General features: G+C 40.7%; 1 protein-coding gene across 1 annotated transcript; it reads right to left on the bottom strand.

Annotated features, from left to right (window-relative positions):
- Positions 1–31,940: 31,940 nt before the first annotated feature.
- On the bottom strand, positions 31,941–49,509 carry cep44 (centrosomal protein 44). Its single transcript, XM_075464302.1, has 10 exons — positions 49,418–49,509; positions 45,190–45,337; positions 43,181–43,318; positions 39,415–39,489; positions 38,977–39,135; positions 38,578–38,706; positions 38,344–38,442; positions 36,251–36,319; positions 32,475–32,512; positions 31,941–32,287 (listed from the first exon to the last, which is right to left on the bottom strand). Exons 1-10 carry the CDS (start codon positions 49,507–49,509, stop codon positions 32,227–32,229), a joined length of 1,008 nt encoding a protein of 335 aa, XP_075320417.1. The 3' UTR covers positions 31,941–32,226.
- Between the last annotated feature and the right edge of the window lie 7,659 nt (positions 49,510–57,168).

Below are 57,168 nucleotides of genomic sequence, written 5' to 3'. Positions count from 1 at the left end.
CTTGCTAGCCATGTTTGCACTTAGTAGACATTAGTCTATATTACGCGAGACTTTTACGCACGCCTCCAAACATCAAGTGGGCAGTCCCCTCTAAGAGCTAGCCGGTCGAGTGAGGTGTCATTTGAAAGTGCTAACTCTCTTCTTTCATATTCAATGAGTCGTGAAACTTGATATTGTCATTGGCTAGAGCTGCTGGCCATGTAAAGGCAGGATGTCAAATTTACATAGAGGTGCCTCATTGGTCTTTCAGAGTCTGTAACTTTCCATATCATGACCCAATTGGCTCGTGGGTGGTGTCAATCAACTCAGAGCTGCTTCGAGAACATCATTCTGCCATTGTTTGCGCAAATACATGCACCACAGGGCATTCGCTTCGCCTCAACTGCGTTTGTACGGAAGAAATACAATTACAGAATGTATGCAGGAAGCAGAGAAACATTGGGATTATGACAAAAACACAAGGACTTCAAGTAAATGGCATGGATATTCCGAAATTATGGATACTTGATGACTTGTGGAAGAAATCTTGGACCATAACACCGTCGTTGGGAATATTGAGAAATTTTCAAAGGTAGGTAGGCATTGTTTTCAGTTGCAAATACCATGGCGTCACATACAGAGAAGATCACACTACTGTTAATGCTGTGGAGAGTGTTGTTCTTTGTGGTTGGGCTCAAACGATAGCTGACGGTTTCAGCTTTCAAACAGTATGCGGCATTACAATTATATGTTTGTGTACATGACATCAATTTCGTTAAAAATTTGTAAACAAAATGGCGTCAGCGTCCCGTTCACGGGACAGTGTGTGTTAACATGTAAAACAAAGCTGTCAGGCCCAGAGAATGGAGGACGCAGATGTAGGAGGTTTAAATCCAAGACTTTTATTTTGAGGCAGCAGAGCGACCAGTCCCTCGTGAGAGAAGCTAAGGAAGGCTATGAAATATTATTCTAGGATTATATAAAAATTATCAAAACTCAAAATCACTCCACTAGTGGAGGAAAAACAAAAGACTATGAAACTCTACAATTAACTATAAGTCTCTCCTACTAAGGAGGAAAAGAAAAACCTCTCCTAAAAATTGGAGGAAATAAACTATGAACGTATTTACCAAACAAAAGGACCACTCCACCCAGGAGGGAAAACAAAAGACTATAAGCAAACTTAACTATGTATTTCTTACAGGATCTATAATATAAAACTTATTCTAGGAAAAAGAAAATCACTCTCACGAGGATAATTACCACTGGGAACCAGGAACTCGGAAACAGGCTAAGGAAACAGGTTTGGAAGGTACGCGAGGATGATGCACTATACGGGGACAGATACAACACACTGGCACAAGACAGGGGGAGACGCAGACTCTTAAGCACACGGGGGTAATGGGAAACAGGTGGAATCACTCATACGACAATCAGACTGGAACACGAGAGGAAGGGCAAGTGACCTGGAACGAGAGGGAAGTTAGTCTTTCAAAATAAAACAGGAAATGACGAGACAGGACAAAAACCCAACTTAACCTCACCACGGTGTGACAAAAGCGGGGTAAAGTCAATATGAGAGAAGGGAAATGTTTTGCGGAAGTTTTCCTTGACTCCTTCATTTACCACTATGTTCACTATATTTCCCAATTTAGAAAAAAAAACGCCAAACTAACGCAGCATGAGAATCCTATGGTACCTGCATGGGTGTTAGCCTACCATGCAAGCAAACTAACACGGCGATGTATTAACCTCAACCACTTTACTCACTCACCCACCAAGTTATTACAAGTGATGCTTTACCGGACAGCGTAATGTGCTGTCGTCAAACCTGACACCATGTTAAAATGTAAGCGAGTCCATCACTGAAATAGCACATGACATACCCTAGTTGCTTCAACCGTCTGTTTCCATCACTTGGATGAGCATGTAAGCACTTTCACTCGGTTTACCACATTCTGATACGAACATATTTGAACGTGACGTGTCAACTGCTGGCTGAAACACATTTAATCATTTTCAAAAGTTCTGGGGGATCTTCTAAATTATATGGTCGACGAAAACAAGGGATTTTTTTTGTTTAGTTTTTATTTCTAGCATGGCATGTTCGTCTCGTTATTGTTCGTCAACGAAATGCATCTCATGACACAGTTTTCGTTTGTGTTTTTTTAGAACACTGTAGTCTCGTCATCGTCACGTCTTTTGTCATAGGGAAAGGCTCGTCAACAAATATTTTTAGTCTCGTCTCGTTTAACGAAATTAACACTGCTCTCTTCATTTATTATTTAAACTACTTATGTATGTATTTATTTTGGTATGCTTATTTGTTCTTCATTTATTATTAATGATACTTGTCATGTTTTTGCACCTTTTTTGTATATTGTAAAGCAAAATAAAGTTGTATTAAAAAAAACCCCAACATCAACAAGAAGTTTGTGTCCAAGAAACGAGGAGACATTTGAAGAATATCTGCCGATTGCTGTGGGTCATGCAACATTCAACATGTTCTGCGTTAGGTTCAGCAGCTAGCTAAGTTAGCTCAACATCTAGCTAAGTTAGCTGTTGAATTGAACATTTGCCCCGAACGCTAGCTCGCTAGCTAGCCAATCTGGCCTCGCAAAATCAGTCTGTAAAAATTGGCTTTGTTCTTAGGGCCATTTCAGACCAGGGCGGCAAAGCGTGGCGGAACGGAAGCGATTTTCACCGGCGGAGGTGAAAATACATGGAAACAGATCTGTCCTTGCACACCGACGCGGCGGTAGTCGGGCGGTAGCGGCGCGGAGACGCCTCCGTCCCGCGCTGCTTTTGGAAAATAGAACTCGAGCGGAATTTGGACGGCAGCGGCCGGCAGCGGCCGGCGGCGGCCGGCGGTGTCCCGTTGAAATGAATGGGGAATGCAGACAGGGCTGGAGCAGAACTACCGCGGCCGCGGACTGTCCGGTGTGAAAAGCCAAGTTGAACACACCGCCTGATAACCGGCGTAAGACTGACGTCGTTTCGCTGCCGCCACGCCACGCTCTCGTCTGAAATCGGCCTTAGACATTGGCCCTCATTTATCAAGCCGTCGTAGAAAGCATCGTAGATATGAGCGGAGAACTCGTCGTACGCAGAGGTTCAAGTGAGATTTACAGAACATGCGTACCACACCAATCCCATCGTAAGATCGAGCGGCTGTTGATAAATCCGGCGGCCGAAATCCATCGTAATGATCATAACCACGCCTTCTACAAAACGGGGCTGAGAGGCCGCACCTCTAGAGTTTGCGACATGGATAGACGAAAGGCGGCAAAGAAACGCTGTCAACGCTGTTGACAGCCGTCCCAGCAGTCAACAGCGTTGGCGTTGTAAATCGCAGACCGGACGAGGTATGTATTTTCCCCTACTGTGATGGTCAATAAAATGTGATAAACTCCAGATTAAATTAAATCTAAAATTGAACGATGTTTTACTTTTTCTCCAGTAAGATAAGGAAGAAGTGGTCCGATATGAAATTGGCCAAAAAAGAAGGTCGCAGCTCTCCGACGCAGCATGTCACAAACGGGAGGAGGGGGGGGGTCCAGGTTTGGATTTGAGTGCCTTGGAGGAGAGGGTGGCTGGCCTGATCGGAGCTACGAAACTTGACACTGATGGGCCCATGCTAGAGCTCGAGAATGGTAAGAATGACTGCACACCCAAGACGTTTAAATAAAACAGTTGCTTTAATTTTCAACACAAATGAGGTTCCTAATCAAACTAATATTTTTCATTCACAGATGAATCCGAAGTGGCATCCGGGCAACCTGACCCGCGCGACGAATACGCGGCCCCGTCAACATCCGAAGCCTCTGCCTCTGCCTCTGCCCCCGGTCTGCAGCGTCACACCGGCCAGCCGTGTTAACCACAGAGGTCCTAGAAAGACAAACAGAGATCGTGAAGTGGATGATGGCTTTAACACACACCGTGCAATCTATCGACAGTACATTGAAAGACATAAATGAAACACTGAAGTCACAGAATAAATGCTGAAAGAAATCGTTGTTCTCCTTTCTTTTTTCCTTGAATAACAGAATGCTTACCAAAAGTCAGAATCGCTGAATACGTCCCTCTCTCCTCCTGAGCGCTCTTGGCTGTGCAGGCTGGTGGTAGGGATCTCTGGGTGCGGGGTCCTCTGGATGTACATCTGGAAATGGCACTCCATTTTTTTGGGCAATGTTATGGAGATCCCCGCATGCAATAATAATATTGCATACCTTTTCGGGCGGATAGGGTTCCCCCCGCAGCCGAGAGACAGATCCAGCTTTAGGAGCCATATACAGCTCTCCACAGTGGCACGCGTGCGCGAATGCGCAGTGTTAAAGCGCCTCTCCTGTTCGGTGTGAGGGTGCACGGTTGAATAATAAGCCATCACTCTCCCAATTACGGAGTTGTACTTGTTTAATTTATTTAATTTGCGTTTATGTTTATATTTATGTTGAAGTCAAATAAAACATGGGCCTTCTTTAAAGTGATAAGTCTGTCATTTTAACCAAGGGATTTGTTGCGACTCCTGAGCACGCACTAGTGACGCTGCTGTGTTGCAGTCACCGCAAGTCAAAATGGAAAAGTGCGTACACGGCCTCAGACCTGTCGTGGCGATTTCATCTTTCCTGCGCTCACGATGGATTTGATAAATGCCAACCTTTGCGCAGAAAAGAACGTACACACGACCTACGCACGTTTTTCGTCTTACGCAAGTTTGATAAATGAGGGCCATTATGAATGAAATAAGTCTCAGTACTTTTCCATGATGACCTAAAGTGATCCAGGAATACGAAGACAAAACAATTGGGAAAGCCTGGGAAAGCAAGGGCAGATTCACACACACACACACACACATTGTTTTGGGCTGATCCAGAGAATATGACGAAGCATGTTGAACCTACTCATGTCCAATCATACTCGGTCGAGTGTGAGTCCAACCTATGAGACTATAAATGCAAATGATAACCGGAAATCGAGGCGCAGTCTGACGGACTTCCTGCGGGAACTCTGTTCCACTGAGCCCAGCGCTGATATGCTTTGACGTGTGACTACAAATAAACACTTCATTTTCACTTGAATTACTCCGGTCCGTTCTTGAGCTTCCAATTAAAAGAACCGAATCTAACAAAATGGTGCCGTGACACGAGGTTGGCAAGCTCAGAGACCCCCGTGCGAGGGAGGACGGGTGGAGGTGATCGTTGGGACGACTTTTTTCAGACAATTTGAGGCGCCAAAACTAAAGGTGAGCAGAAAACCTCTTAATGACTAAATGTGAAATTTCTGCATATTGGGTAACCTAAATGAAGTTGTCTGAATTAAGGTGTCCTTTGATCATGTTAAAACCAAGTGTGAATGTACTGTGTGATATTTGCATTGAATGGTAACACGTCAAGTATAAACACATAGCCTCACACAGGGAAAGTGAATAAGTGTCCTGACAAGTGAATTCGAACAAATAAAAGACAAGATAAATTCATTTTATAAATGAATATCCCATTCGGGGAACTTGTCTTCAAAATTGAGAGGTTTCCGTGCACGAATAGCTACGTGTGACGAAGTAGTTTATAATTCCCGAAATGGTACCGGTCAACTAGAAATATAAAATTAGTGGAATTCCGAGACGGAAGGACTTCTCCTCTGACGAGAGTTGGGACGAAGGATTGAGGACTACCGGGCTGCGAAGCAGTTTCCCGAAACTGAGTCGGGTTGACTGAACAAATTTAAACTGTAGGACACAGGGTCAGAATTTGGTTTATTTTCATGCAACTGTGGGGTGGATTGACTGCTCGAAGATATTTGACTGCTCCTGCAGATCTCCAGTGGTTCTGTTTCAAAATATTGGGGTTTGGTATAGATAAAAAGGGGGGAGAAAAAAGTATTTTTATGGTGTGAATATGTCACAAAAATTGAATGAAAGATGGAAGAAAATGGTCCCGAGGTGAGAAGAAAAAACGAGGGACAGATAAATTGGACTGGAGAAATGCAGAAAAAGAGTGTGCGAGTTTGCTCCACTGAGGCTGAGTGTGTGTGTTCAAAATGTTTTCAAAACAAACGAGAGAGTAAGAATCAAGCACATGCATAATACAGAAGGAAAAAGTTTATGATATATTTGAGAGTGAGAACAATCCAAACAGACTCTGAGTGATCATTGGCCTGAATTTATAATGATATAATGATTATAATAGGGGTTTAGTTTTATACTAGAGCAATAAGTATTAATTCATCCATTTATTTTAACATGCATATGATTGGGAAAGACACCAAAGTATGTAGATAAACTGAAAACAGCTTTACAATGCAAAAATCGCAGTGATGAGATAAGAAAAATAAATCCAGGAAGAAAAGTGTTTGAAACATTCATACAAATTGTTGCTGAAATAAGATTTAACAGCTCTCTTAAAGAGCTAAAGTCAAATACACAAGCAGAGTGTTTAGGAGATTTGCTCCTTTAATTGAAAAACCATTCTACAAATTGAAACTTTATGATTCCACCTGAAGCAGGACTGACATCAGACAGTCAGACCATATGACATAGATTAAACAACCAGGATTTAGGATTTAATATCACGGCCAGACAGTCAGATGTCAAACAATTTGATGTCATCTTAAAGTTATTAAAGCTTAGCCTTTATTGTTATTAGGAGATATTAACTTGACTTTAAAATTTTAGCTGCTCTAAATAATTTTCCTCAGCCTCTTTTCACCAATTCAGTCAATAGTTATCAGCAATATTTAGATTCAAACTAAACCATTTAACTATTTAACTGCAGTAGATCTAAGAAACAATTAATATGCTCTCTTAACAAAAAAAGCAAATAGGTTTAAATCCATTAGGAGAATAACAGAAGGACAGCTGCAGCAAAGACTGAGCCATAACAAGACAAGTCAAGGTTTGTTTTTATGATTTAAAAACTGTGAGCACAGAGCAGCTTAGTGAGCCAAAACAAAATCTATGCAGACACAGACTTAACTTTGGCTAAAGCAATTCCCTATTATGCATTATATTATGCATTATTTAACCTACTATTTTATATGATATATAATATATGACCTATACATGAATGTTTTCAGGTTGTCCCACATGAGGCCTGGACGGGGAGAAAATACCCTGTCCATACCCTTTTTTAGGACAGTATGAGGACTTGTGTGAATGTGTGAAACAAGGTTCGGTTGCCAAGCGATGGCCATGGTGAGTGGGGGCTGGGGAGATCCCAAAGGGAGCACTAACGGCTTGGGGGACAAGGGCTACCTGAGGGGGGAGGAGGACGCCAATAGGTGGCGTGATGGAAATTCGAACTGTGCTTAGTCATAACATGTGGTTGAAAGAAAAATGATATGAATGGGATGAATGAAATGTTGTGTGAGAACAGTGTTAATCAGGTGCTTTGGTTCATCAGAAGACGTTCCATTAGAGATAACCACAAAGTTTTAATCTAGTGCACTAAATCGATCAATCAATCAGACGTTATTTATATAGCACTTCTCATCCAAGAAAATGTGGAACAAAGAGCGTTCAGATAAAACAAAGCAGTGAAACCCAAGGCCACATACAGACACATGCACACTCACATATACAGCCACGCACACACACACACACACACACACACACACACACACACACACACACACACACACACACACACACACACACACGCCACACATACTGGAAGGAAACTCAGGAGCACAGGGCAACAACGTGATCCTCAAAGAAAAAATAAAGGATGAATTAGGATAAATAAAGAAATAAAATGAACCTATGTTTTTAATATCTGTATGGAAACATGTTATGGTATCATGTGACGTTACAAACAGCTCTGATGTCACACCGTTGATACCACATGAGGTGTTTCTAATTCAATTAGAACCGGAAAAAACTTAATGCTGATCCTGAACTGTCTGTGTACGGCTCAGCATCATGAAACAGCCACTGACTGGTAAGAATTAAACAACATTAGTACTAACTAACAAGTGAGAATTAAGCAGATTATGCTGAAATGTTATTTTTAAAACTCTGACCTGAATTAAGAGAGGACAGACAATATTTATCCTAAACAAGTTAATCAGTTAGTCATTGAAAAGAAATGTCTGCTTTCTTGATGCTGTGCTGCTCCCAAGATGAGATCTAACCACAAACATTTCTGTCCTGCAGCAGAGAACAACACAGGAGGAGAAACTGCAGTGGAGCAGTTCGGCAATTAATTAACAATTAATCATGGTTTACTAAAACTTCTCAAATTTTCCCAAAAATTCTGTGTGTGTTTGTGTCTTCTTTTGCATTAAGACTTCCTGGACCTGGAAGAGGAAGACATGGAATCAGACTCAGAATATGAAAACCACTGTTTGTATACTTAGGCCCCAATGAAAACATGAGGTTTGCTTGAGCAAACCCAGGGGGTATTCCTAGAAGCTGGCTTAGCGGAAAGCCTGGCTTATTTCGCTACTTCTGGCTAAATTTAGCGAGAGTTCCGTTCCATAAACGTGGCTTATTTGAACGCCCGCTGAGTAACCATGGTAGTTTATGCTGCTGAACTAGCCTGCTCCCGGGCAGGCTAAAGTTGAAGCTTAGCTTAGCTGCAACTCAAAAAATGTCCGACCGGCTGGAACAGACTCCGGAAAGAAATGTTCACCAAGAATTCTGCGCTCCCGCAACTCATGTCTTGTCTAAAAAACGAAACAAAAACTGTGGTTATCATATCACCACTTTCACTGTCTCGAAAAATCAATCAGTCGGTGCCAGTGCAACTAAAGAAACGCAACTATACACACGTATTGAACATGAAATTAAAAGAGAGAACATGGTATTCATTAAAACTAATCAATACCTAACAAACATCCGATCTACACCCACGTAGGACCAGACTCAGAAAAATGGGGGACAGGTAATAATGTTAATGATACAAATTATTGAAAGCTCCTTTCACAACAGTCAAGGACACTAACAAGATATTAGATAAAATGCAGGAATTAAAACATCTTACCATATTAAAAATACACAGAACGGAGCAATCACTGTAGGTAAGCAAAGTTAAACGGATGGGTTTTGAGTTAAGACTTGAACAGAGGGAGAGTGTCATTATTGCGAATGTCGGGGGGGGGGGCGTACTGTACCCATGTACGCATCCAAGGCAAGGCAATGTGTAGAGCACAATTCGTACACAAGGCAATTCAAAGTGCTTTACAGCTACATAAAACCACAAGAAGGCAATAGAATCATTCCAAAAAACAAAAAAATCATTAATGAATTAATTTAAAAGTGAAGAGTACAGATAAAATACTTTCAGGTGTCATATGCACATCTAAATAGAACTGTTTTCAGTCTGGATTTAAACATTGTCACATTGTCCAGGCCCCTGCTGGACCCGTGGAGGCCGACTATGTAAACCAAACATTTTTCCATATCCTAAATGTACAGGTACACTTGGGGATAATTGTCCATAGACTCTGAACTGGATTTCTCATTTTGAAAAATACCACATCAACCCCTTTGAGTAATGCTGAGCAATGTTACATTTATGCCCTGTGAAACCTCATCATTGACTCCTATCCTCCGTGCGTACAGATGATCTGTGATGGAGGTAATTTCATTTCCAACATTCAGGCTAAATAGCCGGGATCAGTTCATGATGCTAGGATCTTCCGAGCATCCTCACTGGCACAGAGGTTTGCACAAGGCGCGAGAATTTTACTTACCCGAAGGAGTGTACTTTTGAAGTAAGGTGTAGCATAGGCAGAATTTTGGTAATGTAATGAGAGGTCAGGTGTAGAGGTCATCTTAAAGAATTTAAAGTGCTCATCATACTTTATTATAAATAGCCATATAAGGCACATATTGCATCCAATTGCCTAAAGTCTTAACACATGTATATCCATCCAACATTTCTCTTATTCTGCAGGAGAGTTCAATGGTGTCCTGCTTGGGGACAGAGGCTATGCATGCTGGCTGTACCTCCTCACGCCATATCCTGATCCAGGAACAAGGGCATGCACATGCACATGCACATGCTAAAACAAGGGCACGGATAGAAATGACCTTTGGCCCAATTTAATACAGGTTCATTGTTTAAAGTTCTCAGGCACCATGGCTGACTTCTGACAGAGCCATCTTAAATTAATAGTATACTTCATATTTTATACATTTTGTCTTGTGGACAACTTTTCAGGCTGAAGTCTTTTTTCGTTGAGTCCCCCAAAAAGAGCATTAAACATCTGCAGCTCATCCAGAACGCTGCTGCTGGAGTTTTAACCCGGACTAAGAGATCTGAACACATCACACCAGTTTTAAAATCTTTACACTGGCTTCCAGTCAGTCACAGAATAGATTTTAAAAGCCTGCTGATGGTTTACAAATCCCAGAACGGTTTAGGCCCAAAATACATCTGTGATCTGTTCAGAGAATATAAACCCAGCAGAGCTCTTAGATCCAAGGACTCAGGGCAGCTGGTCCAGTCCAGAGTCCAGACTAAACATGGAGAAGCAGCATTTAGCTGTTATGCTGCAAACAAGTGGAACAAACTGCCAGTGGAGATTAAACTTTCACCAAATGGAGACATTTTTAAATCCAGGTTAAAACATTTCTTTTCTCATGTGTCTATGCATGAAATCTGCACGCTATCTTTGAACTTATCTTGACTGTTGCTTGTTTTTAAATTAATTTATATGATTTTATTTGTTTCTCTTTAATGCTCGCTAAATGGACAGAGATGATTTATAACTTTCCACACGTTTAGGTCATGGCACCCCACTGTGAATTTAAATGGAAAAAACACATTTCTAACACTTTGCATGAACCGTACAATAATGACAAGTTTGAGTTCAAGTTGTGTTGGATTGTTTAATTATTATTACATGTTTCTCAAGCTGTGGAGAGAAAACAGAATTAAATACAGTTCACAACACGAAATTCTCCTTTATCTGAATTTATACTAACATCCATCTCCAGTTTCATGATCTCTAGCTTGATCTTTTTTATTTTCAGTTTCTTCCATATCTCTCTTTATTGGACAAACACATTTCTTCAAAGGCTACTTACCACTCTGAAATATTTTCCTGTACTTTACCTTCACCTGCTGCCAGGTACGCTTTTGGCTGTTAAGATTGCTCCTGCTGAGATGTAACAGTGAAAAATTAATATGTGGGTCTCACACTCACGATAATATAGTCACAAAGTATGATGATGCGTGTCGATTATTGGATTATTAATAAAGTGAGCAGGGCCAGTATATTTGTGCTGTACATCTCATACAGAGACAATTCAGCATGCTTTATGTAAACAAATTATAACACAAAGAGGAGAGTATAAATACATGAGGACAGTAAAATAAATGTCTAACAATTGACAATGGTATGAAACTTTCAGAACTTACGCATTTAGTCTGTCTGCAGTTGTTTGCCATGCCGTTTCTTCGCTTTATTGATCGCAGCTGTATTACCATTTCTGGTGATGACACTTTTAAAATCCTCAAACAGCTCCATCAGCATTATTTGTTCAGCTGCCGAAAAAAATAACAGCGCTTGTCTCGCTCTCGTTTTCACACAGATCTCGGTTTTTCCACCATCCACTCGTCAGGGCTTCTTATGTTCCTCGTGCACTCGCACTAAGCTAGGCTATGTAAGCCTCGCTTGGATTAGCCTCACCGACATGCAGCTAAAATATCTTTTAGGAACGACTTGAGGCTTAAATGGGAGATGGCGCTAGTTCAAGCGACGCTTACCGGCTATAGCCTGGCTTACTTTAGCTACCTTCTAGGAATAACCCCCCCAGAAATGCGATACATGTTTGTTATCTGTTGTCCTAACCTGTGGTGTCTGGTGTTGAGTGTTGTTTGTGTGTTGTCATGGTCCCAAAACTGTCTGACGTATTGTCCTAAAAACAAGGATTATACCAACTGTGTGTTGATGTTGATGTTGTCTCTGTGTTGATGTGTTCCCTAAATGATTTGAAGTTTTTTCACAGCAAAATAAGGAGATGGTACTGGATTTCTCATTAAGGCTGCACAGCAGCTTGATGACTATTCTGGTTCCTAAAAGCAAGGGTTATACCAACTGGCCAGTTGTTTTGTTTTGTTTTGGTTTATGTTTATTTTATGATTTCTTTGATTTTATTTTATTTTATTTTGTTTTTGTTTTGGTTTGGGGTCCATATGAAAAAATTAATAAATGATGAATTGGGCATTAGGATTGAACCTTTCAAAGAGACATGCCCTAAGTATAAAAATACAGTGCAATGACATTTTGCACTACTGCGCTGCGAGATTTGCTAATATTATTCCACAGATTCAGAACCACTACAGGACGTACGGCCGGAGGACTCATAAGCTTGAGTTCTGGGAGGCCTTGCCCATCATGCCAAGATGATGGTGGAGAACTACACAACAAAATTATCCCAAAAGAAAATTAGTTAGGGAGGGGATGCTGAATATCCCTCAAGGAAGCGATGTACTGGTGACCTCTCCTTCCAAGATTAGTTCCGGATCAGAATGCTGAACAGACGTTCAGCCAACAGGAGAACCAAGCACCGAAGAGTGACAGGATTGGACCAGAAGAGACCACACGACTCGTCACGTGGACATCTAAGAAAGATATATCATTTTTGTTAAAAGAAAAGTTAATCATAATTGCTCAAGAGGCTAATATACTCATATAATCGAGCCTTGACTAAATTTATATTTCTTATGTTTCATTTTTGAAAGTGTTTAGCTAATTCCTCTTAAAGGGTGATTATGAATCATTTTTAGGATGTCAATTACCAGTGGGGTGACTCGGCTGTTTGGAGCGGGACCTTAGACACTGAAAGGTAATGAGTTGGTCGGTCGCCAAGTGCAACTAGGGGCCATAGGAGAATTTTTCCCAGTTCAGCCATCGGGTTTTCGCTCCTATTCGCTGCAAACGGTGGACGAGCCTGCTGGTAATGTTAATCGCCTTATGCAATGTTTGAGTGTCAGTAGTTTAGAAATTATGTGATAATTTTTGATTAATCAGTGTTATGGTGGTATGGTACTTATGGGGGAGCAAGACCTTGTGAACCACATAGAGTTTTAGGCCATTATGAACAAAGAGTCCACACAGAGGATGGGTTCAGGGCCACATACACACAATACATATAGCAAAATATTATTTTCTACATATAATCTATTAAGAAATGTGCTCATTTGCGGAGTTATTATCAGTTGAGTGAGGAAGGTTTTAAACTTACTAGAAAAGAGTCTCTATTTCTAGAATCTTGATCAATACTCCTGATATAGAAGGTTTTTTGCTAACGCATCAGAATTGTTTTCTAAATGTGCTTATTTGCAGAGTTATAATCAGTGACTTATGAAGGTCTTAACCCTCTCAGAAAGAGTTTCTGTTCCGAGTAAAATGATGGAATAGTCCTGATTTGAAGGTGTAGCTTAAGCATTAGAATTATTTTTACTATTTCCACATGCCTGTGCAATGAAGACTTGCTTGCTGCTGTAATTGCAAAGAAGACCAGCTTACACATAAGCTTACATAATAACACATGAAGTCACTTCAAAATGGAGATGGCAGAAATCTCCTATCTGGTTGTGCTACATCTCAAAAGGTAAGTGGCTCTTGCAGTTTGGGGGGTGACTGCTAAAGTCTTGCTACTGCTAATACAGATGTGACACAATACAGAAGATTACATTCCTACCTCAGTTATTTGACTGAATTAGTTGAAATGATAAAATCACTTCAAAAGGGGGATTGTAAAAATTGGCTTTGTTCTTAGACATTAGGAATGAAATAGTCTCAGTACTTTTCCATGATGACCTAAAGTGATCCAGGAATGGGAAGACAAAACAAAAGGGCAGATTCACACACACACATTGTTTTGGGCTGATCCAGAGAATATGACGAAGCATGTTGAACCTACTCATGTCCAATCATACTCGGTCGAGTGTGAGTCCAACCTATGAGGCTATAAATGCAAATGATAAACCGGAAATCGAGGCGCAGTCTGACGGACTTCCTGCGGGAGCTCTGTTCCACTGAGCCCAGCGCTGATATGCTTTGACGTGTGACTACAAATAAACACTTTATTTAACTTGAATTACTCCGGTCCGTTCTTGAGCTTCCAATTAAAAGAACCGAATCTAACAAGTCTATGACAAAACATACAAATGTGCCGTTGTTATACTGATGGAAGCCTACTATAACGTTAGTTTGAGGACTAAAATGGCACTTTTACTTGTCTCAAGAGTCACGGTGAAGTCCAAAGTGACTCCGCCAAAGTTACCCTGAACACAAGCCGTAGTTGACTTTTTTTGTTTAACTCCAGATTTTTGAAGTCCAGGAAAGAAAATGAAAATGAGAAAAAAAGCCGGCGCTCAGAAATTACACTGCTACAAATAATGAAAATAAAAATAATATTTCTTGGTAGATAAGTCACCTTTTTCTCTGATCTGTACAAGTCCAACTTGTAATTGACCCACAGAATCATCCATAACTTCCTGGTACAACTCCAACATTTGGATCAGTGACAAATTTCTATCTTATCGAACCTTTGTCATCTCTATTTCTATTTTTTTCTTTCTTTCTTTCTTTTTTTTTTTTTTAACCCGAGGCTACCCATCCATCGCTTGTGTGAAAGTTCTGCATGAGGGCAAAAATGATTACGCTCTGACGCACATCATGACGTCATGACTTCACAGAGGAACATCAGTCAAACACATCAGAGAATGACGTCATTCTGACGCACATTGTCGCAGTTTCAAAGTTATAAGTAGACCCTGATACAAAAAAAAAAAAAAAAAAAAAAAGTAGACCCTGATACATGTGACTAAATTTCAAAACTATTGCACGGACAAGAGAATTTTATTTCACACCGAAAGAGAAGACCAAAATGGACGCAAATGGACACCGTCACAATTACAGAGGAAAATCTCCGACCAATTGTGAACAGACATCTGGAAAAAGTTACAGCAGCCCAGTGGACCGTGCTGGGAAGTGGAACGATCGATTTGGAAATGCAAGCCATTCTTGCAGAGATGTTAGCAGACATCGTACAGACGGTGTCAACAGTCCTCTTGAGAATCTTGCTTCCCAAAATTCAGCAGGGCTCTGTAGAAAATACAGATCGGGCAGATTCTGGGTTGACACCAATAAAAGCAGACCTTGGAGATTTTTTGCCTAAAAGTTTCTCCACCTATCTTAATGCACCACAAGCCAGTTATAAATACAGCCAACATTTGACCAAACTCATAGGGGGAGAAATAGAACAAAGAGTAAATTCTCTTCTCAATGAAGCAACAGTGACAGAAGTTTTACCCCCAAAGCCTGCTATTTTTGTTAGTGGGCTCATGTCAAATATTAATCGTCTTGGCCACATGGCTTTTCATGCTGCCAAATGCCTAAGGGAATGCTTTTTGACGCTGAAACCCAAATGTTGTAGGTCTAAACAATACATTGAAATAAGTGATAGTGACTCCTGTAAGTCAGACGAAAGCAATACACAATCATTCACTCTCACGGAATCAACCACTGAAGGTGTGAGTGACATCCTGATGAAGTGGTCAGGATCTGAAACAGGTCTAAATCAGGAAAGTGGACATGTTTCGCCCATCAGCCCCACTCACTTAGCAAAGAGCACAGCAGCTGAGATAGTAAACATTATAATGGAAAACATTAAAACTCCAGAACCTGAGTCCCGCTGAATCCAGTGGGAGCAGTGTTCCACGTGGGCCTCGCTTTGACAGGGAACTGATCATTGATAAAGTGAGAAGTTATTTTGTCTCACACCCTGGACCCACGGATAGCGCAACAGAGCCAGAAGTAAGTACGCGATGTTTCTTCTCCAGATTTGTCAAGAAGCACTTTGACACCATGGAGAAGAATCTGAAGAAGTCATTCGAGAGACCGGACGAAGAATTTATTTTAAAGCTAGAGCATGAGTCAACGTCCAACTTAGACATTATTTTACCGGGGTATATACCCGAACCCGAACCCGAAGAACGCCCTGTGAGCACACAGAAAAGACTGGTCACTATGACAAAACAGGGGCCCTCTGACATTACTTTCGGCACCTTTAAAGCTAATCTCAATAACTTTATCACGGAAATGGATTATTCAGATGAAAACCTACGGGAGAAACTGGAAAACTCACGCTGCTATGAAGTTCGGAAGTTTTCAAAGGAATTAACCGATAAGATGTACTCTCATCTCATGGCAGAACGAGTTTATCGGCTCCCTATCGTACCACACGGTAAATGTCTATCCGACTCGGTAATATCTAAAATGAATAATGGATTGACTTTTGATGGAACACAGAGGGCCTTTTCTCCCGAGGTTCTGTATTCCATCACAGAAGATGCTGTTGTAAAGTTCCTTCGGCAAGTTTTTCTTTGCGTGGTCACAGAACCATCAGACAACGCAGACGAAGAGAAGGTTTCAGGAGCACTCGTGGATATTGAAAACCTTCTTAAAAACGGGTCGCAGACACCAGAAGATAGATCAGAGTCCCCTAAAGTCCCGGCATCACCCTCCCATTTGCCTCACGATCACTGTGAAATCAGAAAATTTGAAGAAGATTTTGACGAGAACTTAAACGTAAAAAAACATCAATGAACAGAATTTGACTGAAGCTGAAGTTACCAATATTGAGAGTTTTGAAAACTCATCCTCTGGACAGTATGAGGATGAATCGCCAAAAGCTACAGTGGAGGTAATTGACAGCTCGTCAGACAGTCTTCTTGTAGACAGCCTTGTCCTTGCACTGTTTTTGAGGCTTTTGTCAAAAATCGAAAGCAAAGACCAACACCTAATAATTCCCTACATCAAAATAATCAAAGAAAGGCTTTTATACCTGGTAAAGGATGAAGTTGACTCCGAGGACATCGCCTTAAACGAAGATTTGGCTCACGGCTAAATCTACTGAATGCAGCAGTGGCACAGGACAGTACGTATTTTGACAAAAATCTGATTATAACCCTCAAATACCAGCTAAGCGTGAACACACTGCCCAAAAAGAAGACCAAGATAGGGAGGTTTTTCTCCAGGATTGGAAAATGTTTTGAAAGAGCCGTCATGTTTTTGAGCAAGAACCTTACGATGGATGATTGATCTTAAAGTTCTTTTTCTTTTTCATTTTTTTTTAAAAACTTACTTTTACATTTTTTTTTTTTCATTCTTAAATGTCTTATGCAGCACATCACACCTTCCATCTAATCTAACTACATGTTAAGTAAGATTTGGTGGGGGGTGGGGTTGGGCAAAAAAAAAAAAAAGAAAATTTGAAAATGATTTCCTTTTTCGCAAAAACATACAAAAAATTTTTTAAATAAATCAACAACTAAAAACTAAAAATTCTAAGAATCAAGTCTTCACTTTGTTTTGTCATTATGGTGTCTAAGATGTTACTTCTATAAAAGTAAATGTAAGTGTATGTATAAGCCTGGGTGAAATGTTCTGTCAGAGTAAAAAGTCATCTTGCAAACAGAGGATTTAGAATTCTGGAACAGAATACAACAGAATAGAATAGAATGGAATATTCCTTCATTAGGGTGACCATTCTATTCAATAGAATGGTGAACACATTTAGCTTTTTGATCTCAGTGTTATATATGTGTGTGTGTGTGTGTGTGTGTAAATATATCCAACAATTGCAATAAAAATGTTTCAACGTATAATATCTGTTTGAATTTCTTTTTTGTTTCTTTCCAGCCTGTGTCCACAATGTTGTAGCTCATGTGCTTTTATTAATACTTATTAAATGGTTTCATGACAACTTACTCAGTTTTAAATATGGTTCATGTGCATATTTTACAAATAAATAGATAGATAGATAGATAGATAGATAGATAGATAGATAGATAGATACTTTATTAATCCCAATTTGGGAAATTGTTTTGTTGCAGCAGCATACAGTAAAGATATGAAAACAATTAAAATAGTAAAAACAAGCAAGTAGAATAGAATAAAATAAATAAATATAAAACAAAATAAAATAAAATAAAAATAGTAAATATAAACATCCGCTATGTACAAATCTACAGCATTTTTTATTTATTTATTTATTTATATATATATATATATATATATATATATATATATATATATATACATACATATTTTTTTTTTAGGATAGACTTCAAGCTTATTGAGGTTGAAGTTCTCTTCCAGCCAGAGGGGAGGTGTTGCATATGGTGATGGCTGCTGGTAGGAAGGATTTCCTGAATCGGTCCTTGTGACAGCGGAGCTGCATGAGCTCCGCTGTCCAACCAGCAGCTGGTGGAGAGGATGGGTGGGATTATCCATGATGGATAACAGTTTGTTCAGTGTCCTCCTCTCCACCACCGATTCAAATGAGTCCAGTTTGCAGCCGATGACAGAACCAGCCTTCTTAATAAGTTTATTAAGCCTGCTGGCGTCACCGGCTCTGATGCTGTTCCCCCAGCAGACCACAGCGAAGAAGAGTGCACTGGCAACAACAGACTGATAGAACAGCTCCAACATCTTGCTGCACACGTTGAAGGATCTCAGCTTCCTCAGAAAATAGAGTCGGCTCATCCCCTTCTTGTAGAAAGCATCGGTGTTGGTCCTCCAGTTCAGTCCGTTGTCCACATAGGCGGTTAGTCCATTGGGCAAGGTCGGGCAATTGCCCGGGGCCTCGTCCAATCAGGGGCCTCCTCGTCGTCATGTCACGGTATTCCTGTTTCCCTGCATTTATTATTTTAATAAATAAATAAAATTAATAAATTATTAATATTATTAAAAATAGTCAATGTACACATTTCTGGTCGACATGAGCATCACATTGCCAGGAGAATAATAAAAGCAATATAAGTAAGCACGATTCGCGTGTAATCCTGCAGCTAAATTATCCAGCGAAACCACATAGGCCCATGTGGTGTGTGTGACGTCGTCACGTCACACACAGCAGTCTGGATCATGGTTGCCAATTCCGCTTATTATAAGCGATTTTGTGCAGTCACGGGTTTCGGTCTTTTGGGCTTGTTTTTGGGACGGTAGTCGCTTATTTCGCGTCCAAGATCTGGCAACAATTCAATTCAATTCAATTCAATTTCAATTTTTATTTATATAGCGCCAAATACAACAAATGTCATCTCAAGGCACTTAGAAAGTAAGTCCAATTCAAGCCAATTGGAATTCAACACTGGTCTGGATTCGCTCTGGCTCTGGTGCCTGAAGAGTAACTCTGTGAGCAGTCCACCAGCAATATCCGTAGTGGTCATCGACAGCAATAGCGGCAGATCCATCACTCAGATACATTTTTTTTTGTTTTACATCGGTTTGTCCCAAGTTTCAACTGAAAAACAATTCATGCCCCGACCCCGAACCAAGGACTGAACCTAACTAAAGTTTATGAGGAGGTTTCCCGGTGACAGCTAGCCGAGGTGATGGGAGCATAAGAAGATAGACAACCAAGTAGGCTATTCTGACAATCAGGATGAAAAGATTTTTAAGTGGGAACGAAAAAAGGAAGAGGAAAAAGAATAGCAAACAGCTTGTGGAGAAGCTTCCATAATTAACAACATTCTTCCACACAAGTTCTTCCGCTGCTGCCCAAGAGGCCAGCGCATCTTTTGCCAACAGCAATACTGCTGCTAGCTGTAGTTCTAGTGATGGCAATCCAGATCCAGATAGTGATATAACTAGGACTACCCCACCACCAGCAGCAGCAGCACCAGAAATTAACTCCTCTCCCAACGACCACCTTGATGAGGCAGAAGAAGCAGTCAATCAAGACACGGATCACAGTAGCGGCTCGTGGTCTGGAAAATAGGCGGGGCAGATGATCTGCGTTATCAAAATGCAAGCTTTTATGGCGCATACGCAATAGGCCAATAGTCTATGCAACCATAAGCAGGGGGAGATGTGCGCACTCGCATAAAAGTCTGCCATACAACAAACACAAAAGCCCCATGAAAATGAGCGAAGAGAAAGTTTGTGAAAGGAATTAATACTGCCTACATTTCACTTAGAGGGAAACTTGCCGCAAAGCATTACCTAGCATGGCTAATTTCATGGCACAATTCAGATGCGCCTTGCTGGACTCGTGTTTTTTTGCCTTTTCCGAAAAATGCTTCATGTCACACACACCGACAGTGCTCCACATATCCCCTTGTCCCCCCGTGCCAGGCGATTGGAAGAGCAAGCATGGGAAAACAGAACATTTTATTCCTATTGGAACAACCAGAGAGCCAGGGCTTTTTGTCATACCACGCACGGGAAAACGTCCGATTGAAAGACCTATCCTTATCCATTGTTTGCTGAACTATATTAATATCAGGTTTATGGGGGCCGAGGTTTTAATAGCCAATTTTGTTCCCAAATCTAGTCTTTCAAATGAGTTCTCCAAGAGAAACTCAACGCCATTGAGTACAGGTTCGATGCTAGCAGCCATGGTTAAAACTTCACTCACTGTAGCCTACTATCAGACTGACTCGCTCCTGAGCTTGTGCATAGTAATATAGCAGTAGGCGGGACAGTGTGTAGCAACGTTTTTAGCTAGTCTTGGGGAAACCTAAGCTAGCAGACAAGTAACCTACTGTACATGTACGAAGCTGTCAACACATTGTTTACTGTCTCAACATTGCTTTGCTCATCAAGCTAAGATATTTCATTAAATCACTCCCAGTTTCCCATTTTGCAAAGACTTCGTTCACAATCACTTAAACTTTGTAAGATAGCAACTATAAAGTAAAATCTTTACCTACCACAAACGTGAATCCGGATTAAACAGCCAATATCCTTCATCAAATCCGACATAGTTATCCGTTTTATCCAACAAGTTTGTAGGGGAATTTGGCGGCACTGAAGTTCCCACTGGCTAGATGGGCGGAGTAATATTTCTTAAACCCTTTGAGTCCTTTCCATGTCCAGGGCAGATCATACACCTGCCCCAATAGCATCTATACAGGCGCGCTAAATGTAACATGATATTATGCTACGTAGGGGCCTACAGTGATTCTGATTGGTAGAATGTGCTCGAGAGTTCGGCGGGGCCGGGCTTAGGTGAGAGCAGACCAGGCATCTGCCCTGGCCAGTGGCCATAGATCTAACGTTAAGCAGCCACACAGGAGGTAGGCTATATTTCAGCGAAAATAAAAACAGATTCCACTCGCAAAGTCCGTCACAAGCCACAATATGGTGTAATACGATTCCCACTGTGATTGAAGTTGAAATAAATATTTTATCTATAATTTATAATTATCTATATTTTATCTATAAAAGAAAGGTTGGGGTGTGGAAGGCGGGGCTCTGCCCATCCTGCCCAAATAAAGCGGCCGCGGCTGACGGATCATGACAGTGACACGGCCACAGAATCGGTGAGTGAAACTGAAACCGTTCAGCTTACGAATGTGATGATGAGCAGAAGTGAAAGCCCCGGCATTAGGCCTATCAGCGAAGATCCAGGGTTATGGCCAGCAAAGTTAACAGACAGAGAAAGAATTGAAATAGTCAAAAAAGGTCCAGTGCAAATTAAGAGCTTTGCTTTTCCATCCAATACGGACAAACCACCCAGAAAATTTACCAAAGAAAACTACTCCATGACAATGAGAAACGGAGAGAGAATTAACAGAAAGTGGCTGCTTTACTCTGTCAGTGCAGACGCAGTGTATTGTTTTGGTTGTCGCATCTTTGGGGAGTCAAAGACGGCGCTTAGCTCCAGTGGTTTTCGCTCATGGAAACACCTTTCCGAGCATCTTCGAATCCATGAGCGAAGTAAAGACCACATCGCAAACATGGAGAAATGGCTCCACCTAGCGGAGAGATTGAAACTAAACGCCACAATCGATTCAGTGAACCAGCAGCTGATAAACCAGGAAATGTCCCACTGGAAGATGGTGCTGAGGAGACTGTTTGCTATTGTCTGTCATTTGGCAGAACGCAATCTAGCATTTCGGGGTCACTCAGAACACCTTTATGAGCCCAGAAATGGCAACAGGTGGAATTAATGGCGCAATTAGACCCAGTGCTAAATAAGCATTTAATGAGGATTAAAAATAATGAGCGCAAAGATCATTATCTGAGCAAGCAGATCCAAAATGAAATTATATCAGGAATTGCACAGAAGACCCGAAATGCTGTTGTTGCTCTCAGGCCAAGTACTTTGCTGTCATAATGGATTGCACACCAGACAATAGCCATACTGAACAGCTGTCCATTGTCTTCCGCATAGTCAACTGTGAGAATGATGTTGGTGTTTCCATCGAGGAGCATTTTATTGGATTTGTTGATGTGCATGACACAACTGGCAAAGGGCTATTTGATACTTTCATGGACCAGCTGAACAAGCTCCACCTGAACATCTCTGACTGCCGTGGCCAGGCATATGATAATGGCAGTAACATGAAAGGGAAGCACCAGGGTGTTCAGAGGAGAGTGCTAGACGTCAACCACAAGGCCTTGTATGTGCCTTGTGGGAGTCACAATTTGAATTTGGTGATTTGTGACGCAGCACAGTCATCTGTGCAGTCTGTGGCCTTCTTCGGTCTCCTCCAACGGATTTACAATCTGTTCAGCTCCTCAGTACAACGGTGGGAGATCATGCAAGAGCATGTGGAGCTCACTGTCAAGAGCCTCTCTGCCACCAGATGGGAGTGCAGAATTGACAGTGTCAAAGCAATGCGCTACCAAATGCCTCAGTTCATAAAAGCCCTGGAGGCAGTCCTCGACCATGCCACGGGCAAAAAAGATGGGGAGACCGTGTCGAGCTGCACAGGAATATTGAAAGAGATACAGACATGGAAATTCCTTACTTGTCTAGTGGTGTGGTACAACATTCTCTTCCAAGTTAACCATATCAGCAAGCTCTTCCAGAGCCCAAAGATTTCCATTGAAACTCTGCAAAAAGAGACAAATGGTCTACAAGAATCTCTACAGGAATACAGAGAAACCGGGCTAAAGTCAGCACAGACAGAGGCCAGAGAGATTGCAGAGGAATTGGATATTGAAATGAAGCTGCCTGAAGAGAGAAAGCGGACTACAGCTAGAAGATACCCGTATGAGGGAAGAGAGGAAGTGAAGTCCACACCTGAAGAGCGCCTCAGTAGGGAGTTTTTTTTACCTCTCATTGATAAGGCAATGTGCAGCATCAGAGATAGATTTGCACAGACAAATCTCTATGGTTTTCTTTATTCACTGGACCACATGAAAAAAGCTGGGTCTGAAGGAACCTTGGGTGTTAGCTGTCAGAAGATGGAAGTGGAAACCAATGATGTTGATGGTGCTGATTTGGAACGTGAGATAATGGCTGCAGTTTGAAGCTTCCCTTCCCTTAACTCTCCAACAGACATGCTCAACTACATATTCCGAGAAAACCTGTTGGACTGTTACCCCAATCTAAGCATTGCCCTGCGAGTCCTCCTCACACTACCAGTCACAGTGGCCTCGGGAGAAAGGAGTTTTTCTGCCCTGAAATGAATAAAAACCTATCTCAGGTCCACAATGTGCCAGTAGAGGCTGTCCGATCTGGCAGTGATATCGATAGAGCAAGATGTGAGGAGGAAACTGGACATGGATGACTTGGTCACTGCATTTGCCAATGCAAAATCAAGAAAAGTCAAGTTTTAGGCACACAGTAAGTGAAATTATAACAATTTAATAATGAATAATTTAATGTATTTCAATTTTACACTGTATATCCTGCATATTAATACATGTTTTTTTTCTCCCCTTGTCTTTTTGTGCAGGTCTCATCCACTTTAGCCACCACCACCATCCATGAGACTGGCAGGCAGGCAGGCAGGCAGGCAGACTCACTCACTCACTCTCTCACACTCACACACACACACACACACACACACACACACACACACACACAGCTTATATCCAGATAGTCTGACCGTGATCTTTATTGGGTCCAATTGTTTAATTTCAGCATTGAGCCAGTTGTGCTGCCAATTTATTTCCTAGAAAAGTATACTTGGAGGCAAAGAATCACCTATTTTGGCTCAAAATCCTGTAAAAGAGAGGTTGTAAATTAGTTAATACTTACCTGCTGTGTTTATATGCCTTTTAACAAGGATATACATTTCAGTATTTGTTTCTCAGTGTATATTATTTTTTCAATGATTTCCACATGTTCATTAAAATATGTGCATCAATACATTTGGTTGATTTTCCCATTATTACTCTATGTGTTTGAGTTAAGGGGGTCTCAAAATGGTTCTTTGCCCAGGGCCTCAGATTTCCTAAAACCACCCCTGGTTGTCCAGGTGCACTCCCAGGTGCACTACCAGGTGTCAGGCGAAAGAGATGAGCCACTTCATGGTTGAAACGTTTGAGGGGTATTATTTCTCACCAGGCATTTGCAATGGGTAAGAAAACAATTGCATTGAGCCATAGATTTTGGCTCTAGCTAGTGTTAACTGGTGCACTCTCAATGAGCTCCTGGCTTCAGGGTGCAATGCATGATATCCTCTTTGAACCCATGTAGTGGACATATCTCTCCTCTGTATGTTATGCACTATGTAGTGAATGAGAAGTTTCAGTTGAAATTTTGAACACCACCACAAGATGGTTGACTCATTATATAGTGCACAATAGAGCCCAGTTAACAGACACATTAGGGCCCAATCTGGGCTACTTTTGGCACTTACAGTTACGGCATTGGCGAGTGTTGAGTGGGCCAGATTTGGCTCAGATGTGGATGATGATGTGGATTTTTATCACAGCTTTTATTGGCATTGGAGCACTTGTTACCATTTATTGCAGACATGACTTATTTTAAACTTAGAACTGTTGTCAGAAGGGGTTAATCGGGGCCTTGTCTCAAAACAACATTGTGCGAGACAGAAAGTGCATCTCTTTCAATTCTTATTTTTAAATATCAGAAAATTTCATAAAACATATATCTGGTCTTCATCAGGGCTCTCTGCTGTTAATCGATCGATGGCTTATTGAGGCAAGTTCAGGGCTTTGTAGAGGTATTTACTTATTTATTTATTGAACTAAGGGTGCTCTGAGGAAACCCAGGATTTGACTGAGAGGCAAGCAGCCTGTTCAAACCTTTTACTGGCTGGCTATCCAAAAGCATACATTAGCTTTCAATGCTGGTGTTATATGTCTACTATATATGTATTATATGTCTACAGAGGGGCTGGAGGTGAGACAATCACAAATTGCAGTGGGCTACCCATTACCCCCAAACAGGCAGAAAAGAATGGAACAATTTGAAAGATAAGCACAAGGTAATTTGTTTGTTTCCAATGTCTTATTCTGTGTAATGGGTCTTTCTGAGATTGCTTTTAAAGAAACTGCTTACCTTCTTTATTCCAACCAGTTAAGATTGGTAGAAGTAACATTGGTTTTAACATATCTTACAAAATAACTAGTTACTGGATTGTAAGTTCTGGTAAGGGCATAACTAAATGGCTGGCATGTAAAGGTTAGGTAAGGCTGTTCCCTGTCTGGAACATTTAGCCAGAAAAACAAAGATGTTCATTAACTGAAAAAAAATCAATGATTCCTGGATCCTAGCTATACCTTTCAGCAGTTGTGTGTTTATTGGCTTTTTTTAGGTTCCTTTTTGTCGTAACGGGACAGAAAAGGACAGAAAAGGTCAAGCACACTATCAGTATCAGAGTATAGGTGGTGTCTCTGATATTGTTTTTTTATGGACATCCATCAGTGGTGCTTCCACTCCTAATATACAACGTGAAATTTGCAATGACAACAATGCCTGCTAAAATAGCAGAAGACGCCACGGACACGAGCACTTGCAATATGGGAATATGAGTGTTTGACTTACAATAGTCATTCATGTTCACTGGACAAACATCCCGAATCACAACTGCTAAGAGAATAAATATAAATGTAAAGCAGTGATCATGGTAGCAAAGCTAACAATGATGAGGAAACAGATCAGTCAGATGATCATAACAAACCACAAAGTTCATTATGCACATCTGGTTAAGGAGAGAAAAAAAGATCCAATTGTTCAGAGCATCCACTGAAGAGGTTCAGCCTTGACCTATAGTGATTACTGCTGGACACTGTGTAACATAATGTTCATATGTGTGTGCCTAATTAGCTTTTCTTTAATATTTCATTGTTGGTTTATTTAAAACGTACATTTATGTTCATTTGTGAGTCGCAGTCCCACCATAACAGCAGCAAACAAGATGACTGATATGTTCAGAAGTCCTTCACTCTTAGAAGGACCCTCATATCTAATGTCCACACTGCTAAAAATCACGGGGATGGGCACGATATTACCGGTATGTTACTGGTATATTCATTACTGGTTTTATTTGCCTATAGGTCCATTCAGATATCACAGGGGCAATTCGAGTCACCCTTTGGGAGATTAAATAATGATCATCAAAGCTTCAATAACAACAAAGCCTTGTGGTCCACTTTATACAGATGATGTCCCATGCATTGCCCTGTGCGGTGATTCACTGCGGTAAGCATGTGACCACAAATGGATAGCTTCTTTCTTATTCTTTTTTCAGTCACGATAGATTTTCTTGCATAGGAAAAGACAACACTCCTTAAGGTTCAGTCAAAGCTTATTATGGGTGCCAACGCCAAAGGCAGGGCACACATATGACTATTGTGTCGGACTCTTCTCACTATCGTTTTCCTGTTTCATTATTATTCCATACGTTTTTTTCCGTTTAAGTACTTCTGCATACTTTAAGCAAATTAAACCATTTTAGCACAAAATGTTAATCTCTTTCTGGATTTCTAACTTTTATAGTTTTTAAAATATTAAGGTTTTTGTGCAAATGACTCATTTCTGACTTTACAATGCATTCCAAGCATACGGAATGTTCGTGTGCATTTGGCAGAAATTTTCAGCAGTGCTGTTTCTGTGCTATGATGCACTCTGAATCCTGACTGAAACTCTTCAAACAGATTATTTCTGTGTAAGTGATCACAAAGCTGAGCTGCAACTATTTTTTTCAAGAACTTTAGACATAAAAGGGAGATTGGATATAGGTCTATAATGAGCCAACACTTCTGAATCAAGAGTAGGTTTTTTAAGTAAAGGTTTAATTACAGCAACCTTAAAAGTCTGAGGTAAATATCCTGTCAACAAAGACAGATTGATCAAATCCAATATGGAAGTGTCAATTAATGGGAAAACCTCCTTGAACAGTCTGGTTGGGATTGGGTCTAAAACACAAGTTGATGGTTTAGAAGAGACTATTGCTGTTGTTAGTTCAGAGAGATCAACTGGACAGAAGCCGTCTAAATATAAATCAGGTTCTAAAGATACTTCTAAAGCTGCTGTACTTGATAATACATCACTGATAATAGTGGGAAGGACTCCATCAATCTTCTCTCTAATAGAAACAATTTTATTGATAAAGAAGCTCATGAAATCATCACTGCTGAGAGTTAAAGGAATAACTGGCTCAGCAGAGCTCGGACTCTTTGTCAGACTGGCTACAGTGCTGAAAAGAAACCTGGGATTATTCTTATTCTCTTCTATCAATGATGAATAATAAGCAGTTCTAGCTTTACGAAGGGCTTTCTTATCCGTTATTAAACTATCTTTCCAGACTAACTGAGACTCTTCTAAATTAGAGGAACGCCACTGTTTCTCCAGCTTTCTTGCAGTCTGCTTTAAAGCACGCAGCTGTGAATTATACCAAGGAGCCAACCTCTTCTGACTGATTACCTTCCTTTTCAGAGGGGCAACATTGTCCAGTGCTGTACGCATTGAAACTATAGTGCTGTCAACAAGAGAGTCAAGTGTTGCTGGAGTAAAGTTTAGGTAGTCGTCCTCTGTCATATCTGCACATGGCAGTGAAGAAAAGGATGATGGAATTAATTCTTTAAATCTGGTTACAGCATCCTCTGATAGACACCTTCTATATGTAAATTTCTTCTCAGAAACTGTATAGTCAAGTAATGTAAACTCAAAGGTTATCAGAAAATGGTCAGATAAGACAGGGTTATGAGGGAACACTGTTAACTGTTCACTCTCAATGCCATAAGTCAGAGATGGGGACTCGAGTCACTGTGACTTGGACTCGAGTCGACTCGAGTCTCTCTTTTGATGACTTGTGACTTGACAAAAAATAAAAGACTTGAGACTTGACTCGGACTTGAAAGTTAAAGACTCGGGACTTGACTTGACTTGAGACAAGATGACTTGAATTATTGGAGTGTTATTCAGTTCATGTTTTCAGTTTGAATATAAAATTAATAAATTAATTTAAAAAACAATATCGATTACCCGGTAGGAGCGCATGCTGAGAATGGTGTCATGATTGGATCGCTACCCTGTCAATCAGTCATGCCCTCTCGTACCTTATGTGTTTATTGGAGAGACCCGCCCTCTCCATGCCGAAAATGTCCAGCACCGCAGCACGCTGTAGACTCCTCACCTCATCCCAGATGTGTAATGTGTTCACAGCCCAAGTCTCGAGAACCTGCTTTCTCAAAAAAAAAATCCAGGAGTTCATTAGACACCTTGACCAAGAGCTGCTGTCCCGTGCCGAGCAGCTCCAGAGTTTACCGGCCAGCTCCCAGAATACCTCGAAGTCCGCCGCGTCCATGTTTGGTCAGATGAAAACACTTACGCTAGTCGTCCATTGTTCCGTCACGTCAACTTAACTCGCCGTGTTGCCTGTACAGTGGGCGTGTACAGAGGGGCGTGTATACGAAGTTGTAGATAGAACATACGGTAGAATGACTCCGGGGGAAAGTAAATAACTTGTGATTTTAACCAACCGAAGTTTCTCCCTCTAAAAATTTGAGTTTTGGAGGGAAATTAATGTGTATAAATCGTCAGCAATGGAACATTATTTCATATTGCACCATGGATCTGGATCTGCGAGCGAGGAGAGCTGCTATTGTGCTGCTGCTGCTGACGCGACACAGGAGATCACATGATCTACTGTCATTGGGTAACGCACTACGGCTGCCGTGGCAAATTTGCATAAACTTCGAGCGGGCCCAACTTTTTGACGTGCCGCAGGTCCCCCGCTCGCCGTGCCGGAATCCCAGCATGCTTTGCGAGCACGGCGACAACGATCGGCCGGATTTAATTGAAAATTAACTGAATGCGTTGGATACGGCTTGCGTTGACGGAACAATGGACGACTAGCATTAGCTTGGTTCGGCATGAAGATGTGGCGTGAATGTGCAAGGATCTGACCCCGTGCATGGGGAAATCTGGAAACTAAATACTGTGGAGGGTGATTGGTGAGTGCAGCTGCTGGGGGAAACAGGTGAGGGAAGTGAAGCTGATGGCAGGGCAGGAGAAAGACTGAGGTGGCATAGCATGGCAAAAACTAAAAACAAGACCTAATGCTAAAACTTAACAAAACTAAGACATGAACAACTAAAACATGGTAAAACTAAGACACTAAAAACGTGGCAAAAACCCACAGACATGACATTTTTCTAAGAACAATAAGCTAATAATCTGTTTTTTGTTGTGTGTTTAGAGCTCTGGTGTCTCAAGATGATACAGATCAAACATACAGATGTTTCTGATGCTCTATACTGTAGTATGTTTTTTCTTTCAGATGATTTTTATGTTTGCCTTTTTTTTTGTTAGGCAAATAAAATACTAAACTAGTGGCAGAAGTGACCCTGTTTAGATGGAAAGCCATCAATAAATAATTTTATGAAGTCATTTCTGTTTTGTTTGATTCCATTATGTATTTTACTGATGACCAGTAATTACAATGCAAATCCAAATTATTGTCATATTTTTTAAACAGGTTGGACACATTGGACAATGATGTTTACTGAAAGTTACTTATATCTTGTCTTTTCACTTTATTAAGATCAGATTCTGCGGGTAAAATTGCAATAATAAGGTGACTTGACTTGACCTGTTACAGGACTTGACTTGCCCAAGAAAATTTTTTTGGGACTTACTTGAGACTTGCACATGTGTGACTTGGTCCCATCTCTGCCATAAGTCAGCACAAGATCAAGGGTGTGATTAAGGCAGTGAGTCGGTCTGTGAACACTCTGAGAAAATCCAATAGAGTCTAATATAGAATTAAAGTTCATATTCAGGCTGTCATTTTCAACATCTACATGAATATTAAAGTCACCCACTACAATGACTTTATCTGTACTCAGCACTAACTGGGATAAAAACTCAAAACAAAACAAACACAAGAGGTTTCTGGGATTTCCACTTTGCGTGGGAAAAACTGAGAATCAGAGATTCAAAAGAGCTCAAACTAATCTTGGGTCTGGGACTGATGAGTAACCCTGATCTGAAAATAGCTGCCACTCCTCCTCCTCTGCCTGTGGTTCGAGGAACGTGAACATTTAAACAGTCAGAGGGAGTTGCTTCATTAATGCTAACATGATCCTCCTGCTGCAGCCAGGTTTCTGTAAGACAAAATATATCAATATGATGATCACAAATCAACTCATTCACTAACAGAGACTTGGAAAGGAGAGATCTGATATTTAGAAAACCACATTTGTTGAGGCCTTGGATCTTTGGTCTTACTTGTGTGGGAGAATAATGTCATGACATTCTCTTGACATGTCAGAATTACATCGTGTGCCTTGTTGACTGGTTCATATGAATATTGTTGATAGTTAGAATGAGCGTGTTTATGATAAACTGCGAAAGCTAGGCGCCTCCAGACAGGGCCACGTACACTTGTTATGATAAAACGGTATAAAAGGGTGTCACAGGATGAGCTCGTCGGACATTTTGTAACATTCTGTATGCATATTTGCTGTGACAGTTTGTTCAATAAACTCCCCAATGGACGGCTGACCGACGCGTGGTTCGACTCCTTTTTCTCCACATCACTTGACATGCCTGTGCAGAATAGGATAGAGGTCTAGGACAGTGCTTCTGGAATGGCTGAATGGTGTGGTGGTCCCCTTATTTGAAAAGGAGGACCAGAGGCTGAGTCCAAACTACAGGGGATCAGACTTCTCAGCCTCCCTGGGAAAGTCTGTGTTGGGGTGCTAGAAAGATGAGTTGTGCAGATAGTTGAACCTCAAATACAGGATGAGCGATGTGATCTTCCTCCTGCTGATGTGGTTCTACTGGCTTCATAGAGCTGAAAACTCCAACAAGCACTTGGGTGGGAGTGTGAAGCAGTTGGGTATGGAGCTAAATCAGTCTCAGTTTTCACAAATGCACAGGACGATTCACATGTGCACAGTAAATCGTCTCCCACGTTGGGTGCGTTCTTATTATTGGCTGACACAAGGAAGATATCTGATTGGTTGCAGATCATTCTGTGTTAAAAAAAAAGACATTCTCTTCAACTGTCCTGTCCATTAAAGGCATAAAAGCCCCAAAAAATAATGAAAAAAAAAACAAAAAAACAAATGCAGCGAAGTCCACAGACCAGAAGCCGTTATATTTGTAGAAGTTATATTTGTTTGTGCATCAGAAATACATGTGTGAATCGTCCTGTGCATTTGTTAATCTTCTCCTTGCGAATGATCAAAATTAATTTGAGCACCACAGACTCACTCTCACACTTTTCCCACCGTTTCATTCATGCTTATGGGTTATTATTTGTTATGATCAAAACTCCAGGAAGATTTTACTCAGATAGATATAAAATGATCATAAAAAGTAAAAGGTAAATTCGACATGCTAGACATGCTGTTGGGTTTTGTGAATGTGTTAGTCAGAGTTTTTTGTAGCTCTTTAATTTCATGAGCTTTTAACCAATCGTAGCTCATTAACAAACGCTTCCTCTTTAATGGTGAAGAAGAGTGAGTGTTTTTAGAGTGAAGCGTTTGGCAAAAATTATTTATATACATACATACACACATATATATATGTATACAAACACACACACACTTATACATCATATATTGAGCATTGGAAAAGCCCTCCCAAAAAAGCAGTCCCAGTGTTAAAATAATGATAATAATCAGAAGAAGTTGGTTTGACATATGGTATTTGATCTTATGCTTAACACGAAACAGTTTAAATAAGCTACAGTTTTTAAAGTTTTAAAGGCTTGACTTCCCTTTCTTTTTATTATATTTTGAACAGTGTACTTGGAATACATAAAGTAGACAGTCAAAATGAACATGCTATTAGCTTTTTAATATAAATGAATACAATTTCAACTTTTGCGTGACACCATAATACAGGGCTAAAGATGACAAAAACATTCAAACAATCGTCCACAGTTTTGAAAACAAGCCAGTCACGGAATACCAAGAGTGATGACAGTTCCACAACATGTAGGTTGCTTCTTATAAAGTTAGGAAGTTACAAAGCAAGTTGACAGCCAGGTATCAGGGATGATCACTACCTGTAACCAGACAGACTCCTGTGCCATAATTGTTGTGATGATTGTTCATCAGACTCTATTTGAAGGGTGTGGCAGAGGATTCAGGGTTCTTCATGATACTAGAGGTGCTCCTCAGTCTGCAAATTGTACAGGTACACAAACATAAAGAACTGCTGAACAGCGGCAGTAGATGCAATCTCCAAAATTAATTTGTTTCTTCGTTTACTGGTACAATAATTCCCAATCTCAATTGAGAGAAAAAAAATAGTAGTCTAAGGGAAACTCAGGCCGTCTACTACTGAATGACTGAAATGAAAAACTTACATGTCTGTGATCTTCTCTAGCCTGTCTTTCAAGCTGTCCTAGACAAAGAGACAGGAAAACAGGATAAGGTGGCAAATACTGTGCTATCATAAACATAATACTGTGCACAACTAAAGAAGTACTGCTGCAAACATAGCGTCAAAGCATTGGACAAGCATGTTGACAGCTACTATGTTGCTTATGTACTCATTAAGAAGTTTTCTGCATGTATAATAGTACAACCCCTGGCAAAAATTATGGAATCACCGGCCTCGGAGGATGTTCATTCAGTTGTGTCATTTTGTAGAAAAAAAGCAGATCACAGACATGACACAAAACTAAAGTCATTTCAAATGGCAACTTTATGGCTTTAAGAAACACTAAAAGAAATCAAGAAAAAAAATTGTGGCAGTCAATAACGGTTACTTTTTTAGACCAAGCAGAGGGAAAAAAATATGGAATCACTCAATTCTGAGGAAAAAATTATGGAATCACCCTGTAAACACCCTGTAGACATCAAAGCGTCAAGACAGAAAACTTAAAGCAATATGTCTCAAAAACCGAAAATGCACAACAAAACAAATGAGGAACGAATGGGAGGAAACTCGAGTCAACGTCTGTGACCAAATTGTAAGAAACCGCCTAAAGGAAATGGGATTTACATACAGAAAAGCTAAACGAAAGCCATCATTAACACCAAAACAGAAAAAAACAAGGTTACAATGGGCTAAGGAAAAGCAATGGTGGACTGTGGATGACTGGATGAAAGTCATATTCAGTGATGAATCTCCAATCTGCATTGGGCAAGGTGAGGATGCTGGAACTTTTGTTTGGTGCCGTTCCAATGAGATTTATAAAGATGACTGCCTGAAGAGAACATGCAAATTTCCACAGTCATTGATGATATGGGGCTGCATGTCAGGTAAAGGCCCTGGGGAGATGGCTGTCATTACATCTTCAATAAATGCACAAGTTTACGTTGATATTTTGGACACTTTTCTTATCCCATCAATTGAAAGGATGTTTGGGGATGATGAAATAATTTTTCAAGATGATAATGCATCTTGCCATAGAGCAAAAACTGTGAAAACATTCCTTGAAAAAAGACACATAAGGTCAATGGCATGGCCTGCAAATAGTCCGGATCTTAATCCAATTGAAAATCTTTGGTGGAAGTTGAAGAAAATGGTCCATGACAAGGCTCCAACCTGCAAAGCTGATCTGGCAACAGCAATCAGAGAAAGTTGGAGCCAGATTGATGAAGAGTACTGTTTGTCACTCATTAAGTCCATGCCTCAGAGACTGCAAGCTGTTATAAAACGCAGAGGTGGTGCAACAAAATACTAGTGATGTGTTGGAGCGTTCTTTTGTTTTTCATGATTCCATCATTTTTTCCTCAGAATTGAGTGATTCCATATTTTTTTCCCTCTGCTTGGTCTAAAAAAGTAACCGTTATTGACTGCCACAATTTTTTTTCTTGATTTCTTTTAGTGTTTCTTAAAGCCATAAAGTTGCCATTTGAAATGACTTTAGTTTTGTGTCATGTCTGTGATCTGCTTTTTTTCTACAAAATGAAACAACTGAATGAACATCATCCGAGGCCGGTGATTCCATCATTTTTGCCAGGGGTTGTATAACACTGATGTGCAGTCCAGTTAGAACACTGTTAATAGCATGGGCCATCTGCGTTCTGTTAAGAAATCTCTCAGCTAATGCTGCGAGCTGACAATGCGTTTTTCCTGAATATCTCAAAGTACTGCTCATTACAAAGCTGTTTGTGATAAAGATGTGATCACAAATGATCAATTTATGATCAGAATCCCTTTGTTTTTGTGTGCGTGTGTCCATATGCAACTCGTGGCCTTGTGCTTTGGGCAGTTGGAAAGATAAAGTAGTATTTTCATTTTCCTCATTTCTTTCTTTGCTGATTTTGTTCTTTGCTGTTTTTTAAATGTAATGTTATTGGCTATGTAAAGCACTTTGTGATGCACATTTTTTTGTATGAAAAGTGCTTTATAAATAAAGATTGATTGATCAAGAGTCCATAATACAACCATTTTAAGTAACCAAACCAGTAAAGTGCCAGTATCTGCCATTTGAAAAAGTGGAATGAGAGAATGTAAAATGGAAACTTTTGCTGAAAAAATTTCTCAATATCATCTATATCTACTATGAGCATTTCATTTATAGTCCTAATTTCAAAAAGGCTGCAGCACTGTGTAAAAAACAATGCAGTGATTTGCAAATCTCATAAACCAATATTTTATTCACAATAGAACACGTGTCGAATGTTGATAGTGAGTCATTTTACCATTTCATTAAACAAAAAAAAAGCTTATCTTCAATAAGTTGCAGAAAATTATCTCAAAAAGGTTGTGACAGAAACAATACAAAGCTAGAAAAGTAAGTGGTTTGAAAAAGAAAATCTGGAGTACCATGTTGAAACTAAGGATAAGTGGCAAAAAGAGCAACTTGGAGAGGCAGATGGGCAAAGGTTCAGCAATCTGATTTTTTTTTTTTTAAATTGTGATTTCATCAACTACAGTATTTAATATCATAAAAAGATTCCAAGAATCTGGAGACCTCTCGATGAGCGAGGAATCATTATGAACACATTTTGCTGTGCTATGGACCATCAATGGTGAAAGGTATATACAGGTTTTACAGCATTAGATATGCTCCCATCCAGATGACATCTTTTTCAGGGACGGCCTTGCATATTTCAGCAAGACAATATGGTAAACCATATACTGCATCCATTACAAATAAGATGGCCTCTCAGTCGAAGACAGGCTATGGACTGGCCTGCTTGCAGTCCAGACCTTCTACCCTATAGAAAACATTTGGCGTATCATGAAACAACAAATTACGACAAAGACTCAGGACTGTTAAGCAGACTATACGCTATATCAGACAAGAATAGGACAATATGCCTCTCCCAACTGCTTCTGGAAGAAGGGGAGTTTCTACGTGGCTATAAACGGACTGTATTTATATTGTGTTTTTCGAGTTTAGCTGACCACTCAAAGCACTTTTACACTCCAAGCCCCATTCACCCCACATACATTCATAGTGTTGCAGGCTACACAGTGCTTTTTTTTCTCTATCACACATATTCAAACACCAGTTGAGGTTCGACATGAAGTAAAGAATTGAACTGCCAATCTTCCAATTAGCAGATGATAGCTCTTCCTCCTGAGCTACAGTCGTCCCGTCATAGCCCCAACTCAACCTTTATGAGATACATTGCTGCCATCAAATTCAAGATGGAAAACTTAAAGTAAAATATCTACCTTTTAAGATCTGACATGGTTTCTATGTTCTTCTGTGGATAAAACTGTGCATATTGTTTTATGACATTTGAAAATGAGTCCATTCTGTTTTTATTTACATTTAACACAATCTTTTTGGACTGTCGCCTCACAGCAAGAGGGTTGCAGGTTCAATCCCCTGCCGGGGCCTTTCTGTGTGGAGAATTGGTGTCTCTAAAATTGTCGCTTGGAGTGAGTGTGAGTGTGTGTGTGGTTGTTGGTCTCATTTGTCTCTGTGTAGCCCTGTGATGGAATGGTGATCTGTCCAGGGTGTACCCCGCCTCTCACCTGATGACCGCTGGGATAGGCTCCAGCCCCCCCGCGACCCGGCAGCTGGATTAAGCGGGTATAGAAAATGGATGGATGGACAATCTTTTTGGAATTTTGGTTGTCCTTTACTTTTTGTCTATGGACAAAATTAGTCAGTTCTGCTTAAATTTAGTTTTTCTACGGTTACAAAGAGGTGGGAGAATTGTTCTGTTTCACCTTTGAGGCATTGGAGTTACAGCTGGAGGAGTCAGAGGAGGTAGATGATAGGTGATGTGAAACACCAACCTACAAAAAGATTAAAAAAAAGATAAACAAAATTGGATCAACCACAGGCTCTGAAAACAAACTGTTAGTACTACCCAAAGCTACTTTGGTACATATTAACCCTCAATTAAAGTGTCCAATAACCCAGTTTAACTAGAACTAGAAATTTTGATGGGTGCTAGAGCTACTGCCCTTGCCAGTCAAACATTATATACTTCAAATCCAGACAGTCAGGCAGACAGACCCAGAACAAATATTCCCGCTTGAGGTAAAGCTGTCAAATCTTTTATTTTGACAGTGAGACATGTATAACATAACTGTGACAACTCCTGGTTTGTTCAATTGGGCTCTTTATTTTAAAATGAGAGTGAATAAGCCTTCCTGTTGGTATGTTACAGTAGGGTTTTACTGTGAAAATCTGTCTAAAGTGGTCTTCCATGTAGGCTTTTACTTTCAAAGTCAGACCGATGATGTCCTCACAATGTTTGCCTTTGTGGATATGTGTTTGCTTCATTAAATGTATGTATTTTCATGCATATCCTGTGTCTGGCTCCATGTTTGTGTGTTTACTGTTATTACACAGAGAACAGCCATAGCCACTGTGTGAGTCACGTTGGAAGCCGCTCCTTTTCTCACACAGCAGAGGGACAGCAGGCAGTATAAGAGAACAACTTACTGTGAGATACTAAAAACTTCCCCTTCCACTCGAGTGCCAGAAGGGACGGCTGAAGACACTGATTATTATGCTGCTACTCTGTATGGTAATTTTTATGGCAGTTTAAAAACAGCCCTCAGTTTGATCTTTGAAGGATCTGAGGAGACCTACTTTATAATGACGGTCAATGGGAGCCGGAGTCGTCGCTCTCTGTGCTCAGAGGCGATTTGAGAGAAAACCGTGAGGCCCAGCACAATGACTGTCACATTGGGTAAAAGAGGACAAAAATACCTACATTTTGAAGTATAATTTGTGTAGGTGCAGCAGACATTGTGGACATGAGAGAAGTTTGTTTGAGTTTTTTTCAGATTAATCTGGAGGCTGTGAAAACAGAGTGGGGGGACCTCAGGGCAGCAGAGTCAGAGCAGTCCTGTCGGAGCATAAATTTTCATAAAACTTAAACTTAACTTAAACTATAAAAGATATCAACAAACCCTTTAATTCAGTAAAGGTTTCATCTTTCCTGACCTGTTTAAACTTTGAATGATATCGTTATGATGAAGTGTGGCTGAGTTATGAGGGCTCCAAATTGGGTTGTTTTTGTCCCATTATATATGAAAATCAATGCATTTCCAATAATTCCCAGTTTTTCCTCAATTTTCTGCAAAACCGTTTGAGTAATGAGAGAGAAAAATACAAGCACACATAGTTTATTGTCTTTGTCGGACCAACCATGCGGGACTAGTTACACGCCGAAAATCGTGATGGAAACGGGAGAACAATAAGTATGCACAGGAGTAATCTGTCGGCATTGGCACCCATAACTAAAATATATATTTTTTTCATCAAGTTCAACAATAACACTCATGCAGAATCTCTGCAGCTGTTTTAATGGAGCTGTTGTATAGGCGTGTTGGTGCAGGCTGTGGTGTACTAGTTTAGAGATCGCACTATATGGCTGTGTGAGTTCCAACGCCTTACATCTTGCCTTTATTTTGACATATCAAGCTTGCTCCAGTCTATACTTTCTAAAACAGTTGTAAACATTTAAGCTGTGCTGACTTCCTTCTCTAAACACCACAATGGCCAGTAGAAACAGTATGGAAACAATAATATGAATTCATTTTATTTCTCCACAAAACATCCAAAGCATAGATTTTCATACTTTTTCGTACCGCATGGGGAACCGAACATGTTAGCTGGCCTGGTGTTCATTAACAGTTTGTGCGCATATGACATACCTGTAAATCTATTTTACAGAAGATAATGTGGGTTACTTTCTTTTTGAAAGAGGACTGCATGAGTAATTAACAGCTTGTGGAAAAAAGGGAAATCAACCATTGATCATAAATACCGTAACAACGATTGAAATGTTAATTTCATGTCCTACCTGTGAATTGCTCAGTTCAAGTTTAGTTTCCAGTAAGAGGACTCTGCTCATCAGGTTTTCCCAACTCTCTCTTGATATGGTGACAACTTGTCCATCATTCTGTGATAGAATGTGATAAATACAAAATTACCAATTTAGATGCAGTTATTGTTTTTTTCATATTTTCTCTGGAACCTAGTAAAGATAAAACTGCGATAAAATATTAAAGAAAAAAATAGGGAATATTTGATCAACCTTATCTGTGTTTCTACACTTCTCAAGTTCCTCCATACGTTTTTCCAGAATCATCAGCCTATTGAACCCAGTCAGAAGTGTCTCTATTTGAGCCTCCAACGCTGAAAGTCTTCCATCTACCTCTGCTGACTGAAAGACCCAAAAGCTGGATTATATGCTGGCATGTGTTCAACTTGTACTGAAAAGATCAGGATAGACACAATAGATCCCCAGAACTGCTGACCATAGTACTGGTACTGCTATACAATTATAATTATAATCATTGTTATTATTATTGTCCACCATATGCAATGTGAAGGGCAAACTGGTCTAAACATTCCCTACTATTAATTTCTGAACTAGTAAAGATGTCAAACTCTCTGTATACTGATTGGTAAATACTCAAAAAACACAAAAAACCTTGTGCTCTTCTCCTTCTGGCAGCTTTGCAATCAAAATTCCAGGAGAGTTGTAGGGGGATGTTGTAATATGAGGGGTGCAGGTTACATTATATGATGAAAATTCTTCTGCGTGGGATGAATCTGCAGTAAGAGTAGAATGATTCTTCTCGTTGGATACCTGAAATACATAAAAGCTTAATTGTATTAAGCTAAAAATAAATAATATAAATTCACATTTCTAGTAATACACTAAACTCCCCACAGCCTTCTGTCAGTTTAATGCACCAAAAGTAAGAGTAAGCTCACATTTTTTCATATCTATTGAAAGGCTACAAAATCGTTTTGCCATTCTGAGTGAATCCTGTATTTTCTGAAACAATGACTCAATATGCGATATGAAGCACTCTGCCTATTTACGATCGTAAGAGCACTTTATTCATTTATTTGTTAGACTTACAATAGCGGCATCAGTCTGGACTGGATGAGGATTCCCTCTGACATCACTGTGTGAAGCAGGCCATCTGCCACTGGGCTAAAAAACACAAATGTACATACACTTATACATTCTTATGCTACTAGAACATTGTATTAAGTTCCATTCATTCATTGGAGAGCCTAATGCTAACCGTAACCTTTATGTTTACAAGTTTATGCCTTACTCTTAACCATAATCTAATCTGAATTCATACCATAGTCAGAATACCTTAGTCAGAATGCACTCATATATAACCTTAGAATTGAGATAAAGTGTACTTTTCTTTTTTAAACATCTATTCTCTATTATTTGTCTCAAATAAATGGCGGTTTTACTTTAAGGGTCCTCATACAGACCAAGCTGGCAGACAGGCATGTTTGGAGCTTTGTTGAACATCTGCCTCTCTTGTAACTCATTCCCATTGTTTCACTCCACAGCTGATTCGATTTGTAGAGTGTGCATCACAGCTTTAGGAGAGAAAGCTCACTTCGATTGGCTGCTTAGCATGTCAAATTAGTGCATAAAAAGGGAGGCATCAGTATGACAAAAAGCAAAAAATGGTTAACTTAAAAAGTCAAACAATCTCTACTCATTTGTCATCTCCATCTCTTTAAAACAAGCCAAAACTATACCAAAGTGTTAAATTTGGAGTGAAGAAACTGAAGACCAACTGATAATTCTAATACAGGAGACAAGCTTTGTCTCAAATGACCTAAAAATACAAAGCACAAACAGCTAGTTTTTTTTTTAAAGTTTCCCTTATTGATACTACCATCCAAATCTGTATGGGCAAGCTATGTCTTCCTGTGGGGGCTGTGGGGCAGTACGGTGTGTTGGTTAGCACCACGCCTCACTGCAAGAAGGTTCAAGGTTCGTTTTCTGTGTGGAGTTTGCATGTTCTCTCCGTGTATGCGTGAATTGTCCCTAGGTGAGCGAGTATGAGCGTGCATGGTTGTGTGTCTCGTTTGTCTGTGTCCTGTGATGGACTGGTGACCAGGGTGTACCCTGCCTCTCACCCAATGATTGCTGGGATAGGCTCAGGCGACCCTGCTAGGGTTACCCTAAAATTGGATTAACCCATTTAGGCCTAAAACGCCTGGAAAAGAATGCCTGTAAAACCTATGGGCGATTTCAGAAAGACCCCCTAAAACCTGAAGTTTTTCTGGAAATTCAGCAATTGTGTCAACGCCTACCAAATGATTGATTTCTCAGCCTCTGTAGCAGATAGAAACAAAATTCAAAAAGTATTTGAGAGCTTACACCTGTGGCTTTCTTTGGAAATTGAGTTTATTTACATACACCTTCACGAAAATAGAAAATGGAAAAAGTAAAGTGCAGGAACAGCACTATTTTCAATAAAAAAAACAGTAATAAAATTAAATTAAATTAAATTTTATATTTAAATTATTTATTTATCTATTTATTTTCTCGCCAGTAATCTCTTCGTACTGGCAGCACAAGGAGTCCCATGCCCATACACATCCCAATAAACGTTTTCATCTCCGGCACAGTTACGTGTGACCACCTTGCCATCTTTGCTCGAGCTGGAGTCTGAAGTACCTGGTCACTGTATCTATTCGTCTCGGAAACGAGATGCGCCCAAAGCTCCTCAGTAAAAATATGATTAAATGCCTGCAACGGTGTGGCATCTGCAGGTAAATCCACTTTCACCCCTGGTGTGCGGTTGAAATCTCTCCGTCGATTACGGTGGTAATTGTCAGTCTTCCACTCACATTCAAACCCTTCAAAATCATCCTCGTCGTTATCGTCATCTTCAAACATATGTGCTAGCCATAAATCTCCATCAATTGGGTCAGCACGTTCATCAGCATCATCAAAGTCAAGAAACTCCTCACAATCACTCCCGTCTGAAAAAGACGTGTACGCTTTCCCGGCCTTAAAGGTAGAATAACGCAACAGCGCCCCCGGCTTTAAAGGTAGAAATGCGGCAATGCTTTCCCGGTCTAAATGGGTTAAGCAGGTATAGAAAATGGATGGATGGTCTTCTTGAACAAGTGTAGATTGTACATCTTGGCCAGCAGTTGGAAGTCATGTTTTCTGCATGTCCAAATTACACTGGCAAAGCAATGAGACACAACTGGAGGCCTCTTGTCAGTGCAGCATTCTGACATTGGTTTGGCGTCTTAGAAATCCCAAGAGTTATGTCAATTACTATAACATTAGAGGGCTTATACTAATGCTAGTGGCATAAAAATAAAATAAGAGACAATTAAATTGTTAATTGCAATTATTCAAATGATTAACTCAAAAATTGTGTTGCTAATTATGTTGTACTAATTATTACACTTTGTATACAGCTTGAGACGAGGGACCTTATATCATGTCTGTTAGTTTTGGTTAAGTTTCAAGTTCCTGTTTAGTTCTTGCCCTGCCATGTTTTTCCCCACAGCTGCACTCACTCACCAATCAGTCCCTCAGTATTTAGTTTCCAGGTTTCCTCATTCCCTTTGCCAGATCCTCACTGTCACTCAGGCCTAGACACCATCATCTGATACCAAGTCAGGTTTGTCCTTTAGTTTTTCCATTGTCATTGTCTAGTTTTGTTTTATTCAAGTTTTTTCATAGATTTTAATTTTTTTTTGTATTCCGGCTCAGCCGCGCCTTTTGTTTGTTCGGCTTGGAAATAAACCAAGTTTTTGTTTGCTTGGAATATTTCCAAATTCCTTTAAGGATTCCCTCAAAGCATTTCTTTAAGTATCTGGAACTCAGAAGCATTATTTTGGCCAAAAATGGAAGTAGCTAGAATCTTCCTCCTCTTTCCACTAGGGAAAACCTTACACTGAACCTTCTGTACTCCAGGGGACAGGTTTCTTTACTATATCATTTGTTTGTAGGTAAGTCAACAGAATCCTAAAACAACATCTTACTAGCAGGGAGGACAGACTTCCTGTGACAGAGGAATATTGGTCAGAAGCATGCGTCTTGGTTCATACCCAAACCATCAAGAGAAATTCTAAATTATTATAATACATATGGCTAAGTAGACTGTAGATTACTCCAGCTAAGTTGCACCATTTTAACTTGAACATTCCTCACACTTGTTTTAAATGTAAGCATCAAAGAGGGTTTTTACTCTTTAATGAGTCAAATCATTGGTAAAGAGATGCTCCTTAAGCCAAAACTATGTTTCTTGAATATCTACACTGAAAACTTTACTTAGAAGCGAAACTATGTATAGCATGTGCATGGAAAACAGAAGCAACTTGTGTCACAGCGCAATGGCTGAGAAAAGACTTTTTATTTTGCTTTAGAAAACATCAGCCATACTGCAAAAACAAGCTTGAAAAGTTTTGGAACATCCGGAGTATTTTCTGTACATTTTTGTTGATGGTTGGAATGGCAATTTTTGTTTTCTCTCTATGAAGCTGTAGCACACTGATGGGATGAATGTGTGATGTGTGTCATAAATGGGATAATTTGTCCATATGGGCTTTATGTCCATAGTTTAAACTGTAGAATGGTTAATACTACAGATGGTTAATATGTGTTTTTTTTTTTTTTTCCTAAGCCTTTTTTTGTAGGTGCCGTGAAGATCTGGTGCTCTGTGTTTGGAAAATTAAAAACTAAAATGAAAAGGAATCTTATTTCCAAAGGTTTGATCAATGTTCTTTATATGAATTGAATTACATATAAGCTTTAAATAACTTTAAAATCAATGCAATCAGTACTGTATTGATTTATTACAATATGTCCCAACTCAATAATCAATCATGAAAAGACTCTGTACCTTGATCAGTTGTTTGTGTTTTTGCAGGACCAAGGTAATGACATCACAAATGAAAGAAATTTTCCTTTGAGAGAAACCCAACAGGAGGAACTGCTGTTTGGTCAGTATGGGCTTATAGTGGAAGACATCTCTTAGCACCTAGAAAAAAAAAACAAACATGCACAGTTAGTTGAATGGACTATGAAAGGATAGTAAACTTTGACTATGTAGTTATGACTACTCCAAAAACTCCATGTTTGGGACAAAGTCATATTTTTCTTTGAGTTGCCCTTCTGCTCCTCCGTGTAAAATTCTAAATCAAACAATTCAGATGTGATTAAAGTGCACATTTCAGACCTTAATTTAAAGCAATTTTCATACACTTCTGTTCCACCATGTAAAAATGACAACACTTTCTATACATAGTCCCCCTCATTTAAATTAAAGTCTGGAATGTGCACTTTGTACCATTTTGTCCCATTATAGAGGGCACCTTAAAAGGCCAATATCTCCCCTGGTACTTTCCCATTAAATGGTATAATATGGTTCAACACAGTTTTTTTTTTGTTTGTTTTCCATTGTAGGTCGCACCCCTGATACCGTTTTGGTACTTCCTCCGCTGAAGCTTGAAGCAAGCCAAACCAATAATATACATGGAAACACTAAAGTGCATTGATTTGTCAGAGAATTATCATGTAGGTGTAAACAATTCTCTGCAGCAGAACACATCACACTGCTTCCTTGTTCTATGAAGTTGCTTGAAAGTCATACAATTTACAACATAAATTAGGGATATGTCATTTGTTCGCACAGATCACATGTTGTGTGAATAACTACTGATAACATAAGCTTGTTCTTTAGCCATAAGTAAGGATTTACAGATTGAGCTTTTTTCCCCCTCTGACTGGAGATGAGCTCTGCAACGTTAAAGGCTGATTTATGCTTCAGACGCAAAGCCTCTGACGCTCGGACGCAGAGCCTCTGCGAGCGTCAAAATCTTGACCACTCCCCCACGCAGAGGCTCTGAGCGCGTCCTCGTGCACCTCAGAAAAATCCTGACTACGCGACAGACGCACGCAGACCACCAACGGAAGTGTGCAGACAAAAGCGGCTGTGATTGGTCCTCGGTGTGAATTTCCGGTTTTCTGTGTGGCTTCCTCCTTTGCATTTTCGCCAACTCCAATAAAAGAAGCTGTTCTTCTTCGATGTCGAGCAACTCCAGATCCATATCTTGCATACACTTTTTTTTTTTTTTTTTTTGAAAGATAAACACTTCCGCCGGCGCCCCCGAAGTTCTCGTCACCGCCCACCGAAATTCTCGCGAGGGGAAACTGCTGTGTGTCCCGAGAAATTCCAGACCGAGGTTGCAGAACCATAACATGAAAAGTGGTTCGCGACCAGAGCAAAGCAACACGTCAAGACGATAGACGCAGAACTATAATCTGCCCTTAAGTCATTATGATCACTCTCAAAAGATATTCAAACCCTTCTAAATTAAAAGCCTGTCGCAAATTGCTTGTAAGTTGCCTTGGGTAAAAGTGTCTGCTAAATAAAAGTCATGTGGTAAACACACACGGCTCGTGCAGCTTCAAACATGATGCAACTGTCCATACTGCCAACAAGGAGTGGATAGTCTCTGCAATGTAAAACAAAACCCGGACAAGTTGTATCGAGTTGAACCATATTATATTGTAGGGTACCATGTAATCGAAAAAGTCCACTAGTTACTCGTCTTTAAAAGTGCAACAAAAAATGTTTTGCAGAAAAAGACTAAACTTTTTAAAATTTTGGTTCATGAGATTTGCAAATCATTGCATTCAGTTTTTATTTCAATTTTACCAAATATTTTTTAAATCAAGGTGTGTGTTCCTCTATTAGTAATTAATAATATGCGGCCCAAGCCTTCCACAATCATTTTCTAAATATGCAATAAAAAAAACTTTAAAGGCAGCATTTCTCAAATTTGAGGGAAGGCCATTCCTCTCGACAGAACTAGTGGAACTGAGTCAGGTTTATAGTGCATTTCTTACCTTATACAGAGTATCTGTGAAGCGGAGGTCAGTTTTGCCAGTCAGTTCCAGTCCATCTCCAATGAGCTGCGCAGCAAAAGGTGGAGAGAAGGAGGTGAGAGTGAAACTCACGATTGGCAGAAAAGCTGAGGGATCTCCTTTGGAAAGCCTGGTGGAGGGTTGACAATAAAATCTGATCAGTTAGACAAAACTCAGATTTTTATTCAAATATGACTGACTTCTGGCTGACAAACATAAAGGTCTTACTTTGTTTGTATGATTTTTTTTTTTTTTTAAACTATCGGAGAATAGTTTGTTGTGTTTTCAAACTTTTTAGGCACTGGTGGAGCTTGAGTGCTTTTTACTCACAGAAAGAGAATTTATAACTTTCCAAAATGTCCATGGATTATTTAGGTTCTCAGTGGTGAGAGACAAATATATAATAATAATAATAAAATAATATAATATTCAGATTTGGCTTTCTTGATAAAAGAGCATTTGTTTCTCAGTTGTCTGAAAACAAGCCAGTCAATTGGAGAACCTGTTTTCCTTGCCTTGGCCCAAGCCAGGTTACGCTCATAAATATTTTCTGCCAGCTCTGGGGAGAACCAAGGGTTTTCTTGCCCTTTTACCCTAAATTTCCTTATAGGGGCATGCCTGTTTACAATTTGCATAAAACCGTCCCTCAAGAATGTCCAAGCTAACTCTACATCAGGGATCAGACCTATTTTTTCCAATCAAAATTAGACAAATCATGATGATAGGCTTTGTCAATAAAAAGTTTAAGGTTCCTCTTGTAAATGATGCGAGACTTTAATTTGGGCATCTTAGTGTTTCTAACAGCAGCGACAACACAGTGGTCACTTAAAGGAATGGTTCGGCATAAAATGATAATTTGAGCATCACATGGTCATGCCACATAATTTATATGGGTGATGAGCCTTTCTCCGAAAGACCGCGGCATTCCGAAGTTGGCTATTTTGAAGTGTTTTGTTAGAAACGCAGCCAATGCAACTGTACGGGGCCAATTTGGAAAATATAAGAAATCGGTTGTTTTTCCGCGATAAACAAGCTCAAAAGCGCTACATACTTCAGCTGTGTCATAACAAAGGCCTCGTCAAGCAAACCGAGGCACAGAGAAAGGCTCATCATCCATATAAATTATGTGGCATGATCATGTGATGCTCAAATTATCATTTTACGCCAAACCATTCCTTTAAGTCATTGCAGAACACACCCAAAGAGGAGAATTTATGAGGAACATTCGTCAAAATTAAATCAATCAAGGTGGACTTCTAAGGGCTTTTAAGATTTGGCCGAGTGGGTGAATTGACCAACTGGGTGAGATAAATAGAATCACAAAAATATTTAAAATCATCAGAAACTGGCTTAAAGGTGGGGTATGAGATCTTGGAAAAACGGTTCCTGCAAGCTATATTTTTGAAAATACACAACCTTGCCTCTCCCTTCAGCCCACCCCTCAAAACCACGCCTTCAAAACACATGAACGAGTCACGAGTCTGTGAACGCGCAGGTGGGAGGGGGGCTGACGGTTGATTGGCGTGTCAGAATCCAATAGAAGTAACTCTCATCATTACTTCTATTGGTCAGACATTTCCTCTTGCTACACCCTCTACAATGGACTAAAATATAATTTTTTTTCCCAAACATTCTATTTTAGTGGGTGCAATGGGGTTGTGAGGAGGTTTTCAGACAATATGATAAAAAATGCTCCAGAAAACATCTCATACCCCACCTTTAAGCCAATCCCAATTCAAATCACCAGCTAAAACACGTTCACTGTAATTCAGTCTTGACAAAAGATGCTTCAAAGATTGTAACGTTTCCTTGGAGGCAGATGGAGGCCTGTAACACCCAACAACAGTTATACATAGGCCCTTAGTGATTTCCACATTCAATGCCAAAAATTCCCGTTGTTTGCAGATGGATTCAGACAGAACTATGCTAGCATTAAATTTTGATTTGATATAGATAGCAACACCGCCACCTTTCTTTGGCCTGTCAGTTCGAAAAATATTGTAACCAACCATATTAATATCTTCATCAGCAATAGATTTGGACAGCTAAGTTTCTGAAATTACAACAATATCAGCAACTGTTGATTTAGCCCAAATCCTAAACATGTCCATCTTGGTTAATAAGCTGCGCAAGTTTGATTTATTGAATAAAATTGGAACTAAAACCAAACCTATGGAGTATTAAGAATAGATAGTCGCACTCAACCCTATCAAATGCCTTTTCAGCATAGTGTTATTACTGCTTTTGGGGACTGGGTATCAGATTTGCTATAAATTATATCAAAAAGTCGGCACAGATTGGAATATGACTGTTCCCCCTGAACAAACCCAGTCTGATCATTCGAAACTACACAAGGAAGAACCTTTCCACTTGGTTTGGGGATAGTGCTACGATGGGCTGTCCACGGATTGAGAATGAGGAGTTGTCGTCATAGTACAGAGCCCCGCCCCTATCCGCCATGTTGGCAGAATGCTAGCGAGAAAACGCCGTTCTCTCCGTTCGTTTACATTGTACGCGTGTGTTTTTAAATCAGTAAGTGTAAACAGTACGGAATTGCAAGAACATGCCTCGAAATCAATGCTGTGTGAAGAACTGTTCCAGTACCTCACACAATACGTTTGGGAAACATAGGAACAACGAAATACGTTATTTTAGGTTTCCTAAATGGATGCAGCATCAGGGAGAGCAGGCGTCTGACCTGCTGCAGGGAGCTCGTAAGGATCAATATTTTGGATGCTGGACAGTTTCTCCAAATACCGCTGCTTTGCGCTTGTAATAAGCTTGTCCCTGTAAGGTCCCTTTTCTTTCGCCTTATCTCTCTGCATTGCTTTGCTTTCTTTCTTTCTTTTGTATTAGTCTCTGCCCTGCCGAAATGACAAATGCGGGAAGATATCCGTTAAGTTAATGGCGTTGCCCCTGGCAACCAATAGATTCTTCTGCCAACATGGCCGACCGGAGTCACGTGACTCCTTATTCTCAATAACGGAAGATTAAAGGTTTCTTCTCCAAATACCTTAAGAAGGAGATTGGCAATAAGCCCTGTTGGCTGTGGCCCCTCCGTGTTTTCTCTTATCCCCAGGATGCAAATGTTTCTGTAGTCTGGTGTAGTTCTCCAGGTACGCGACGTTATCCTTCAGCATGGCGTTCTCTTTGGCCAGTGATGCTCTAAGGCACTTAGTCGTCTATCAAACGCGTTCAATCCTTCTTTCACGTCTGTGACTCTTTGGCCATATGTACTTAAAGTCGAATCAAAGTCAATCAAGGCTTGTATAGCACCGACGGCTTTAGCTAGCACTTTCATGGTATTAGCATTGGACTCTGCTTCGGAGTTAGCCAGACTTTGATACGACAGTCCTCGAGGATCTACTCTCTCTAGGCTCTTTTGGTGGCTTGTTTGACATCTTCGAGATGGTCACCAATCTATAAGCAAACTTTATATAAGATTTGAAGTTGCTGCGAGGTGGATGCCTCATCAGTAAGCAGGTAAGTGATCTTGGCTATGGGCTAGTAAAACATGTTATTCACTTGTTAGATGAGCCTCTCACAGACCTTGTAGTGGCTATTCGTCCTCTTGTGTCAATAATCAAAACTAAAAAAATGGCAAAACCATAATAAACTAAATGAAATCAAACGGCCACTGAGACACCTAAGGAGTGAATTTACGCAGGTAAATTGAGTCCATTGTCCAGGCAAAAAATTTGGTTTCTTTAGGTTTCTTTCTCCAACCACAAGCAAACAAACAAAGAACAATGGCCTTTGCCGCCTCTCTTGCCCTGGTCAAAACCTATTAGCCCTCCCAGGTGCCTGCTCACCTGTGACTGCCTGCTCATCTAAATAAACTCTCCCAGTGCGCTCCAGCTAACCAGTGCTTTCAAAATAAAAGCATAATTAAATACCCAAATTAATACTAAACAATACTAAATATCACAAACAACCAAAAAAGGTGTATTCCCCAAACTAAACCCCCAAAAGATAACTAAATAATAAGTGAGCCAAATATACAAAATAACAAATAGCTCCTACAGACCTGTTATCCTAAATTAACTTATAATGATGGCAACTGTAGTTTCAAATTAACTCAAAACAGCAGCCATAAATAACCTTAATTCAATCTGCAACAACAATAACAATACTTGGGTTTAATGAGGTTTTTGTTAAACATTCTTGTGTCATATGACAATGTTATGATTGGAGGACTTGAATGGCTTACCCACTGTAGTCAACATCTCCTGGATACTTGATCACACGCAGAAGAGTTTCTAGTTTACGAAGACAACTCTGGACATCTCCAGTAGAAAGCATTTTGCCTATCAAGAAAAGGGAAAGTTCAGTTCAACATCAGGTTTTAAAAGCATTGTCAAAACCACATCAGAGGTGTATGCCTCGAAGCAGATTCAACACAAAGCTTACACACATACACAAACACAGAACTGTGGCGTTGGACAGACTTCAGTCAATAACACCATTCCTGTGCATTCATACTTGCGCATTGTAAATAAAATGTTATCCATTCAATTACATTAGACCAAAAAGTTACTTCCATAACTAGATAACTAAGATGTTATGTTTGGCTGTTCATGTTCAACATTATCTGTTCAGTGATCCACTTTTCTAAAATGATCAAATGTCTAATATCTAAAGATATCAAATAATGAGCAAAAATTCAAAGATGTAGCAGCTCGTCAGATATACTTTGGATGTGCTTTTCAGTTTCCTTTTCAAAGGCTATAAATAAAGGTTTTGAGTGATTACATTTGGTTTTATGAATATGTTATTTCCCTAAAATGATCAGCAAATTTATCACATATGACTCTGTGTTTTTTGCTTTTGTTGTTATGGAAACTAACCAGTACATCTTTCCAACACAGATAAAAATCCGAGTCAATCTTGGTTTTAATGTACCGGGACATTCCTGTCCAGAATGTGACGACGATGCCGGAACAGCTGCATCAGGTTCAGACCCATCGGAAATATCTGTGAATCGGTTTATGAGACGCCTCCCTTACTTTGTTTGTAACGAGGTGTCAGAATGGGAGGTTCCACACACTGATCCAGTTTAGGTCTCCAACAAGACCAGTCCAGTACTGAACACAGGGGGTAGTTGTGATATATCTGAACAATAATTGTGAATGTTGTTTTTAGATCTGACAGGGAAGCATATTTGACCCACTGAGAAGTTTGATAAAATTCTGCTGAAAGGCCATCGACTCCAGGAAAGTTATTAGTTTTTAGATGTTTTTAGATGGTCTGGAAAAGTGACCCCAAAGAGAGTTCATGGTTTAACTTTATGGATGAGGTTGCAAACTGGTTGCCCTACAGTCATGGGTTTTGCCTGAATTCTCTCCCATTGCCAATGAATTTTCCTGGTGTGCTTTTGCCAATTCTTCTAAGTTTTTTTTTTTCCTTTAAAAAAAAAACAAAAAACATCCAAATCATGTCTGAATGGCTTAGTTTTGTCCATGAAAAATGTAGCTTATTTACTCCGTGCTCTGTGACAGTCGGCTCATAAATGACTTCCTGTACAGTTCTCATCTCTCAGTCACCCTCAGTGATTTGAGTGATGTTGCTCAGAGAGTTCAAGAACGTAGTTGTTGAATGATGATAATATTTGGTTTTGTACAAATTGCTGTAAACACTGGAACAGAAATCTGATATTCTACTTGGGTCATCAGTAACAGTGCCATGATGTTGAGTCGCAGGATTAGATTGAGTTTCCAGTGATGGCTGTGATGAAAAGATAAGACTGCTCACCTTCTTCAGTCCATTTCTTCCTCGACCTTACAAAGTCATCTTTAGCCTTATTTAATTAGATTTGATTTTATTTCAAATTTTTTTTTTGCTCATGCTTTTTCCCTTCCCGGTCAGCCGGCTCATAGATAATTTAAGACTGAAAACTGAAATCCATCCCCTTCAAAAACGCTTCCCACAAGCAACCACGATATATATTCCTCTGACCATCTATCGATAAACGCCTGCGCCTCCTCATTACTTCACCTCTGCCCACAAGACATTTTGCAAGTTTTTCTTCGTTTACCTCTGTTTTGTCCTGGTGGCTTTGTTTTGTTTTCTTCTCTCCTAAACCCACTGCGCTCTATGTCACGTCTTCTCTTTGGTTCACTGTGGGTTTAGTTTGCAAGTGAACCGAGACCCACACTATTATGTGGACCAGAAATGGCTTTCACACCTGCGCAAGCAAGCGGACTATCCTAGGAAACAAACTTTAGTCTGGACTAAACAGCGCCAGTGTGAAAGCACCCTAGTTTCCAACAGTTTGACTAGAATTCAAGACGATCCCAAATAGAAGCTGTCCAAGAGTTGGTCTAAGCCATGACATAAACCCATTTAGGGTGTAAATAACATGCATTAGAAAAAAGTTCCTACCTCTTTATCATGCATCCTACATATTATTATTCATATTACATGTGAACAACCAATGATCCTTCATCTGCTTGTTGGAGTGTGGTCATATAAATGCTTCATCTCATATCGTGTAAATGTTCCTCCTGCTAATTCTGCCAACAAACATAGGGTGAATAATATCTGATGGGGAAAACTACCATCTATCAGGATTTGTTTCTTCAACTATAGCAGAGACACAAAAGACACAGCCAGCTGAAAAACTCAGTTTTTTCTTCTTGTATATCAACAAGCCAGTAGTATGAATTTCACAGATGTGAGAATCTCCTCTCCTAAACACAAGGGCAACAGTATCTGATGGCATCATTTCATCAGGACACCGTTCAAATGTGAGGCCCTGCCAGCAACAACTAACGCTCTTATCTAAAAGTCATCTAAAGGATGATTTTCTGTCAATTATTAGACAATCTTTATCAACGTCAAATGAGCGCTTTCTGTTAGGTCATCATTTCAGGCATCAGCAGAGATTAACTAATTCTGCATCACGACATTTAAATCGTGTTTCAGTCTGATTTTAGTGTCTGGGATTGTGAAAAGAGTAGAAAATATCAGCCAAAGTTACCATGGAAACAAAACGAAACGCAGTAAGACAACAACGTCGCTTCGAAGTACACCTCTTTTCTAACTTTGGAGTTCAAGGCAAAATGAACGCTAAATTTATTCGGAACGCGGTTAAAACTCCGATATCTTGACTCCATGGTAACAAAGGGGCACTTACCCTGGACTATAATTCCAATAATACTTTATCAAACACACGAAAAGTCCTGAAAGCTTGTGCTCTTGATTTGAGCAACTCTTGTTTTTACCGGGAAGTCAACAGCACGCTCACGATTGGCTGGTCAACCAGTGCGAGCCTTCTGCGTAATGACGTAATATCTTTGTCATCGTCTTCGTCATCTTCCTCTTCTTCATTGAATTTTTATTGTGGTTGGCGACTAGTGCATTACCGCCACCTTTTGCTCTGGAGTGCAAAATAAATATTAATAATATTTCATTTTTGTTCTATACTATTTTAGTTATATGTTTTAACTACATGTTTTAGTTATATGTTTTAACTACATGTTTTAATTTCACGAGCTGAAAAGCATTTTTATCTATTTTGTTAATTTTATACCTTTTTATTTTATTTGAATAGAATAGAATAGAATAGAATAGAAAAATACTTTATTTATCCCCCTATGGGGGAAATTCAAATTCGTCAAGTAGCTCAACATTTTTTTAAAATATTTACAATGATTGAATTAACAACAATAATACTACTACTACTGACTAAATAATAATAAATGACTAAATGGAAAAATAAACAAATAAATAAAAATCAATCAATCAATTTGAGAAGAACTCAGCAGTCCCTGTTAAAAAGCCTTCTGGCTGTGGGAACAAAGGACCTTCTGAACCTCAGTCCTGCAGCCTCTCACTGCAGCTGCTCCTCTGTCCTGTCAGGATGCTGTGGAGAGGATGTTTATTATTCTCCATCACAGAATCTAACTTCCTCCTCATCCGTTTCTCCACCACAGCACCGAGAGGGTCCAGCTCCCTGCCTACAACAGAACCAGCCTTTTTCACCAGTTTGTCCAGGCGCCTACAGTTTGTGTCTGTAGTGCAACTCCCCCAGCAGACAGCAGCATAGAACAGTGCACTCTCAGTGATAGTGTGATAAAACATGCACATCATATCACTGCAGACATTGAAGGACCTGAGGCGTCTCAGGAAAAAGAGACGGCTCTGGCCCCTCCTGTACACTGTGTCTATGTTGGCAGACCACTCCAGTTTATTATCCAGCACCACCCCCAGGTATTTGCAGGTCTGAACAGTCTCTATCTCCCCTCCATCAATGCAGACTGACTGGTATGGGGTTTTAGATCTCCTGAAGTCCACCACCAGCTCTTTGGTCTTGGTGGTGTTCAGGAGCAAACAGTTCTTTTTGGTCCAGTCAGTAAAGGCCTCCACAAGGTCCCTGTACTCCTTCTCCTGTCCACCGCGCACACATGCCACAACAGCCGTATCATCAGAATACATCTGGATGTGGCAGGACTCTGAGTTGTACCTGAAGTCCGATGTGTACAGGGTGAAAAGAAAAGGAGCCAAAAAAGTACCCTGTGGAGCCCCAGTACTGCATTCCAGTGTTCCAGAAACACATTTCCCCATCCTGACATACTGTGGTCTGGCAGTTAGATAGTCTATAATCCCTGATGTCAGGGAGGGGGCCACACCCATACCGAGCAGCTTGTCTCTCAGTATGGGAGGCCGTATGGTGTTGAAGGCACTGGAGAAGTCAAAGAACATGACTCTCACATATGAACCAGGCACATCCAGATAAGCATATGCCGATGCAGCATGTACAGAATCGCGTCTTCCACTTCTGTGTTTCTGGAAGGCAAACTGGAGGGGATCAAGAGCCTCAGCAACCTGCAATCTCATGCGACGAACAAGGAGTCTCTCCAAGGTCTTCATGATATGAGATGTCAGAGCCACCGGTCTGTAGTCATTCAGCTCCACCAGTTGCCCTAATTTGGGCACCGGTATGAGACAAGAAGTTTTCCACAGCACCGGGACTTTTTCCATCTGAATGCTCATATTAAAGAGCCTCTGAAGAGGGACTGCTAGTTGACCAGCACAGTCCCTCAGAAGCCTTGGACAGACTCCATCTGGGCCTGAAGCCCTCCCTGGCTTAAGTCTCCTGAGCTCAGCTCCAACCTCTTCTATAGTTAGACACAGAGGTTGTAGCGGAGGGATGGCGACAAGAGTGATGTTGCTATCAACCATAGAGATGGGGGTGGGGGTGCAGCTAGACAGAGGAGGGCTAGTGGTGGGAGCCGCTGCAGAGGTGGAGGAGCAGCTGGACCGAGTAGGCCAGGCGGTGGAAGCTGCCGCAGAGGTGGATGTCCAGCTGGGCTCTGGATGCCTGGTGGTGGAAGCTGCCGCAGAGGTGGATGTGCAGCTGGGCTCTGGATGCCTGGCAGTGGAAGCTGCCGCAGAGGTGGATGTGCAGCTGGGCTCTGGATGCCTGGTGGTGGGAGCTGCCGCACAGGTGGAGGTGTAGCTTGGCTCAGCAGACCAGGCGGTGGAAGTTGCTGCAGAGGTGGAGGTACAACTGGACAGAAGAAGCTTGTTGGTGACAGCAGAGGTAGAGGTTGTTGTGTAAGCAAAGGGTTAACGCCAGTGTTCTGTGACAGCCAATGAGAATGCTCGATATAGAGATACGGACATGTCACCTGTGTTATGTGTTGTGGTCTTCAGTAAAAGTTACACAGAACCTCACGCTCTGCCTCGTTATTACTAGAACAGTCTAATAACGTAACATGGTGTCAGAATAAAGTAGACACGTAGGAGTGTGTCTGAAGTCTTCCGCCTCTGAGTAGGAGTGAAAGCTGCCGCAAGTCTGCAAGAGGGGACGGACGGAGCGGCCGGCAAGTACACTGACGGGAGCTAACGTGTGTGCTAATCGAAGCTAGGAAGCTAAGGACGGCGGAACCGCGCTGAAACGACGGCCGTTTAAAAAAAAAAAAAAAAAAAAAAAAAAAAAAAGGACGAGATGAGTACTGATGGCCAAGCAGCGGGAGGTTCGGCTCGAGCAGCAGCAACTGTAGCTGCTCCAGTAAGCAGTGTACAACTGACTCCACCAGGCAGGTTTGATTTTAATGAAGCAAATGAATGGCCAAAGTGGATAAGGCGTTTTGAGCGCTTCAGAATAGCGTCAAGCCTAGACAAACAGTCACAAGAGTACCAAGTCAACACATTGATGTACACACTTGGGGATGAGGCTGAGGATATATTGCATGTCCTACCTTTGGATGACAATCAGAAAAAGTCTTATACGGACGTGAAAGAGGCTTTTGAGAAACACTGTGTGAGCAAGAAGAATATTATTTTTGAGCGTGCACGGTTCAACAGGCGCAACCAGGAGCCTGGTGAAAGTGCCGAAGCCTTTATTACTGCTGTCCATACACTAGCTGAGCACTGCAATTATGGAGATCTCAGAGAAGAGCTCATAAGAGACAGGATTGTCGTTGGCCTCAGAGATACAAAGTTGTCTGAGTCGCTACAGTTGGACCCTGATCTGACATTACAGAAAACTGTTGCAAGAGTGCGCCACAGTGAAGAAATAAAGAAACAGCAGCCAATGCTGCGTGGCAGCTTAAATGACAGACAGGCAGACAACCTGGATGCAATAAGTGCAAGGCGACACACACACAGAGGCATAAAAGGACACAAATGGAGCTCACAAGCCAAGGCAGAAAATAAATCAAAAGACACAGGATGTGGACGTTGTGGACATGCTTCAAAGCACCCCTGGAAGGACTGCCCCGCAAAAGAAGCAGAATGTCGCAAATGTAAACGAAAAGGACATTATGCCCGCAAATGTCGTTCAGCCGGTGGCATTAATGACATCACGGAAGAGTCTTCAGAACATGGAGAAGAGATTGCCTTTCTGGGAGAGGTGACAATTGTCATGGACAATGTTGAACACGAGTGGAGAGAAGGTCTAAAACTGAATGGAGAGACAGTGGAGTTCAAAATAGACACTGGAGCTGGAGTTACAGCTATTCCAAGCCAACAATACTCCAAAAAGAAGCATGGGCCGTTACAGCCACCAAAGATACCCCTGTATGGTCCAGGCAGGCAGCGCCTGGACGTGCGAGGACTCTTCAAAGGAAAACTGGCGTCAAGGAACAAGACAACAGAGCAGGATGTCTATGTGGTGGCTAAGCTGATGAGACCACTGCTGGGACTTCCAGCCATTGAGGCCTTGACTCTAGTGAAAAGAGTACACACAGTTCAGGTAGGCGAAGATTTTACAAAAACCTACCCCATGGTGTTCAAAGGGCTGGGAAAGCTGAAAGACCCATATAAAATTGAACTGGAACCAGGGGCCACACCACATGCTCTGTCTGCTCCACGTCGAATCCCCCTGCCATTGCAGAAAAAAGTGAGGAGTGAATTGGATCGCATGGAAGCAATGGGTGTGATTTCTAAGGTCACCCAACCCACCCCATGGTGTGCAGGCCTAGTGGTTGTACCAAGAAAATTAAAGGATAAGCTGAGGCTGTGTGTGGACTTGACACCCCTGAATGGATGGGTCAAGCGAGAGAGACATATTCTGCCAGCTGTGGACCACACACTAGCCATGCTCTCAGGAGCGAAAGTGTTCACCAAGTTGGATGCCACGTCAGGGTTTTGGCAAATTCCCTTGACTGAAGACAGCGCCCTGCTAACCACTTTCATAACCCCATTCGGCCGCTACTGCTTCAACAGGCTGCCGTTTGGGATCTCCTCAGCCCCAGAACATTTCCAGCGGCGGATGACACAGATGTTGGAGGGCTGTGAAGGAACAGTGTGCCACGCGGATGACATACTGGTATTTGGCCAGGATCAGGCTGAACACGATACCAGGCTGCACCAAGTTCTCAGGAGACTGAGAGAAGAGGGGCTAACTCTCAATAAGGAGAAATGTGAGTTTTCCAGGGGCGAACTGATGTTCCTTGGACATCAGATCACGACAGAGGGAGTCAAGCCGGACCCAAGCAAGGTCAAAGCCATTCT

Source organism: Odontesthes bonariensis, chromosome 4 (assembly GCF_027942865.1).
Source record: "Odontesthes bonariensis isolate fOdoBon6 chromosome 4, fOdoBon6.hap1, whole genome shotgun sequence".
Lineage (NCBI taxonomy): Eukaryota > Metazoa > Chordata > Actinopteri > Atheriniformes > Atherinopsidae > Odontesthes > Odontesthes bonariensis.
This window is presented reverse-complemented; position numbering and strand designations above follow the sequence as displayed.

Bases quoted from the DNA above. Each gene is read 5' to 3' on its own strand.
- cep44 (XM_075464302.1), bottom strand. From the start codon at position 49,509: ATGCTTTCTACTGGAGATGTCCAGAGTTGTCTTCGTAAACTAGAAACT. The intron at 43,319-45,189 runs GTAAGAAATGCA...TTTTTTTTCTAG, and splicing joins TCACAGATACTCTGTATAAG to GTGCTAAGAGATGTCTTCCA. The intron at 32,288-32,474 runs GTAAGTTTTTCA...TACAATTTGCAG, and splicing joins CTAGAGAAGATCACAGACAT to ACTGAGGAGCACCTCTAGTA.